Source organism: Scomber japonicus, chromosome 1 (genome assembly GCF_027409825.1).
Source record: "Scomber japonicus isolate fScoJap1 chromosome 1, fScoJap1.pri, whole genome shotgun sequence".
In the NCBI taxonomy this organism is placed as follows: Eukaryota; Metazoa; Chordata; class Actinopteri; order Scombriformes; family Scombridae; genus Scomber; species Scomber japonicus.
In genome coordinates, this window is record NC_070578.1 from 4,361,287 (window position 1) to 4,424,463 (window position 63,177).

General features: G+C 39.0%; 4 protein-coding genes across 4 annotated transcripts; 3 read left to right on the forward strand and 1 right to left on the reverse strand.

Annotated features, from left to right (window-relative positions):
- Window positions 1–5,773: 5,773 nt before the first annotated feature.
- On the forward strand, window positions 5,774–9,095 carry LOC128361655 (testis-specific serine/threonine-protein kinase 1-like). The gene is made up of 2 exons (XM_053322177.1): window positions 5,774–6,031; window positions 8,376–9,095. The coding sequence occupies exons 1-2, from the start codon at window positions 5,774–5,776 to the stop codon at window positions 9,093–9,095; spliced, it is 978 nt and encodes a 325-aa protein (XP_053178152.1).
- Window positions 9,096–14,928: 5,833 nt separating this feature from the next.
- Window positions 14,929–28,391, forward strand: hdgfl3 (HDGF like 3). Its single transcript, XM_053338154.1, has 6 exons — window positions 14,929–15,152; window positions 16,019–16,095; window positions 17,264–17,402; window positions 17,643–17,804; window positions 25,929–26,063; window positions 27,908–28,391. The coding sequence occupies exons 1-6, from the start codon at window positions 15,069–15,071 to the stop codon at window positions 27,932–27,934; spliced, it is 624 nt and encodes a 207-aa protein (XP_053194129.1). The 5' UTR covers window positions 14,929–15,068; the 3' UTR covers window positions 27,935–28,391.
- Window positions 28,392–33,466: 5,075 nt separating this feature from the next.
- rbb4l (retinoblastoma binding protein 4, like) lies at window positions 33,467–48,285 on the forward strand. Its single transcript, XM_053338258.1, has 13 exons — window positions 33,467–33,600; window positions 34,698–34,842; window positions 35,588–35,733; window positions 36,534–36,536; window positions 37,020–37,193; window positions 37,307–37,422; window positions 40,715–40,875; window positions 40,958–41,084; window positions 41,208–41,285; window positions 41,624–41,700; window positions 43,772–43,829; window positions 43,918–44,028; window positions 45,163–48,285. The coding sequence occupies exons 1-13, from the start codon at window positions 33,585–33,587 to the stop codon at window positions 45,229–45,231; spliced, it is 1,281 nt and encodes a 426-aa protein (XP_053194233.1). The 5' UTR covers window positions 33,467–33,584; the 3' UTR covers window positions 45,232–48,285.
- On the reverse strand, window positions 48,285–60,520 carry txlng (taxilin gamma). Its single transcript, XM_053338045.1, has 11 exons — window positions 60,483–60,520; window positions 55,348–55,456; window positions 53,786–53,933; window positions 53,508–53,599; window positions 52,134–52,304; window positions 51,616–51,810; window positions 51,405–51,524; window positions 51,196–51,270; window positions 50,212–50,304; window positions 49,882–49,977; window positions 48,285–49,126 (listed from the first exon to the last, which is right to left on the reverse strand). The coding sequence occupies exons 2-11, from the start codon at window positions 55,438–55,440 to the stop codon at window positions 48,728–48,730; spliced, it is 1,482 nt and encodes a 493-aa protein (XP_053194020.1). The 5' UTR covers window positions 55,441–55,456; window positions 60,483–60,520; the 3' UTR covers window positions 48,285–48,727.
- Between the last annotated feature and the right edge of the window lie 2,657 nt (window positions 60,521–63,177).

Consider the following 63,177-nt stretch of genomic DNA (forward strand, 5'->3'; position numbering starts at 1 on the left):
TATCCTAGTTGCATTATGCACAAAATGTGCACTTTTATTTAGTGTTGTTTGAAATGTTTAATAGTGACATGATGCAGAAAAAGGCACTTTATTGTATTCATTTGTTTAAATATTGTACTGGCATTATGTAAAAAAAGTGCACTTTAATTTAGTGTTGTTTTGAAATGTCATCTCAGTGACACCCTGCGCAAAAGTGCATATTTTTCTTTTAAAATATCTTTGTGGCATTATGCACAAAATGTGCACTTTAATTTAGTGTTATTTTGATATGTCATATTAGTTACATCATGCATAAAAGACACTTTATTTGTTTTGAAATGACATGTTTGTGCCACTGCTTAATAACTCTTTAATAAATACAGTTTTGATGAATTTGTTTAGTTGTGATTTACGCTTTTGGCATGAATGTTTAAAATCGACATATATTAATGCAGTATGAACAATGTTTTAACGTAGAAACGTAGAATCATCATACTGGCATGATTGTATGCATCAAAGTGTTAATTCAAGGCTAAGGCAAAATATCGAGATATATATCGTGTATCGTGAAACGGCTTAAAAATATCGGGATATTAATAAAAGGCCATATCGCCCAGCCCTATGCCCAATTACATCACTTTGCCGATGCCAGTGAAGGTGGATATGGAACTGTAACATACATCCGTATGTTAAATCAGGAAAACAACATCCAGGTCACCTTTCTGCTCGGCAAAGCCAGGGTCACTCCACTGAAAGCTGTGACTATTCCCCGACTAGAGTTGACAGCAGCTGTCCTAGCAGTCAGAATGGACACATTGTTAAAGTCAGAGCTGGACATTCAGGTGGAGGATTCAGTCTTTTGGACTGACAGCACTTCAGTCTTGAAGTACCTTAACAACGAGGACAGACGCTTTCACACGTTTGTGGCCAACAGAATCTCAACCATCAGAGAAACATCTGAACCCTCACAATGGAGGCATGTTGGTACCAAGGATAATCCAGCTGACGATGCATCGAGGAGAATGAAGGTCTCGGATTTTCTGGACAATCGTAGGTGGCTGGAAGGGCCTACATTTCTTTGGAAACCAGAGGAGGAGTGGCCTAGGGCTGTGTTGGACGTCTCAGTGGACCCAAGTGACCAAGAGGTCAGAAAGGAGGTAATGGTGAATACCATCAGTGTGTGTGACATCTCTAGTCCAAGTGACCAGCTCATTGCCTACTTTTCTGACTGGAGGAGACTCGACAGCTGTTGCCTGGATCCTGAGGTTAAAGGTCATGTTGTTGGCACAGAATCGCAGGAGGAAGCAGTTGAAGGATTCTGTGGCTAACTGTCTGGAGAAAGGAAGTCAGGAAAGTTCGAGGCGGACTGACGGAAAGGAAGTCACATCAACATCCATGAGTGGTTCTTTGACACTGGATGAGTTGCTTGGGGCAGAGGGTGCCATAATTCGCTATTGTCAGCAACAGAGGTTTGGTGAAGAGATGTCTGCTCTGTCATCTGGGAAAATGTCAGTCAGTCGACGGAGTCCCATATACAGGCTGGATCCAGTTTTGGAGGATGGATTTCTGAGAGTTGGAGGAAGACTGAGCAAAGGAGCAATGCCTGAGGAAGCTAAGCATCCGCTCATTCTTTCCAAAGATCAGCACATCTCTACACTCATTCTCAGACATGTACATCAGAATCTGGGCCATGGTGAGCGGACTCACACACTGTCCAAGGTAAGGAGGAGATTTTGGATTACAAATGCCAATGCAGCTGTCAGGAAAATTATTGGTGAATGCAGCTTTTGTAGGCGCTACAATGGAAGAGCGGTGGAACAAAAAATGGCTGACCTGCCAAAGGTGAGAATCCTTCCTGATCTTCCACCATTTACCAACACGGGAGTGGATTACTTTGGTCCAGTAGAAGTGAGAAGAGGAAGATCAACTTGTAAGAGATATGGTGCTATATTTACCTGTATGGCGAGCAGGGCTGTTCATCTGGAGGTGGCTGTTTCACTGGATATGGACGCATGTATCAATGCTCTGCAGCGTTTCATCAGCAGGAGAGGGCAGGTAACGAGTCTGACATCAGACAATGGCACTAACTTCATTGGAGCAGACAGAGAGCTGAAGGAGGCGCTTACTGCTTTGAATCAGGACAGGATTCAAGGAGCTCTGTCACAGGTTGGGATTCATTGAAGCTTTAATCCACCAGCAGGCTCACACCATGGTGGTGTGTGGGAACGGATGATCCGCCTGGTGAGAAGAGTCCTCAGTTCTGTTCTGCATCAGCAGAAACTGGATGATGATGGACTTCATACAGTGTTCTGTGAAGTGGAGGCCATTTTGAATGATCGTCCAATCACCAAGCTCTCAGAGGATGCTAATGACCTGGAACCTCTCACGCCTAATCATCTTCTTCTCTTGAGGGGTAAACCAGCTTTGCCACCTGGAGTGTTTGAACCTCATGATTTGTATGTGAGACGGCGCTGGAGACAAGTACAATATCTCTCAGACCTTTTCTGGAAAAGATGGATACGGGAGTATTTGCCCTTGCTCCAAGAGAGGCAGAAGTGGAACGAAAAGAAGAGGAGTGTGACAGCTGGAGATATTGTGGTGATCATGGATTCTTCAGCTCCACGTGGTTCATGGCCACTTGCTAAGGTTCTGGAGAGTTTTCCAGATAAGCAAGGACTTGTGCGTTCTGTGAGGTTACAGACAAAGGCCAACATAATTGAAAGGCCGGTGACAAAACTCTGTTTGGTACATGGAATATAGATTTGTCTGTACTGTACTTTATGAAACTGTAACACATTTGTTGCTCCTTTCTTGTTGTATTTTGAATTGTTATGTCGGTCAGCCATTAACAATAGGGGCCGGTGTGTAGGAGCTAAAAATGTTGTGTTGGTGTTCAGGTCAAGGGTGTAATTTGCTCAGTATGTGTGTGGGGGCGCTGTGCTGTCACCAGGGGGGCTCAGGTGCATATAGGAGTCTTGTGCACTTTTGTTGTCAGGTGTTTGACCCGGAAGGGCAAACGGTTTTTGACCGCGGAGGTGCTTGTCATGCCGCTGTTTTGTTTTGTTTTGTTTTGTGTATTTGTAAATCAGCACTTAATAGGCAACAATAAAACACTTATCTTGCAAACCGCAAGGAAGGGTGTGGACATTGATTCACTCACGGTAGGAGAGCAGCAAGCCAGGACAGACAGCGCGTCAACCAGGTTATCCGACGTCAAATGCCTCAGTAGCTCTAGTGTTGGACTGAGCTCCTTTAATACTGGATGTGCTGCATCACTGACTGACAGCTGATGAAGTGAGTCTCACTAAACACTCATTTATCACCTCTGTTCTTTCTTCTTTTCTCTTCAGCTGGTGATGAACATCCAGGAGTGTTGAGAGAGGATCAGCTGGATCCTGATGTTCCATCTGGACCGGAGTCTGGATCTGGATTTTTGTCATCTTCACTTAAGTCTCTTAACTGACTACAAACTGAACAGTTATCGCTGGATTTTGCTGAAGTCAGCACTTTACAGATTTGTTCTACATGAGCTGTTTGATGTAAATAAAGACAAAAAACAGGTGTTATAAGTCAGACTGTGAGCCTGGGCTCATATTTATCAAGCGTCTTAGAATCACACTGAAAGTTAACGAGGACTAAAACTAATGAATGAAGCAGAAGAGAATTAACTGTGACTTTCAGCAGGAGAAGGATTACTGCTGGGAGAGAGTGAGACGTCGCTGTTTTACCACAGTCAGAGCAGCAAAGTAGAAATAATGATGACGTGTTGTAGTTTTCTCACAGTCTCAGCTGGAAATATTAAACAGTGGTCATTTGGTATATTATGTGTATAGAGGTAACCAGGCAGGTAACTTACCAAGGTTATGGAACAAAACTATATGAATCCAAAATTCATTATAAGATGATATTTACAAACTGAAAAGAAAGCCAGAGAAATAAATGCAGCCTATAAGTTAATTAAGATAACAGGTAATTTGACTGAGCTGGTAAAATTCTCTTGGTTCAAACTTTAATTTGCAGACTGGATGTAAAAATAAATGGTAAACATGCTCTTATCTGATCTGACCCGGGCTGATAAACTGTGACTGAAACAGTAGAAACATCAACAATCAATATGTTTCATGCAGCAGCAGTAGCAGCACCTGCTGGACAACAACACTTACCTACAGTCATTACAGGAAGAAATACACTAGGTGAACCACGGTGTAGAAATACTTCTTTCACAATAGTTGATGCAGCTGAGTTAGTCCTGCAGTGTGTGACTGTGGAGGGAAGACGGAAGCAGCCAGGAACAGAAAAGAAGCCAGATTCAAGCACAGACACTGAGCTCAGACTTCTGCTCACAATATTCTCAACCTTGTTCCTAATGAAGAGAATTTGTTTCTGTTGTACTGGCTTATTAAAAAATATATTATTGTATGTTATTATAATAATAACAGTCTGCCTCTCTACTCAAAACCTCAAACTTAAATCTCATGTTAAGGACAAACTCACTAAGGTCATGGGCCTGTGATAACATCACTGTGGTCATGCTAAAGCTGCATTTGTTACACACCTTATTTTATCTCAGGTGTCTGCACGGGAAGAATGATGCAGAACATATGAAATGAAAGTCTGTGACCTGATGTAAGTGAGAGAATACTGTATGTGGAACTGTAAATAGTATTTTTATTAACATTCAATGACTTTGATGTCATGTGTTGAAAAAGGTTCGCTCTTTGGCTGTCTTGGCTTTGGCTTTGAAGAGCTTATTACAGTATTTTCATGAATTGAATCAAATTATTGACAGTATGAGATGGTTTGAGAACTCAGCAGTTGCCTGTTTTGGAGACACACATGTGGTGTTTGTTCCCTGTATTAAAAATGCTGAGCTTGTATTTCTAATACTTCCCCATAACAATGGAGTGTCAATGCTGATGTTTTGTGTTGACTGACTATTGAAATATGATTACATCAATTGATTAGACAGGTGTTGGCTTATGACTTCTATCCAAACCAGACAGAGTACTTGATGACATCATCAAGGACACGGATCCTGCCAAAGTACTAGATTAAAAACAGAATTCTGAAATTAGACCATTTTAGTCTAATGTAACAAAAATAATTTGATTTAGCAAATTCCTCAGATTAAGATTTGAAACCAGCATATTTCCTCTGCTTGCTGTATTACTATATTGGAAACTTTTTTTTTAAAGAAGGATCTATCTGTTGATCACATGTGGATGGAATGTATTGACTGCTTAAGAAAGAGAAACAAGACCATCAGTCTGCTGATGAACACAATTCTCATAATGACAAAATACTAGATACACAGCCATGAAAAGCCCGCTTTTAATGTGTTTTATGAGTTTGGATTGTATAGTAAATCCATGAAGAGTATTTAAAAACTGCATAAATGTGTGCAGTTGTACAGATGAATAGACCCTGAATGTACTAACCTGTAAAGTAAATTGAAGGCTGATGTATGTTGTTCTCTTTTTTTCCTTTTTATTGTATTGTTTACAATTTTTAATTTCATATTTTTAATATTTTCTATCCAGACATATGCCCAGTTTTTAATACTATGGTTAATTTGTTAGTAAATGTATTGCCAATAAAGCATTATAAAAGTTGTGTTGTTGCTCTGCAGAAGAAATGAATCATTTAAATGTAGTTCTGATGGAAAATTCTAAAAATTATGTCATAAATTAATGATTCCATACACTGTATATATACTGATCTGACTCACCACCAAACTAACCTGGATCTGAATTTGAGGAGTAACTCAGCTGACTATATCATCACTACATACACAATGATTGACAAGTTATTCTTGGAGAGGAATGGGTACACGTATAGGAACGTTCTAGGGGAAGGCATGTATGGTAAAGTTGTGTGTGCATACTCAACCCACCAGAAGCAGAGAGTTGCCATCAAGATTGTAGACACGAAAAAGTTGCATTCTGATAGCTGGGAAATCTTCCTGTCTCGAGAAATGGAGATTGTCAAGTCATTGAACCATCCCAACATTGTCAAGACTTACCGGATTTTAGATATGAAAAAGAGCAGGACAGTAAGTACCACTGACTGGTACTTTATGATTAACCAATGTTACTTGTAAGTACTGCATATCTACACAGAGCTGGGAACATTTGCCAAGAGATACGCGACAAAAATTAATACATGCAAGGGCCAGTTTCATTTGAAATGCAGGAGGTGGTTATAAAAAAAAAGTCAAAGTACGACTAATTTTGAGTAAATCAACATGAAACGAGTCAATCGCATGCTTGTAGTAGCAGTAGTGGTAATTGTGGTAGGTATGGTAGAATGAGAGGAGGTTTCTGGATTTTGGTTAAATGCCTTATTGAAATAGATAATGGATTGCCTTGAAATTTTCAAATATCCATGGTGTTCAGAAAATGATCCCTACTTTGATTTTGATTTCTCTTTATTACCCGATTGTTTTCTTGACATTTGTATATAAAGATAGACGTAGGAAGGTGTGACGTTACCAGTTGATTTGCATTAGAGCGGGTTGGAGCTCATGGTTGGCTCCATCCTTTTTCATAAGAAGCTAGAACCTTCCAAATAGGGGTTTCGGGGTGATGACTTTCACGATACCTTAGAAATTCTGGTTACTGCACACTTGAGCTAACATTTCCACTCTTCATTAACATCTAATAATTGTATTATGTCTTTTCTTCTGTACAGCACTCCATGGTTGTTTTAAAGTGCTTAACAAATAAAGTTGGATTGGATTCCCATCTGCCTGTGCTGTATTTACTGTTTACTGCTAATGAGCAAAAAATGGCATGCTATAACATGGGTGGTGAATATGGTAACTGGAAACAGAGCACTGGACCTAAGCTAACATTAGCTACTTTAGCTAATCTGTGCTAAAAAGGTTGGTTTCACAGTCAAGGAACATTAAACTTCAGAGAATTATTGCAACAATTATCTGACTCAGTGCGAGTCCCAGTGTATATACAATAGCAGCAGATGAACCAACTGTCAATCATAGCGGTCTGTCAACACCCACACAGCAGACATCAAAGCTACAATAAGTCTTCAAATCCTATTAAGGGGGTGATGATTTCCAAAATGACCACCAGTTCACTTATTAGAGGACCTGAATTTGATAACACTGGCCATAATGACTCATGGGAAGAAATGATTGACTTAGTATATCTAGAGAGAAGTTGAGGACTTTTGAATGGGAGTCAGTTGGGGTATCTAGTCACTGTCAGTGGTACTTTAAGGTACTTCTGCTATGGCTTCAGCCTCAAGCTGTTGTAATTGCTGCTTGATTGCGTCCCAAGGCGTACATGACAAAACACAGCTTTTAACCCAACAGCATACACAAACATACTACATATCAGACATTACGAATGAGTAGCAGCAGTGTGATCAATTTCATGGCTCACTGATGTACTGAAGCCTACTTAAACCTACACTCATTTAACAGTTTGACTGACTGAGGGTGCTTTCACCCTCAGTCAGTAAAATTGTTACTATGTAGCATACAGACTGCGGTGTGGTCCGTGTTCACACCTGCAAATGAATCAAGATTGGTCCGATTAACGTTCTCTCATCTTCTGGTAGGTCAAGCGCTTGATTTAGTGCGATTGATGCTTTCGCACCAACGAAAATTAACCGAACTAAGAGCTTTTGGTCCGAATGGACTGTTTAGTGCCAACTGCTTGGTGTGAAAGAGCCCTGAGAGACAAAAGAGTCTTTTCAGTCCAGCCTGTGGGACCCTAAATCTCTGTTTGAGAGCAAAGGTTTTCCTCTAGTCTCTCTCTGTCTCACTATTGGATGGACTGCCATGAAAATTAGTACATGCGTTCATGTTCTCTATAGGATGAATTGTAATAACTTTGGTCATCGTATTTCATCTTTCATCATCAGGTCAAAATCTCAATTTGGCCAATACACTAATTTATGACTTCCCATTAGCCACCATTAACACCAGTGACATTCCAATTAGCCTCAGCTAATTAGCAAATGTCAGCCTGCTGAAAGGTTAAACTAAGATGAACATGATAAAGATTATGCATGATTGATATCAGCATTTTAGCATGCTGACATTTGCATTTAGCTCAAAGCACCATTGTTTCCAAGTACAGCTTGGAGAGCTGCTAGCATGGCTGACCAGGAATGTCCAAACTATTCCATAAAGGTTCATGTGGCTGAAGGTTTTCATTCAAACCAAGCAGGAACACACCAGACTTGACTCATTTAATCAACTGATCTCAGTCTTCAGACAGCTGATTGGTCGAATTGTGTGCTCTTGATTGGTTGGAACAAAACCTGCAAGCACATGGCCCTTTATGGAACAGTTGTAGACTCTTAATCTAGATTTACATTAATTAGGTATCCTGTTGCATATATTTGAACATGCCCTTTTGCATTTGTAGGTCTATATGGTGATGGAGCTCTGTGTGAAAGGTAATCTTTCTACGTATGTCACAAGTGAAGGGTCTTTATCTGAACACTCAAGCTGCAGGCTTTTCACACAGCTGTGTGAGGCCATCCAGTATCTTCACAACAGGGACCTGGTGCACAGAGACCTGAAATGTGATAACCTACTTTTGGACATGTATCTCAACCTCAAAGTGGGTGACTTCGGGTTCAGCAAGAGGCTCATTTACATGGACAGCCACATGAAGCTGAGTGAAACCTATTGTGGGAGTCTGTCCTATACAGCACCTGAAGTTTTAATTCATTCTCCATACAACCCCAAAGTGTCTGACGTTTGGAGTATGGGTGTTGTGCTGTACAGGATGCTCTATGGATCAATGCCCTTTAATAGCACCAACCTTTTGAAGATGGTGGAGGCTCAAAAGCAGCATAGAATCACATTCCCAAATAGTCCGACTGTTTCATCTGAGGCACAGCAACTCATCCAAAGCATTCTGCACCCTACTGTTGAGTGGCGGATTACAATTGGCAACATATTGCAAAGCTCCTGGATGTTGAAGAGGGGGAGGATGGAAGACAGTCATGAGGCCTCCACATCGAGCACTGGCTCTAGACAGGAAGAACCTCAAAATAAAAATACCAGAGAGGACATGGAAGTCCAAAATGATAATTCAGACCCAGAAGAAGGACCATCAACTGCTGCAGAAAGACGGTGACAAAACTTAAATAAAAACATTCATTATCAGTTTTGGTAACTCTTTCATTTAAAATGTGTCTGGATCTTTCAAAAGAAACAACTATTGAATTTTGTTTAAAAAAAAAGGCATCATACTGTAATCAAACTGTGATTGGCTCATCGATATCAAAGGTGTTTTTGGAGTTTTAACATTAACCCTCCCGTTGTCCTCGAGTCAAGGAAGGAAGGGAGGAAGAAGGAAGGAAAGGAAAGGAGGGAGGAAGGAATGAATAAAGACAAGAACGAAGGGAGGAAGGAAGGAAAGGAGGGAGGAAAGAAGGAAGGGAGGAGGAAGAAGGAAGGAAAGGAGGGAGGGAGGAAGGAAGGGAAGGAGGAAGGAAAGGAAGGAAGGAAGGTTGGTGGGAGGGAGAAAAGAAAGGGGGGGAGGAAGGTAGGAAGGAAGGTAGGAGGGAGGGGGAAAAGAAAAGAGAGAAGGGAGGGTGGAAGGAAAGGAAGGAAGGAAGGTAGGATGGAAGGACAGAAGGAAGGAAGGAAGGGGGATGGAGGAAGGAAAGAAGAAAGGGAGGAAAGAGAGAGGAAGGAAAGAAAGAGAGACGGAGGGAGGAAGGAAGGACAGTCAAAACAGGCGGGGTCAATTTGACCCGGAAGGACAACACAAAAGTTAAATGAATTTTGAAGTGTGACTGAATTTTGCGTCCACATTATAGGACTCTCCAGTCAATATAATGTCACAAGCAAGCAGGCATATCTTAGAGCATGAAATAGAAATACATACTTTACCAATTTGTGAGGCTTCCTGTAGCAACTGCTAGGCCCCAACAGTGTGAAATGACTAACATTCAAAGCTAGAAGACACAACTACACCAGCTTAAGGCCTTTTTGTGTACTTTAAAGTAACTTAAGTAACTTGTATCAGCGTACTTTGATGTGAAAATGCATGCTTGTTTTGCAAAATGTGTAATGTTTTCTGAGTTTGACATACCACAGAAAAGTGTGTTGTTAACCACCCTGCCAAATTTGAATGATTTGAAAAATCGCCAAATATATGAAATTAGGCTTCAAAGTTGTGTAAAAACTCTTTCTCTGCTACCAAACGCTGTGGGAGTGCCCACCGAGTTCGCTGAAACCCCGCCCCCTACCAAGTGTCACCTGTCAATCAAAGTCACCACCTCTACCAGAAACATGGACGCTACTTCTGAGAGCTTTCTGCTGCTAGCTCTGCTGCTAGCTCATCAGCTAACTCGCAGATAAGTGGCTAACTGTAGACTGTAGTAGTAGTAGTGTGTGCTAAATGTATTTATACTTCTACAGCAGCAGACCTGCCCACTAAATCTTGAAACACAGTTTGTGAAGCCTAGCTCCACAATTCAAGTCTAAATGGTTGAAATGTTTTTACATCTTTTTTAGAAATACATTTATGACCTATTTAATGTGTTCAGAAGAAAATATTTGAATTCACTTCACACTAGGGTGACCATATTTTGATTTCCAAAAAAGAGGACACTCGGCCTGGCCACGAGATAGCCTACTTAAATGATACTCACAGTTTACTCAAAGATTCCTTATAATTTTAATATATTTAAAGTTTATATGTATGGATAGAATATTATGTTATATTACAAAATAATATCTCTCAAAGACAGAAATTCAGATAGGCTTCTCAGAGGTTACTGAACTTTCTTTATTATGCCTCAATTGTAAAAAATAAATAAAATAAAATAATATATATATATATAAATGTAAAATATCTGGAATAAAATAATGATAGAAATAATGTCTCTTCTGTGTCAGAAAAATCAACTTGTAAAATAATAGCTCTCTTTTCAAGTCTTACTGGACAAATAAAGAAATAAATAATATGAAATAATGTTCTAAATAATACCTCTTCTGTATTAGGAAATCCAACTTTAACAAAATATTTCTCACTAAATTTTCAGTGTAATGTAAAATAATCCTCTGTTTTTCCAGGTTTCACAAAGAACTCAGTCAACTTTGCTGAACTACTCTCACCTCGCACTGCCTTTTTATGTTTCTCTGTGTCCATATGAGCTGTGAGGTCCCCGGCACCTTTATTGGACACAGACACATAAGTACCAGCTTTGCACACGGTGCACTCAGCCTCCCATATGTCCCGACCAGGTCGGTAAACTGGGAATTTTTGTTGCAGTTCATCTGTGAACGTGCATTTGCGCTTCGGCATCTTGAACGCTTCAGCTGCACCACCGGTGTCTGCTGCTTTTTTTGTTGTGAATTTTGGAGATCCGCCCACAGGGCAGCCTCTCGGTGTTTACGTCACACACGCTAACCCAAACAATGACAACCGGTGGGGGGTGGACGGGGGGGGGGGCACACACATATACACACACACACAAGAAAAAACGGATATTATCGTCAATTTATAAAAAAACTCCTGGACGCCCTGGACGGGACGTAAAAAGTGGACATGTCCGGGGAAAAGAGGACGTTTGGTCAGCCTACTTTACACAGTCTTTAAAAATGGTTAACTAAATAATTAATTGATTTATAGTATCAATAAACAAAAAGTTAGTAATGCACCCTATTTTGTTCTGTAGCAGGTGTACATAATTACCAGGAACCAGCCTTTAGTGTTGAGTTACCAACAGTTCAAACATTTTCTTAGCACTAGTTTGACCTAATGTAACACCATGGTAACTTTAAATCTCTACTCTTTAATAAACAACATTCAACCACAACAAGCTTTTTCCCCTACTGCCTGGTTACAGTGTGTTCAGCTCATGTCCATTAAGAATATGTTCTGTTCTCTTAGCAAATATTGTACTGACATGAATACCACAGTAGTAGCTGACATGTACCACAACAATAAAAACAAATGGATAAAGTTCATATGTTGCAGAAAATTTTGCAGTTAATGACATATTGAGGCTGCTTTGAGAATCTATTAAAAACAAATCTAGATCTGATTTTATTTTACTAATAAATACAACTGAATACTGCATGTGCACCTGAAAAAACTGATTATTAAAAAAAGTTAAAATATAGCTATCTTTTTCCAGCATTACTTGATATAGTGGCATATAGTGGCAGACACTAGTCAATGTGACTCATGGACATACATTTGTTAACCTGGGACCTCCCGAGCTCTCAGACAGCTGTTTAAATCACACATGGACCCTGCTGTTTATATGTTCTGAATATATTAACTGTATCTATATTGACTGATCAAGACTCCCAGCGTGTGAACTTACAGGTCTCATTGTAGGCAGAAATAAAAAACAATGAATTGATCAATAACAACAATGTCTATCTTCCCGTAGAGCCTACATGAAATTGCTGTTCAGTACATTTCAGTCAGCCTGCTGAAGGCACTTTGTCCAGCCGCTGTCCTCTCAGCCCCTCAGGAGCTGCTGTTGACACACTGCTGGTTCTCAGAACAGAGACGACTGAACACAGGTCAGAGTTAGTGTGGACTGAATGGACATGACTCTTCAATAGTGCTTATGCGCTAGTCAGATGATGGTGAGAATGTGTGGCTTGGATTTCCTCCACAGCATGAACAAATGCTGTATATAATTAGAGATTTCAATAAAGAGCTGCAGAAATTTCACTGAAATTAAGGAAAAAATTTAAACTTTCAAAAAAGTGAATGCTTTCATATTAACAAACTAACCTTAGAAATATCAACATCAATTCTATTCTAGCTCTCCAAACAGGATTCAAATATTTTGGACATCATCACACGATCCACTTATTATGTGTACGAAATGTTAAGGCCTTAACAGCAAACATCTAACCTGAATTACAAAGGTTGGATCGCTTACTTCTTTCTTTGATGGGGAAAGTGCAGACTGTTAAAATGAATGTTTTTCAATATATTCCCATCTTCTCACCTGCATCCTTTTCCAGATGTATTGATTCTATCATCTCCTGATCCAGGGATGACTCCAAGAATCACTAAAGTATTTCTGCGATGGAATACATTTTCATTGGGTCATTTGCCATTGTTGACAAATTGTGTGCCAATTTTGAACTAAATAATTCAGACTTTTTTAAACACTTCTAACTACAGAACTTTGCAAAGACCCATTCTTCTGCATTACCTCAAATCTCACCTGCTACTGGCACAGATCACACACTCATGGCTGATACTTTAAGGGTCATGTGTATTACCTCTATGACCAACAAATGATTTTGATTTTAAAAATCAAAATAAGAGCAAGCTGGCAGAATGAACTGCAAACTACCCTCTCTTATCAATTCTGGAACAAAGCTATTAACTCATCCTCCTCTGGTGCTCAGCTTATAGCCTCATCCAGCCTCACAGAGCTCACTATAGTTAAGCTCTCCAAAGGTTTAATTTTAAAGAGACCCAACATTCCCATATATTCAAATAAATGTAATTGTCTTTACCTCTCTAATTACTTGAATAAGAATTATCCTGTTGTGGAGTCACCTTTTGCAATGTATTATTTATATATTTACTTTTTCTTATCTTATTTACTCTTATTTTGTATCTTTTTACCACCTTGTTAGTTTCACTGTTACAGTTTATTACAATTCTTGTCTACTACTTACTTAATTTGATCTACTGCTACCTCTGTCTTTGTTGTCAATGCTAATATACGATCATTGTATTCCTTGTTGAAGAGGCCTGATGGATGGGGTGTAAGTCAGGGGGTTAAGGGTGTTCTGGATTGAGGAGAAATATTGTAATAACCAAATATGCCTTTTTATTTGTGTACAAAATACTGCTGCATTTTCTTCAATATTGTTACAAAAATATTAATCAGATCCATCAAGTTATAGATCCGTTGCATCTGCTGTCTACCCATTAAAGTGGATTTCATAAAATTAGAGGTATGATGGATTCTGTTTTACACATCAGGAAAGTCCATGTTTTATTTTTCAGTTAAACTTTTTTTCAGTGCAGATACCACTTTTTCCAAAACAAGTGTTTCAATGCTAATGATTCCTTATCAGTTCATGCTTTGTTTTCAATTTCAAATTTTATTTTCAACGCCAAAACTGAACAGTTCTACTCGTATATACATTGATGGTGACAATTAAGCTACAATGCAGGATGCTGGAGCAACCACAGGGGGAAATTTGGGGGGGTTGAGTATCTTACCCAAGGACATTTAGACATGAAGGAGGAGTCATGAATCAAACCACCATCCTTCTGATTAGTGGACGAACTGCTCTACCTGCTGATCCACAGCCATCACAGTAAAAACATTCTTTCCTGTTTGTAATTAATTGTTATCATTTTTTTGCCCCTTTAACGTGTTTACAATAATAATATTAATAATAGTAGTAATATTAGTAGTTATTAGAAACAAGTAGAATTGGTAACAGCTATAACTTGTCTTGTGTGCAGTCACACTGAGGCTTTCTATCCTTGCAGGAGGTTCAAAAGAGATTCAAGTGGTTTATTGGGGAGATGGTTCCACCAAGTGGCTGCTAGCTGTCAATGATCCAGAGAACCTGCAGGTCCTTATTCATTAAATAATAAAGTCATTGTACTTATGTGTGTCAGTGTGTGCAGTTTGTCTGATAATGAGCATTTAAATTACTCTTATAATTATATGAAAACTTACCATACGTTATTCTGTTGGGTTTGGTAACATCATACATTGTATTATTATTTTTTGCAGGATGTATGAGATGAGCTGAAGACAGACTTTTAACATAATAAAACGCCTGTATTGGAAAACATGTGCGTCACTAATGCTTTTATTCCGAAGCCCGGAAGTTCGATTTTTTCCCCCTTATTCCTAACAGACTGCACAGGTACTCCAACTTAGGCCATTCTTGATCGTGTTTACACCTGAATTCGTGCGTAAGAGGATAGCCCTCTTCCAGGCCCCGTTTTTCCGCGTTTTTTAATTATTTATTTCCGTGTAAACTGCAGTCTTGATATAAAAACATTGATGGTCGATCATTTAGCCCTGTGTTGAGGGCCCTGCGAAAGGATTTCTAAATTCATCCCGAAGCTCAGTTTATATCCAGCGATATGGCTCGACCACGGCCGCGGGAGTACAAGGCAGGAGATTTGGTTTTCGCTAAAATGAAGGGATACCCGCACTGGCCGGCGAGGGTGAGTGTGATGCGGCCGGGCTGGGAGCGCAGGGAGGCGGGGTTCATTTACACAATACAGCCGCTGCTTTTGCTGGAGGAACAAGCCGCGGCTCCCCTGAGCTCGGCTTGGGGGTACACACGGCCAACATTGGCTCTGCGTATTACTGTTACTCACATGTCTGGTTTCTAGCCGTCATTATCCTCCACATTGAGGCAAAATGTACGTATTAAAAAGGATGAAAACACGTAACATTTACGGAGCTCTATTCGCTCAGCTCGCTCGTTTCATTCAGTTCTTACTCGAGTTGTAACGCTCATTTCCCACGTTTATATTCCTCGTGAATGAGCTCAACATCTGTTTTTATTGATGGATTGTTTGTATTTAGCTGTCACACGTGGGTTAAATGAGACAGTAGTTGACCTCATGTAACCCGCAGCGTCTCTGTTTCAACACAATGATGTTTTTAATTTGTAGTGACTGTCTAATAGTCACAATATAGTATGTATGGCCTCGTATTGAATGGCGCACATGGGCTTATTATCATGTGATGAGTTGCTGTGGATGTCCTCAGTGCAATGAGCTCTATCACTGTCAGGCTCCATTTGTAACCTCTTACAACAAGTTACCTGGAGCATCTCTCTCTCTCTCTCTCTCTCTCTCTCTCTCTCTCTCCATCATCATACAGTAGATATGACTGACTCAGTTCAGTTCAATTTCACCATGCTTTATAGTGCATGTATGACAGGACATGAGCCTTTACTAGCCCCATACAAGCCAATGTCACTTAAGGTGATGTGATAATTAACACCGGTGATTAAGACAGAAAGCTTTCAGCATTAAGAGGGATGTAATAAATATTCAGTCTCTCTCTCTCTGTCTTTCAGATCGATGAGCTTCCTGAAGGAGCTGTGAAGCCACCTGCCAACAAGTACCCCATCTTCTTCTTCGGGACTCATGAAACGTAGGCGACTTTTTCTTCCAGGACGTCCAGCTTCCAAGAAAACAGCTGGCGTACATGAATAGTAGTTCAGTCACATGAAGTTTTTTCCCAATAGAAGTGGTGCTGGGTATTGTTTGAATACAATACATTTGATAAGTTTTAGTTCCAAGTTCATTCATTCTTTGGAATTAATAGCTTGACAAAACCATTTTGAACTTAGGGTTGAAAATCTCACAGACAGTTTTCTCAGTTGTTGATCATTTGAAGATCATTTTATACCACTGATATAATGATAATATAATAGTATAATAATGTAAGGGGGGTGCAGGGTGAGATTGTAGAGTGGGTGCTACACTTATGGTTGGGAACAGAGTTATTTACCTTTAATTCATACACAGTGAGGAATAGAGGACACTACTTGTTTAGCCAATGTGACATGAATAGCTTCTTAGCTGCTAATGTGAAGTGTGGTGAAACTGAGGTCAAAAAAAGATCAAGCTCATATCCATGTATCATATGATGAGTCCATATATAGACATGATGATGTTAGTAATGATGTTATTGTACAATAAGTCCATAATGTAAGTATTGTGACAGGCCTAATCTCATGCATGTGTATGAGGACACACTGACAGTCCTGCCTCTTCTTTTTCACACCATTCCTGCAGATGACTGTAATGCACCAATAAAAAGCAGCATTGCACTCACAAAGGCAGGGAAGAAGAATGCAAGCTAGTAATCTGCTTTGCAAATATTTTATAAGGAAAGAAATGCATTTAGCACGTTAGTTAGACCTCAAACATAAACCCAATGTTTGGGTGAGAAAGGCTCAATGCCTTTTTTTTGTTTACTAGAAAACTCCACAGGGCATCTTTAATATCTTATATCTGAAGATGGTTATGTGTTCACTTATTTTGTATTTACTTCTGATTTTGTCCTTCAAAAAAGACATTATATGGATCATCATGTGACTCTAAAATGACTGAAACCCACATTAGTACTTAAAAATTCCGACCTATCAGCTGTTTAACTTACACATAGTAAGTCAAAGATGGCAATTAAAAACATGCTGATGTCAAATCTTTTAAATTCTTTTATACAGTCTATGTGTCAAATATAGTATCATTAAAGTTTGTCCAGCCTGTTTGCAGTAAAACTAGTAGTAAATACCTCTTCCCCTCTTCTGTAGTGCGTTCTTAGGCCCAAAGGATCTTCTACCCTACAAGGAGTATAAAGACAAGTTTGGCAAGTCCAACAAAAGGAAAGGCTTCAACGAGGGCCTGTGGGAGATTGAGAACAATCCTGGAGTCAAGTTCACAGGCTATCAGGTCAGTCAGTAGTCTGTTATGTTTGTAGTTCAGAGAAAACAGAGGGAGAAGACACGGAGGAGGGGGGCTAGGATGCTCAACAAAGCCACATTGTTGCCTCGTCAAAACTAGAAGACACAAGTGAAAGTGCTGTTCAAAGCAGACGCAATTTGAAAGTTGCATGAATTATTCTGAACTCTCACATCTGTAAATCACTCCTTTATTTTTTTCAGTAATTATGAGTTTTGTTTCCGTACACAGGCCATCCAGCAACAGAGTTCATCAGAAACAGAAGAGGGGGGAAACGCGGCTGACGGCAGCAGCGAGGGTGAGGAGGGAGACTCCGTGGAAGAGGAAGAAGACAAGGAGAAGCTGAAGGGAGACAAGACTGGATCCAAACGGAAAAAGACGGCTACCTCCAAGGTACTTCACTTCAGCAGCTGAACACACTAACACAGGAGAGAGGACAGTACAGGTGTAACAGGAGATGATGGAACAAGAATTGACAGAAAATGAATCAGCCAATTTTTATTTTTATTTTTTTGTAATTTATATTTATTGGCAAGAGTAAAAAATGTACAAAAATATGTACAAAGTAAAAAAAAACATACTTTCTACAGGAAAAGAAATAGTTGTTCCTCTATTATTATTATTTTTTTGATTGTTCTCCCCCACCTCCCATTACCAAAAAATAAATAAATAAAAAACATAAATTAGTAATAATAATAATAATAAATAAACAAAATAGAATACACAATATACCAAAGTATATACCTAAATACATAAAAACGTACATACATACATACATACACACACATATCATAAGTTAAGGAGCCTCACTTATAACACTCAGTAATATGTCACACATTTTCATGACTGGAGAGAGAGAGAAGAAAAAAAAAGGAAGAGAGATATTCCAAATGCCGTAAGCACAGCTGATCACACAGATATACAGCATCAAAACAAATCATAAAGTATAGGGTATAAGTGGTTTTAGCCACAATTTTTATAACTGGGTAATCTGTTTAGCTTTTTTATTTTTAGACATCATGAAATTAGTATTTCTGTTAACATGCTTCTCTCCTGATCTGATCACAAGTGGACAGCAGAGGCACATAGCAGTTCACACCTGTCTCTATCACCTTGTTTACACCTGGCATTGGGTGATCTGATCTGAAGTGAACAGCTCTAAATAAAGTGTAAACTCACACTCACACATTTGACCACACAGCTTTTGCACAGCTTTTGCTTATCATCATCGGTCAGCTGTCATCAGTCCAGGTGGGTGTTTTGATAACAGCTGAAAGAATTGAGAGGAGGACAGATGTGTGTGGTGATCTGAACAGCTGGAATAGTTTGTACATATCAAGTCTATTAGTTCAATTTTCATTAGCTCTTTGCTCTTTAGCCCACACAACAATAATGATAATTTGAGAAGAAAAAAAAAACCTTAAAAATGTTCCTTTTAGCAAGAAATATAACAACTTTTCCTCATGTGATCCAGAATAAAATTTTAAAAAAGGAAATATCACAACATTTTTGTGCAGCTGATATATACTTTTGTTAAGTGTTTGACTCATGTTTATTCTAAAGTACTGTTAATTCAACATTTAATATAATGAATTGAAATCGTCTCCTGTGTATGTAACATAGGACGGATATATAGTGTGATTGTAAATGTTTTTTTTTCTCTTAAGCATAAAAACTGAAGAATAAACTCTTTAAGGATTAATCACCACTTTATCAAAGACTGATGAGATTATTCATGAATGATTTGTGGTTCATAAATGATGTATAGAGACTAATAATGAGGGATATTGTGAACAGTATGTAAAAGTACACAGTGAGTCTCTGCTGTCCACTTGTGATCAGGTCACCAGAGACACATGTTAACAGCAGGTGTAAACAGGGCCTATTATGCGTCTCCAGCTGACCACTGATCACTTCTGCTAGAACGTCTAAAAGGCTCTGCACACAGTAATCACATCAGACAAGCACCAAGTTTGTTTCTGGTGCAAGAGCGAATAAAAATGTACAAGCTATTCCAGCTCCAACCACATACATCTGTGCTCCTCCAGATGTGTCCTAGACCACCCCGGCAAGTGGTTGGAGTGACAGGATCAAAATGAGTATTTTAAGGTTGTTTATACTTGTATAGCTGTCCACTTATGATTGGATCACCTGAGAAGCATGTTAATAACAGGGGTAAACAGGAACTGTGGGTCACACAAAACAACCTGTTGTCCTAGAGTCAAGGAAGGAAGGTAGGAGGATGGAAGGGAGGAAGGAAGAAGGGAGGAAAAGAGGGAGGAAAGAGGGAAGGAAGGAAAGGAGGGAGGGAGGGAGGAAAGGAAGGAATGATGGAAGGAAGGATGGAGGAAAGAAGGAAGGAAGGTATGAGGATGGAAGGAAGGAAGAAGGAAGGAAAGGAGGGAGGGAGGGAAGAAGGAAGGAATGATGGAAGGAAGGATGGAGGAAAGAAGGAAGGTAGGAGGGAGGGAGGAAGGAAGGAAGGAAGGAAGAAAGGGGGATGGAGGAAGGAGGAAGGAAAGAAGGAAGGGAGGAAAGAGAGAGGAAGGAAAGAAAGAGAGAAGGAGGGAGGAAAGAAGGAACAGTCAAAACAGGACGACACAATGTTAACACTGTGATGGACATTTTTCTCAATTTTCTTTACACATTATACATTTTATTCATTTTTTAGTTAAGAAAATATTCTCCAGATTAATTAAAGATCAAATGTGGATTATACCACTGCTGAAAATAGTCCCTAACAAATGCTTTTTAAAAAATTCTTCTAGAATAAACTATACAGACCTTGTATTTGAGACATGATTAGCAGCAGAAGCAAACAACGAAGGCGTTGCATTCGTCGTATACACAAATAAACAACCACATGAAGCTATTTACACATGATCGATGGCTGAAAGGTATTGTCCTTATCCTTGTGTACAGGTCTAACAAGCTTTGTTGGAAGTTATATGAAAGGGCTTAATGTTTGAATATATTTTAAGTTTAATGAGAAAATATTTAATTAGTTAAAGTCTGTGTAAGGTAAGAATAAATATGAGTTTGACATACCACAGAAAAGTGTGTTGTTAACCACCCTGCAAAATTTGAATGATTAAAAAAATCGCCAAATATATGAAATTAGGCTTCAAAGTTGTGTAAAAATCAGCCTCTTTCTCTGCTACCAAACGCTGTGGGAGTGCCCACCGAGTTCGCTGAAACCCCGCCCCCTACCAAGTGTCATCTGTCAATCAAAGTCACCACCTCTACCAGAAACATGGACGCTAGGTCTGAGAGCTTTCTGCTGCTAACTCAGCTGCTAGCTCGGCGGCTAACTCGGCTGCTAGCTCGGCGGCTAACTCAGCTGCTAGCTCGGCGGCTAACTCAGCTAACTGACTAACTGTAGACTGTAGTAGTAGTAGTAGTGTGTGCTGAATGTATTTTTATACTTCTACAGCAGCAGGGGTGGGTTTATGCTAATCACCGCCACATTTCAGACCCGCCCACTAAATCCTGAACACAGAAATCTTGAAACACAGTTTGTGAAGCCTAGCTCCACAATTCAAATCTAAATGGTTAAAATGCTTTTTACACCTTTTCTAGAAATACATTTATAATCTATTTAATGTGTTTAGAAGAAAATGTATGAATTCACTCTACACTGTCTTTAAGAATAATTTCATAGGCCCTGGCAACCAAGTACTGTCCCTTTAAGAGAGTGAGTGCCTGGTGCAAACACCTGTAGGTAGACAGTTTGGGTTAATTAGTTGGTGTAGCAGTGGAGGGACAGCAGGTTTCTTACCATCCTGCTGGATCTTACAGTAAAGGCGTGTGTTGTGTCATCATAGGAATGTAGTGAATATTTGAAGGCTACAGCAGGACACTTGTAAGCCGCTGTGTCTCTACAGTTACAGTGACCAGCTGACAGGAAATGACTGTGTCTAGAAAATGAGATTATATGAAGAGACAAAGTCATAATGTCACACCCAGCCTAACCTAGCTTCTGTAACTCATCTAAGTCTTTCGTTGATTGTGTCTTTCATTGTTTAAGCATGTTCCTTTGGCTACTTACTATATTCTAAGAAAATGCCCCTACCCTCCTCCAGCTGGGATGGATGGATGGATGGATGGATGGATAGATAGATAGATAGATAGATAGATAGGTAGATAGATAGGTAGATAGATAGATAGATACAAATTTTAACTAAAACCTTTCATGCATTTTTATCATCTTTCATAGTAAGGATACTTATCATTTCAAATGCACATAGAAATTCAATAGACCACTTCAGAACATTGGACACTCTGGGCTCTCCCTCACCTGACATTAACACTACTGGGGTGTCTCCCTCATCTGTCAAATATTCCAGCTGTTGATCTCAGTCTTTACAATGTCCTGTTTCATCTTCGTTTTTTTTTCTAAATCTTCCTGACTGACTCTCTGTGGTGAGTTCGCTGCCTAATTTAACCTATGGATTGGACCAAAAGTCTCTGACACATATGAAAACAGCTTTAAAACATTTTATTTTAATGCCAGTATTGCCTCTGACAATACAGACAATAAGATAAGGTAAGATGTTAAATGGACTGTACTTATATAGCGCTTTTTTAGTCGTTATGACCACTCAAAGTGCTTTTACATTACATGTAAATACATACAATCATACACAGTTGGAGCAGCAACAGAAGCAATTTGGGATTAAGTATCTTGCCCAAGGAAACATTAACATGTGGACTGGAGGAGCCGGGAATCAAACCACCAATCATATAATTGGTGGATGACTGCTCTAGCTCCTGAGCCACAGCCACCACAAGATGAGATGTATCTTTATTGACCCCCTCTCCATAGGAGAAATTCAAGTTGACACAGCAGTACAGTGAGGGGAAAAACAGTAGTAGTAGTAAAAGTGATAAAATAGATGAAATAAAATAAATTCCAATACTATATACAGTAAACAATCTCCGTGTAAACAAATATGCAATGTATAAATGTGCAATATGCAGTTCCTGAGATCATATACATGTGTGCAATGGGACTTCCATATTAAAACAGCATCTTTTTTAGTGGGAGTGGGAGGTACTGGGAGCTGGGATACAGTCTGATGGCTAATGGTATGATGTGTAGACTATGTAACTCGTAGCCTATTAAAAAAATAATAAAAACATTTTTAAAATTCTTATCTTACACTTTACAGTGCTGCTATGAAGGGAGCCACATGACAGTGTTGGGAAGGTTGGACTTTTAATTATTAGTGGAACTGCACATGTTAATGGAACACACATTGTTGGTTTTGGTCGTTGACAGTAGGGATTTTCACAGCAGATATTTTGACTTTGAAAAGCACAGTTGTTACTAATAATATTAACTATGGTTCTTTTCTATTCTTATGTCCCAGTAATCCATGACAGTGTGACAGTAAGCCAGCATGCACAGCCTGGAGCAGAAGCAGCTGGAGCATCCCAGTAACTGAATGCTTACTGCACATGTCACATAACAGCAACGTCCATGGTTTGAGCCAAGGACCTTTGTTGTACATCATACCCATCTCTCTCCCATGCTTTCCTGGCTGCCACTGTCCAATAAAAGCAAACAATTAAAACAATCTTTAGAAAAATCTGAAGCAGCTAAATGGAATTCAGCCATCATTTATTATTTACACCCGTGACATGTCAACATGTTTGTAAGAAATGTCTAAAATAATTACAACTATTTCCTCTAACATGTACCTGGTGTTCATTTTAAGAGGGATATATAGTTTAAGCCTATGAGCAGCTACTTCATTGGGATAGACTCATAGACACAATACTGGCTTTCTTTATATAGTAGCTTCACTGTGTGATATATCATTCATCCTGATGATCTGACTGTATTCCCTACACTGTTCTTTTATATTTGACCGTGTCTTTGTTTTGGATAAAAAGCTCCTAGGTTTGAAGGGATGAAGTGCTGCAGAGCTGAGCCCTGCAATACTGTTACTGTATTAGTGCATAAGCCATTGCTGCTGTAAATGGAAGCAGGTTGAAAAAGTCACACATCCCGCTCCTCACTTAGCAACCGCTGTTGCCTAGCAACTAGGCTCCATTACGCACAGCACATGTGGTGCATCTGAAGGAATGTGGCGTTTGCTGAGGTGTGTGTGTGTCCCGTCACATCATTGAAACACTAGTGTGTGTGTGTGTGTGTGTGTGTGTGTGTGTGTGTGTGTGTGTGTGTGTGAGAGTGTACAAGAGGCACTTGAGGGAAATGGAATCTCCTCAGCAGAGGAAATATTAAAAGTGATCTCTGTGTTTATAGGATGGTTATCAACCTTCTCTCAATCCCCTTTCAACCCTACTCCCACACACACACACACACACACACACACACACACACACACACAGGCACACACAGGCTCACTGATCAATAGTGCAATTACTGAATTTTAAATTGGAGCTTTTTGGTGTTTTAGGGGATGGGTTGTACCACTGATATTACCATTTCATACTCATTTCAAATGGGTTGATAGTTGAGGAAATAGTTAATTCATTCATTTGCTTGCAAATGTAATAAATGTAAATAAAATAAACACGTCTTGGTCCAAATAATAGACAATCATAACATTTTCATCACTGAAGTTGTGATGACACACTGCTTTGTGTCCATAAAATTAAGATTCACCAGCAATCTAAATCCTTAAAGAACTGTCCAATGGACCTCAAATGTCAGATGTCTAATAATCCTATTCAAATCATTAAACACATCAAAATTTACATTTTATAACCTGGTCTGCTCCATTAAGCATTGTGCTAGAAATGTAAGCCTTATCTATTGTTTAAAAAATCTGATCATTTGTATCTTTCTCTGACTTGGATGAAGTTATTCATGCTTTCATTTGCTCCAGAAGTGATTATCATATTGGTCACACCGTCAAGTTACACAGAATGCTGCAGTCAGTCTTTTAACTAGAACAAACAAAATAAATCACATGAGCCCCACTTCAGCCTCTTTTCACTGGCTTCCAGCACTTACCCCGACTTTTAAAGCACTTCATGGTGTTGCTCCAGCATACATGTGTGAGTTACTGTGTCCATATGTACCTGTACTTCACCTCAGACCTGGCAACAAGACTCTGCTCGCAGTCCTTTGATTTAGACTTAAATAAGACTGTGCATTAGCTGTTAGAGTCCCTACACTCTGAACAGTCTTCCTGTTGAAATTCATCCTTCTACCTCAGTGACCTTTAAATCCCTACCAAAAAAAACATTTTTGCCATATTGTTATATTTTATTATTATAAAGGCCCAATCAGCAATTTTGTGACCACATTTATTTTATATAAACATAGCACAAATAGTAAGGAAATGTGTGTTTGGTAGAGTATTTCTTTGTTGTAACAATGCTTATACCGTTGGAAAGCCTGCTTATTTCCCCTTTCAATACTGCCACATTTGTAAGGAACATACATTTGTGGGATGAGCAGCAGAGATGAGTATGTGGGTTGCACCCATGAAAAATTTGGTAAAACTTCTCTGCCAATGCCAAACAGCTTATTTTGCTATTGCTATTGTCTCTTGTTTTGAGCTTCTGGTACCCCCAGGTGCTGCCAATCAAGTACCAATCAGGCACCCATGAGCAGGTCAGTTGGTGTCTGCTCCAAGAATCAGCATGCCTGGATAGGGCCCGTGAGATAGGGCAACTTGAAGCTGGTGTTCCACAAAACCAAGTTGCGGCATTATTTGGAGAGATTCTTGGAGCAGACACCAACTGACCTGATGCCTGATTGGTACCTGATTGGCAGTATCCGGGGGTATAATAAGCTGTTTGGCATTGGCAGAGAAGATTTGCCAAATTTGTCATGGGCGCCACCCACATACTCAGCTCTGCTGCTCATCCCACAAATGTATGTTCCTTACAAATGTGGCAGCATTTAAAAGGTAAATAAGCAGGCTTTCCAACGGTATGAGATTTATTGCCAAGAAGTATTGTTACGACAAAGAAATACTCTACCAAACACACATTTCCTTACTGTTTGTGCTATGTTTATATACATTAAATAAAATAGTTTAATTTGTATTATTTTGTAATAATTGGTATCAGAATATCAATAAATGCAGATGCACAACAGTAATAAATAAAAGAAATGGCTCAGTAACAATCAGTGAAGCCAAGTCCATTTACTCACTGTTCAACAGATTTCTGCACAGTATTAATATATAAGTGGCAGTGATAACTATACATCCTTATATTTGGACAGTGCATATACTGTATGTGTAAATACAAACCCTTAAACACCATAACAGAGCTGACTGACGGCTGATCCAGCTGTGCTGCAGGACAAGGCGTCTCATTTTACTACAAACTTTTTCCTCTGAATGACTGATAATCTTCCAGATATTGCTCAATCATAGCTTAGCAATCATGACTAGTCACAGCAGGCATGTCAAGCTTAGATGGTGTTGAAAAGTTATCTAAAATGATCTTACAGTGTTAGAGTCCTTGGTTTATAGGTCTACCCTCCAAAGTATGATGTGCTGCTGACATTCAACTATATGTCTGTGGCAGAAATCCTCCAAGCTGTCCAGGATCTCGTCTGGAGAAGAGGATCTGGAGAAGGACGGGAAAGATGACGACCAGAAGAGCGGCTCTGAGGGAGGAGACCCCAACAACGACATCATCCAAAATACCACCGACAGTAAGGTGGGATTCACAAAAGCTTACGTATTTATCACGAATCAATCCATTGTCAATCCTCTCCTGACACGTGTGAAGAGAACAGCTCACGGTTAAAGTCGGTGTATCAAATCTGCGTTTTTGAATGTCTCTCTAATTTCCTGAGCAGAAATGACTGATTATTCTGCAGCTTTCTCAAATGTTGTGAGGCATAACATAATAACTGAATGGTAATTAGTAGAGCTCTGTTTGGGTCTTTTCAGGGATGTACCGTTCTATGATTACCTCTGTTTGAACATTTGTGAGCTGGGACTCTCAAAGAAAACACAGGACTGATCAGAACCACAACTTTAGAAATGTTCAGACTTTTGGAGATGTTGAAGGTCTCTGTTGTTTGTGGGCTCCTTCATATGATGAGTCAGTCCATAGCTATATCAAGTTCATAGCTACACCAGTGTAGTGCTGGAAGTCTTAGTTAAGTCTTTAAAACCAGGCCAGTGTTTACTCAGCACAGATGGGAGGAAGCAACAGGATATAAACTGTTGCTCTGAAGCTCTTTGAATGGATTACATACTGTTTAGGTGAGCGTTCCTTTCTAAACAGTGCAATGCTCCTTTTCCTGCTTTGTTACTGTTGGTTAATGTTGGTCTGAAAGCACAACTCTTAATTCCCTACTACTTTGTTGATTGTGACACTTTTATATCTAATTCCCTACCAAAACTCATTGTTTCATTAACTGGCCACTAAAGTGTGTATTACCTTTACTTGAGCATGTATAGCTGGTGATCTTGAAGATGTTGCATTCAATTTGAGGTGTACGATCTTTCAGCTGAGACTATTCTACAGCAAGGTTTACATCTTCTTGAACAACCCAACTGGCCTTTCTTTATGTATACAAAATACTCTCACTTTAATCATTAAAGTCCATGTAAAGTAAGAATAAATATGTGTTCTGAGTTTGACATACCACAGAAAAGTGTGTTGTTAACCACCCTGCCAAATTTGAATGATTAAAAAAATCGCCAAATATATGAAATTAGGCTTAAAAGTTTACGTAAAAATCAGCCTCTTTCTCTGCTCCCAAACGCTGTGGGAGTGCCCGCCAAGTTCGCTAAAACAACGCCCCCTACTAAGTGTCACCTGTCAATCAAAGTCACCACCTCTACCAGAAACATGGACGCTACGTCTGAGAGCTTTCTGCTGCTAACTCAGCTGCTAGCTCGGCGGCTAACTCGGCTGCTAGCTTAGTCTTCTTTAGCTAACGTCACCTCCTTCAAACATAAATAAGGGGAGTCACTCCAACAGCATGTGGAACTTTGTGTACCTGAGCACAGCAGTTTAAGGTGCTGCACCAGGTTCCATCTGCAGTCTGCTGATTTAAAACACAATTGTCTAGTTTTAGTTAATTTTCCCTCACAGTATAACCATTGTTCATAGAAAATAACACACCATAATGTCCCTTTTTTGAGAGTGAGAACTTGTTTTAAAGTTTTTATGTCAATGGTTTATTACAAAATTATATATATTATTTGCTAAGAAGTTCCCTGTAACGGTATCAGTATTTTTTTGATAGCTTGTTTCTGCTGCACCCAAGTAGCTACAAAATCACTTACTGTAGGTTGAACATGAGATGCACATTTTCATTCATTCACAAGTAAATGTATTATTTGTGTTATTTTCTAACCATATTTAAACCAGGAAATTATGTCTCATTTTGTCACGGTTTACTATTGCTCTAATACTAAATGCAGTTATTACTCTTAATACTGTGCTCTCCACTAATTGTCCAGTTACAGTTATCTATTCATTTATTTTTGGTTGACTAATACCACTAACTGTGTTTCTTTATTGTGTCCTCTTGTATCCCACAGAACCAGTTGCTCATAGAAGAACATTAGGTGAAGAAAGCATGAAAGGGAAATCATTATTTGTAGCTGTGATGTTTGAAAGTAGAATCTACAACATGATTTCTCATCAACACTGTCTACTGGCTGCCATCGTCACCTCCTCGTCACTTCTCTTTTGGACTTCCAGTATGTGTTTGTATGAAAGATGCACCCTTACTGATGCAGGTATCAGTTCTCATGTGGATACCAGGGTAAGACTGGGCATTATGTTACACAGTTTTTTCAGCACATAAACTTAATGCAAAGGACCATGTTAGTAATCAAAGTAAAGCTACTTTATTTTCTTCCCTTTTTTATCATGGAACTCTCTAAAGATTGTAAGTCCATTTTATCCAGTAACTCTGAATGCTTATAAGTTGGTGTTAAATTAACATGAAATATAGGATGTTTAAAGGGGCATTAAGTACTTGAAGACTTGTTCTATTGGCAAACATTACAACCTGTGACAACTTGAGTTGTGATTATAGGGAGCCATTCTTCCACTACCTTGGACTAATAGGCCAGTCAGAATATCAATATCTGCAACAGTAGTCCTCAATTTGTTGCTTAATTAGAAAGCATAGCAGCAAAGGTGTGTCTGTTTATATCGCATCATTCAGATTGCCCTGGAGCATGGAAAAATTATACACAACCGAAAAAGTAATTTACAGCTTTGACAAAATCATCTTAATGGGGTATTACATTAATTTACTACTTTTGTAAGTTTAGGGGAACTTATAAGAGACCAATTTGAAAAGGAATGGTCAAAATCAATGCAGTGGGGGTGGAGGTATCCTGACTTTTATGCTTTTTCTACCTGCAAAAATTCTGGCTCATACATTTCCCATGATGCTGCTTGATTGCATTTTTCATCAAATTCTCCCTGACTGGTCAAAGCCCAGGTTTTTGAAACACCATACCCCCAGTGTGTATCGCAAGCTTTCTGGTCATATTTGGAGTATCCAACCGAGACTCAGATTTTGGAACTTTTCCTACAGAGCAACAAAAGACATAATACATGAGTAGTTTTCCTCTATGACGGGTAAACTGATCTTAATGTGGTAGTTGTTGGCACAGTGTCATGTATACAGTGTGATAAAAATAGTGAATTGGATAACTTAACTCAGAATGAAACCACTTGCGCACCCACAGCAATCAGAAGTGTCACATTTTGGCTAGAGCTAAAGTAGTGAAGAAGTAATGCTAAATGCTAATTCATTCTGTCATGGTGTGGCTTGAGAACAGGGCTGTTCTATAGCAGAAATGTGTTTAACAGAGACGCACATGAATTACATTGTTTGTACTTTAGCCCAGATGCTAGCATGGCCATGGGCTAGCTAGTTAGAGGACTACTATAACTCCAATGGATTTTTGTATTCGGTTTCGAAAATAAGATTTGTTTAACACAATGTGTTAAAAGGTCAACCTTTGCAAAGGCTTTTTTGACGTTTAAAGAATGAATGTAAATCTGTATTAGCAAGTAGCAGAAGCTAGGCTAGGCTAACCACTGTAAAAAACAAACAAACAACCATATAAGAGGAGGAATTTCCCATTTCAGTAAACACAGCTACATCAGGCTAATGCTGTCTTAGCTAACTCAACAGCCTGCTATTTAAAAAAACATGAATTATTAATTTATTAAACATTTATCATATTAACAAAGGAAAGGGACATCTAAATGACTAAAAACCTAATGTAAACCAACATGAGTACTAGAGAATAAAGGCTTTAAACTAACATGAAAACATGAAGAATTTATGACAAACAAGTTATAAGACCTAAATTTTTATTATTAGAGCTAGTAAAAGCTTTAAAAGTCACAGACAGGATGTGGAAAGGGATGGCTTTATTTTTCTGAGTGAAATGTGAAACTGCTAGTCATAAGCACAGGCCTTTTTCAGGCAGTTTAACCTATTTCTAAAACAAAGCTCACAGGTTTATTTATTCATCAGCCTGTCAATCCCTATAGATATTTTGCATATAACAGAAAAAATTATGATTTACAACCTCCTTAATTATAATGAAAAAGAGACCCTATTACATGTGCTGAAAAAGTGAGTTTTACAGTAGTTTGTGAAATCTGTGTCACAATAAAAATACAGTATAGGTGCATCTCTTATTTGTTTGTAACATGATATACAGGTATACAGTCAGTGTCACTCCATGTCACTTCATGTTTAGGCCAGAAGAATCAGGGCGTAGGGATGGGTAGTGTTCTTCTCAGAAATACTTCATAACCACACATAGTGTAGATAGCCATCAGTCAGTATTTATGCTGACCTGTGCATTCCTATCTGTATTTTCTCACTCATCTCCTGTCATTGTGTACAAACACATTTGATAAGATCTCCATATATATATATACTCTCCTACCGTCTATGATATATGTTGGGTATTGCAGTGTACTGATCACTCTAGTTGTAGCTTGAAATTGCTTTTTTATAAGGATAATTATGGGAGGAACTTGGGGAATATTCAGTAACTGTCAAACATTATCCATCATGCTATATGTTACTCTTTTATGTAACCGGAAAATTATGAATGGAAATACATAGATACATGTATGAAGTGTTGTGCACAACTGGGTTACACATTGTAGCTCAATATTAACTATATCTGTATATTTTACTTTTGTTGTAGAATATAGGACCACTATTCTACTTGGACTGCTCTAGATAACAGCTCATCTTTTTATGGAAAAGTGATACATCTGTTCTGTGTATCTGTGAAATAGATCACTGTATATTTCAAAGCCTTTTATAGTGGCATGCTCTACTGTTGTACTCCAGATCATTCTTTTATGATAGTGCCCCATTGATTCCTTTGTTTTAAAATCAGATGTTTGTTAGTATGGGGGTGGACTTGGAGAAGAAAAAAAATACACAATCCACTTTTTCTGTTGCTTCGTCTCAACGCCTAAACCTGAGATTAAACTGAACTGCATTAAGCTGTAAGGGGAAAGTGAGAACTGAAGATGGTTTTCAACTAGTGTGATAATGCATTTTCAAATTGCCAAAACATATTATTGTCCCAGTAAAAGTTTATGTAGATTGATAAAAACATGACACTGTCTTTTAACTATGTGCCAGTTGCCTTTACTTTGCTTCTACTATTGTTGTCATGACATATATACCTATTTATTTTTTTGATGACAGCTGATTAAGACACTGTATGTATGTAAACTCATGCATTTTTAATTTCTTTCGAATCTTTGTTATGCTTGTATTTGTAACATGTTTTGCATTTTCAAGGTTTGTAATTTACTGTAAACTGTTTTTGCTGTTTATGGACAAGACTTTTACAAAATAAACTCATTGGAATGCATAGTGGGACTGTAATGCTTATTACACATCACAAAACATGTTTTTTATATGGGAGAAAAATTGAGACACCTTGCTTATTATAAATCCTTACTGCATGTGGGAAAGAGTATGAAGTTTGTCCTGAAGATGGCACCAGAGGAAAAGCTTTTGTTACCTCAAACATTAGCTGTGCCTTGGTCCGTGTGAGCAGGGTGATTGGCTCATCTGTGCTTTGAGACTGGACTTTTGACAGGAATAACATGTCATTATGTAACAGTACTCTTTTACTTTAACACCTCTGAACATAATCATGGATACAACATTATGACATATATTATACATTGTATTTTGCACTGCAGTTAAACTACACACAGTATACTGTATCTGTAGCCTATTTTAAGCCACTCTAGCAGTATGGCTGTATAGAGGGCAATGTCTGTCTGTCACCATGCATACTGAAATATCGCAGCAACTTTCGCCATAAACATTTTTGGTTTGGAGTGAACAACTATTGGAGATTGGTATGACATTTACTGTTATTTAAGATATCCAGACCATAAACCCTGAAGACATAGTTCATCACCTAACCTTCCCTCAAGCAGTCACTGTGTGCACTGTTTAGGTTAACTGTATAGTTTATCAGTTGTTCTGTACTCTTAAGGTTATAGTATAGTATAACATGATATATCCATAAAATATGTCACTTCGTCAGGGGTCATCAGTTTACTCAAGGGTAGAATAGCATAAGAAATAAGAAAATAATTGGGAACTACTAGTCTATGGCCCATGGGCCAGAACTGGTTCGCCAAAGGGTCCAATCTGGTCCACTGGATAACTTTACAAAGTATAATGCCAGGTTTCAGAACTAAGTTAAACTCTGAGGAGACTATTTCATGTAAAATGCTGTTTCAGAGGTTTTTCCAGCCTGACCAGAATACAATCCTCTGAAAAAACAATGAATACATATTATGGTCATATTTAAACCATTCATATATTGAACATTAATAAGCAGCCTCTGTGCAAACTAATCTGTAAAAGAATAATATCATAATAATAATATAATATTGCTGAAAGCGCATTCATTTTTCTCAGGCTGTTCATCTGTTTTATAAATAGATGGTTTACTATAGTAAAGTTATAATATATTTATATATCATTTATAGGTTATTATACAAAAGTTTTATTGGTCCGGCCCATCTGAGATCAAATTGGGTTGTTCGTAGCTCTTAAACTAAAATGAGTTTAACACCCCTGGTATAGAGACAGGGTAAGGAGTATCAAATGTCTGTATGACAAAAGTTATTTGATAAAGTAACAAAATTCAGATTCAGATTCAGACAACTTTATTGATCGCAATGGGCAATTCATTTACAGCTTCCCAGTCCATACATTCAGCCTCAACAAACACCAACCAAACAGAGTCAGTAGTGGGAACATACAGTAGTAAAATGTATGAGACAATAAATAAACAAAATAAATCCAGCAATCTAAAACATCAATTTGTCAGAATCTTTTAAAAATAGCAATCATTAAAAAAGAGTAGTGTCTGTGTTATAGTAGAAGGAACTCAAGCTAAAACTGAAATCCATTTTCACTATAAGTGTGTTTTCAGAGGTGGTGACCGCACAACATGGGTAGGGTAGATTAGGGTGATGTGGGACATTACTAATGTGGGACAACTAGGTTCCGGTGCATTTATCTATTTTTCTATTCAGTTATTTTAAAGCGAACTAGTACATGCAAACTGTGTAAGTTATATTGTTTAACATTACACGTGAACATTCAGGCTTCTAGTTTCTTTAACCTATTTAACGCAGAAAGCAAAAAAACATGAAGGCCAGCAAAATTAAAAGACCAAAAATGGGTATGTGCATTTCAGAAAGTTTTGGCAGATAGGGTTGCTTTGCATAAATCAAAGTATTAGTATTTCTAAGCCTAAAACATAGTGTCCCAATATACAAATTCTGAAACAATTTGACACAAGGAACATTAATATATGCCATTTTCCTTTTGACTCCAATATCTAAAAATTGTCCTCTGATTAAACGTATTAGATGCATATGCAAATATGTTGAAGATGTCAGAATTGCAAAAAGTGTCCTACATTACCCTAATTTAGCCTATCTTAATGTGAAAAGCTCAATTTTGGAATGACGCCAATCTGTCTGCGCAGTTCACGCGCAGTGTTGGCCCCCGTTGGCACGCGCGCACTGACGCATGCGTAGTAGGCAGCGAGGAATTCCGCGCTGAAAAGGAAGGAGCTAGTTTAGCAGCGATAGAAGCAAAGCTGCACTAACTATTACAGCGTGTATCTAGTTACTTTGCTTTAGAGCATCGTGACACAGAACAGAGTTTGGAACATGGCGGATAAAGAAGGTAGGTTACATTAAACTACTCACTGTTTAAAGCGGTGGCCTCGTGCACCGCTTTGTATACGCGCCGCGGCCGTTTAACCCTATCAGGGCTGCTAGCATAATATGCTAGCTTTACAAAGTCCTATGAGCAGGACTATTGGTTTGAACAAGCCGGTTTACACTGTTTAAAAGAGAAGCATGTCAAACCTCTACTTTATAAGTTCAGTATACAGCCAATTCAACATACTGCACTTGTTTCCTGTCAACTTAAGAAATAGTTTGCTTGTTGTTAATCTGCCATCACTACTTTCTCAGAAATACGCCATTGAATAACACACCTGTTTTCAATAATAAGTGAATATCTTAACAGCTACGATTCCTAAAGATATGTCCATCTTCTATAATAGACTGTGCTAATAGTGTAATGTAAAAAGGCCGGACAGCTTTTACCTGTGACTTCAACTGCTCCACATGCTGAAGCTTGCTTGTGTGTGTGTGTGTGTGGAGTAATAGTTGTCACATCCTATTATAGCACTTATGTTAAAGAATACTTGAGCAAGGCACTATAACTGAACCCCTAACTTCTCAATTGGAGCTGAATAGTACAGGGTTCCCACGGTCATGTAATTCCTGGAAAAGTTATGAAATTAGAAAACTGTTTTCCAGGCCTGGAAATGGTTTGGAAAAGTTTTGAATTAAGGATGACCCGATCTGATATCAAAGATAACAGACAGGCTGCATGAACTTGGACACATCCCCCCCCCCCCCCACACACACACACCTTTTACCATGTCAAAAAACATAAATATAAATTTATATTTAAATTTCTATATTCTTTTAATATCTTCTAATTTGTGATCTGGGTTGCTCTGGGATGTAATTACAAAATGTACCCATCATTTAGTGAGATCACCTGTTAAAAGGCACCAGAATACAGGAAATGACATCTACTCTGTTCAAATTTTTACTGTTTCAGTAAACAGCAAAACTATATGTGTGCGTCATTCATGCTGTGTTTATCTTTTTTTTATTGGCCTGATCGTCCACATTTGGGATGGGGGCAAGTTAAAACCCCTATTAATTCCATTATATACCTGTAACCATGCTGTTCTGTTACAGTGTATGATGATGCGGTGGAAGAAAGGGTCATCAATGAAGAGTACAAGATCTGGAAGAAAAACACACCTTTCCTGTATGACCTGGTGATGACTCACGCACTGGAGTGGCCCAGCCTTACTGTCCAGTGGCTTCCAGATGTCACCAGGTATTTCTGTTCTATCACATTTTTACTGCTCATTATACATGACTTGAATCTCAGTGACAGAATGAACAGGTGGGTGTGAGGCTACTCGTTATAGACAGTGTCCATCAGATCTGGCTGTGTAGCATGGTAGACTGGAGGCTGGTAGACTATTTGATGCCTTTCTAGCTACGTGCCAATGTCCATGTCTCGCACCTGCATGACTCACTAATTGCACTATTTTTGTTTTTGTGTGTTCCTGTCTTCTATGTAATGCACTGCCAGAGTTCTCCTGCAACATCTTTGTCTTGGTTGTCTTTTGAGATGGCAAACAGCAAAACTATGGAGATATATGTGTGTCTCATTCATGCTGTGTTTATTATTTTTTATTGGCTTTATGGGCTCTATTTAAGTGGCACTATTCATGATAGTTAAAGGTCAGCATAGGGTTATCCTGAGTAAATTGCTGCCATGAAGCATCTACATTTGCTTGTATAACTGATGAAATATTGGTGAAATACCTTTTTGTTATTAGAAATGTGTCTGCTGAATAACAGACACTCTGCTTGTGAAGAGTTTCCATAGAAGCTACGATGGAGCTTTAAACTGTAACATGATGCCCTAAATGAGCAAAAGAGAGAGAAAAACACAGTGACAGTTATAATCACAATAAAAGCCCTGCTCTAATGTTAGTATGAAAGGTAAAACAATAGATGCCAATATGAATAGAAGGAGATTATATCCATGTTCATTTTGTGGAACTCTTTAGACCCGAGGGAAAGGACTATGCCGTCCACAGGCTGGTTTTGGGGACCCATACATCAGATGAGCAGAACCACCTGGTCATAGCAAGCGTCCAGGTACCAAATGATGATGCCCAGTTTGATGCATCGCACTACGACAGCGAGAAAGGAGGTAAGTTTAACTTAAACCAAAAAGCACAATTTACACACCACAAAGGTTTCAGTGGAGGTTTCATTGAAAGTAAAAAGTTTCTAAGCAAACTAGGTAATATACATCTGAAGGACCTAACATTCCTTAATGTATATTGCTCTCATGTATGTGTGTGCATCATCATAGAACAGTTCATTTATCCCCTCTGTAGAGAAAGACACTAAAAGTGACCCATTTCAGACAGGTTTGACACACAGGAGCAACAGCCTGTTAACAATATTTCCCATATAATAATTCCCAGCTGTTTCTACTCCAACTCGGCTATGTCAAACTTCAAACAAACATAGGAAAAAAAGTTGTTGGAGTCAACGGCTTCCACATTCAATGTAATATAACTTTAACAATCTCAAGGGACTTAATTGGAGAAAGAACAAAAGACTGTGGAAATGAACTACAGTTTGTTATGCTTAGAATAGTGGCAACAAAATAAAATAACTGTCCAATCAGAGCAGTCTACATAAATGATGTGCATAAACCAGCCCACAAGCTTCTGAAATGTGAGTGGGGAGAAAGAGACTTCAATTTGTATCTGTATGTGACAGCAAACTGATGTAATACAAGCTCAAAGCTAAATAAAGGCTGCAATTCTTTAGGTATATTGCAAAGTGATGTTGTGCTTTAATACAATGATGTAAAGCTTTAAATTCTCATTCAGTTTTAGTTTTACTAAACAGACACTGGTACAAGCATTGATTAGAAACATTTAGTACTGTGAGAGAACGAATGAATGAGTGCCGAAACTGTGTTCTTCTGTTTTCCAGCAGGTATGTTGATGAACATCCAGCTGTGTGCAGGTGTGCTGACAGAGGTAGTATTAGTATGTTAGTGTGGTTACAGTTTAAAGGTACAGTCCAAGTCTATACATCCACACACACAGAGAGACAACCAAACTGACATATCAGAGAAGATTGTTTATATATTGGTTTATTTCCAATCATACAGATTCTCTCCTTTTTCATTCAGACAAACACACAGATGTGCTGACAGGAGACTTTTAAAGTGTTTAAATGCTGTAAATAGAAATATCTACATTCAACACAGCAGATGCTTTTAGGTTTAAAAAAAAAAAGTTGTAGCATTAGTGATTTTTGTTGTTTTGTTACTCTAGAGGTTCATTTTTGGGGGGTGGGGGGGGATTCATATATGGAATAGAAAAGAAATATAAAGGTTTAACCTGCAGTTTTTCAGTGTCTGGTGTCCATTTCCTACCTCTGCTGTACTGAAGTGTGTCTGTGTTGTCTCATCAGAGTTTGGTGGATTTGGTTCAGTAAGCGGGAAAATAGAAATCGAGATCAAGATCAACCATGAAGGAGAGGTGAACCGAGCCCGTTACATGCCCCAGAGTCCCTGCATCATTGCCACCAAGACCCCCACCTCTGACGTGCTGGTCTTTGACTACACTAAACACCCATCTAAACCAGGTGGGACCACTGCTGTGCTCATATACTAATTCATACATGTGTATGATTGCTCACACATCTTGAAACTGAATTTTGTGTGTGTGTGTGTGTGTGTGTGTGTGTGTGTGTTTCAGATCCCAGTGGGGAGTGTAGCCCTGACCTGAGGCTGAAAGGTCATCAGAAAGAAGGTTATGGTCTTTCCTGGAACCCCAACCTCAGTGGTAACCTGCTCAGTGCCTCTGATGATCATGTGAGTGACTGAAACTAAAGCTTTACAAGTTTATCTTAATTTACACACTTATCCTCCTTCAATTAATAGAGTATTTAATAAGCATGATTTTGAGAATATGTACATGTTTTACAAGGATCCAAATGTTACTTCAGACTATAACCAGGTTATAATGTCCAGTAGGCCTGCACGATTAATCGAATTTTCATCGTCATTGCGATGTGAACGTTCGCGATGAACCCATCGCAAAAGCTGGTCTGTAATGCGATAAATTGGCCACGCACACTTTTTTTTTTTTTCGTGGCGTCCAAAACATTTTGCCTTGTAACAGTAGACCAATAAAATTGATGAGTAGTTCACAGAGGTCCAATGAAATTGTGTGATAAATCAAGCGCGCTTTATTATTGTAAATCAGTCATTTGTACTGACTCTCATCAACATGGAAAATACTCGAAGAAAATCATATGATGCGGCTGTTACGTACTTTATTATTTTTTCACTTTGCTTCATGGTTGATACACGTTGTCGTCCGACTCGTTCATAGGAGAGAACGGGAGAGTTCGCTCAGTAGGTTTTAATTCAAAGCAAGACGTACAATGACAGGTGCCAACGAGGTAGATTACTCCAGTAAAAGTAAGACTTAGTTTGATGACTTAGAAGTCGCCAAATTACTTACTTTAACGAATTTCGTTAGTTTATATAATGCAGATTTGTAAAATATTACTTTTATGAGGGTCACAGTCACAGACTGTAGAAACTTAGCATTTGATAATTGTGATAGCAGCGGTGCAGCAGATGTAATGAAGTCCATGCAGCACGCTGTATGCAAACTAATATTAAGCATATATCCTATTCATTACAATGTCCATGGACATAAATTGAGTTCTTTTGCCTTAATAATGATAAAATAATACACAATAAATGCGTGATGGCTGTCAGGCATCGCCAGACCAACCATAGCTAATATCTCATATTACAACGTGGGACACCTGAGGCTTAAAATCCGGCGCGGCTTGTACAAGTACAAAATTGATTTTCTTTCTAAAATTAGAGCATGCGGCTTTTAATCAGGTGCGCTCTGTAGTCCGGAATTTGCGGTAATTACAATCAGCTATTCAGTGTTTTAGAGTACCTAAAAGCAGGGAATCTTTTAAAGCTGAAAATCTGAAAGAGACAGGAACTGTATGCAAACTTTAAATATTTTCTTATTTATCGCAAGTCATATCGTCATCGCAATATTGAACAGTGTGATCGCACATCGCACATTTTGCTGATATCGTGCAGGCCTAATGTCCAGTGTTTAAACCTGTTTTATAGAGGTGTTCATACAACGTATTATAGTGGCTATAGCTTGTGCTGCTGGTGAACTGTATTGGGTTATATACTGAGAGGAGTCTTTGTAGCTCACTGATTTGAAAGGTCACATGAGCTACAAACAGCACTTTCAATAACAGCTGAACTTTCTGCCTATTTTTTAAGTAATGACAATATCAGTACCAATCCAAGTACCCTGAAAGTGAAACTGATACAAACTGAGTACTTCATTCCCTGCCCATCATATGAATAGTATACTTTAGTACTTTAGTAAACTACAATAACACTTTAGAGCGTTTACGTGACATCTTGGCTGCTGAACTGCTAAGCGTTGCTTATTAATTCACCACGACTTCACCACCACAGACGGATTGTAGCTGCTGTGGCTATGGAGCTATTACTGTTGCAATATTATTTGCAAATGCGTATCTCAATCTGTGTGTGTGTAATATGATCTGTGTGTGTGTAATATGATCTGTGTGTGCGTATTCAGATCTGTGTGTGTGTAATATGATCTGTGTGTGTGTAATATGATCTGTGTGTGTGTGTAAAAAAAATCTGTGTCTGTATTCCGATTTGCAAGTGAAGACAAATCTGCAAGTGCATGCAAAGATCTGTAAATGCGTACATAGATCTGTAAATGTCTGTCATCACTTACAACTCAGGCAGGAGCTCTCGATTGGCTGTGTTTTTACACGTGAATTTTGCAACACTTCTGCCACGGCAGATCTGTGATCTGCAAATGTGTAGAAATGAGATTTGTCTGTGACCTCAGTGTTTCTTTGCCCTGAGCTGAGCTGAGAGCTGCCCTGAGTGTTGCAAAATTACTTACAGATCTGTGTTCACATTCACAGATCTTTGCATGCACTTGCAGATTTGTCTTCACTTGCAAATCGGAATACAGACACAGATTTTTTTTACACACACACAGATCATATTACACACACACAGATCTGAATACGCACACACAGATCATATTACACACACACAGATCATATTACACACACACAGATTGAGATACGCATTTGCAAATAATATTGCAACAGTAATAGCTCCATATGTGGCAGTCAAAGAACGCTTGTGTTGATTGGTTGTGAGCAAGTCCATACAAATAGTCATATTTTCTAGCTCTGGGTGACAGGAGACGCTTCCATACTACTTGGTATCTATTTAGTTTGGTTGATACCTTAAAGGTATTGAGAAGCGATACCCAGCCCTAATGCCTTCTATAAGGATATGCTAATATAACAGGGATGTTGTATTAGACTACATTAGTTTGAGCTAGGTGTACCTAATAAATATGATATGGTTTTGCTAGTGACTGATGCTTTAGGTTTAATATGTTCACAGTCACCTGGAGGTACATGAAAGACTGGGTGATTGCGCAGCTAATTTGGGGGGGTGGGGGCATTCAAAAAAAATATTAAGAAGTCCATTTCACCAGGTGACATCTGGTCTGACTTGAATCTATTATACTGTATGTCACAATAACCTTTATCTACAAAGCTGAGTGGACATGACACCTGCCACCTTCCTGAATCACATGTAACATTTTAGTCAGAATCAATATTAAAATGAGGGATGAATGGTTTAAATGTCCAGCTTCTGCCAGCTCTTGCAGTGGCAGCAACAATACATACTTGATCAAACTTACAACGACAATATTTAGAATATGATAATAATGATAATGATTATAATACAGTTCATTTGCACTGCACTTTTCATTCATTAGTGAAACTCTAAGTGCTATCCACTTCAATCATGCTGTGGATACTGATGGGTGGTGTTGATGAAAGGGTTAATGAGCTCATCTGGTAAGACAGGGAAAGACTAGAGTAGAGTCTCATCTGTTGACTGTTTTGCTCCAGCCTGAAAGCAGCAGGGACATGACTGCAAATGAATTGTGATGATAGATTGTGGCTGTGCTCAGTGATGCAGCGTGCTCCGCGCCTAGAATAAATTAACACCCTGTTCTCTCCGCTTTGATCTCCCTCCAAAGACTATCTGTCTATGGGACATCGGGGCCGGTCCAAAAGAAGGGAAGATCGTGGATGCCAAGACCATCTTCACGGGCCACACAGCTGTGGTGGAAGATGTTTCCTGGCATCTGCTCCACGAATCGCTGTTCGGCTCCGTGGCCGACGACCAAAAACTCATGATGTAAGTGACGAATACAAATAGATAGTCCGCGTGGTGCTGTTTATACACACCTGCCTCATCCTCGTCCTTCATTCTCCAACAGATGGGACACTCGATCCAACAACACGTCCAAAGCCAGCCACGCAGTAGACGCTCACACTGCTGAAGTCAACTGTCTGAGCTTCAACCCCTACAGCGAGTTCATTCTGGCCACTGGTTCTGCTGACAAGGTAGAGAACAGACCCGACCACACTATGTTATTTCGTGGACATGATTTACACAATGTAGCCTTACATTCACACTGACAATAAAACTTGTATTAATGACTGAATGCATTTCTTTGTTTTTGTCAGACTGTTGCATTGTGGGATCTCAGGAACCTCAAACTGAAGCTTCACTCCTTTGAGTCTCACAAAGATGAAATTTTCCAGGTAAGTTCTCAAAGTGCTGCGCAAACACAACATGTATGAAAATGTGTTGGAATTCACTTGTTAGTCAAACACATTTAAATGAATATCAGTCAGCTGTTGCAGACAGTGAACATGATGCCTAATGAGTGTCATAAGCATCTGGAATGCAGTAGTAATACACAGTGTAAACACAGTTAACAGATCTACATGTACTGACTATATTTAAGTTGCAGTATGAGTAGAATCTTCAATGGCAGCAGCTTTTTTTTAAAATGTGATTCAGTCAGATGTGATTTTCTACAATAAAAGCTCCTTGCTGCCGTATGAGCACCTTGTTGACCAGCTGTCCTCTTCATTAGGTACAATGGTCTCCTCACAATGAGACCATCCTGGCCTCCAGCGGCACCGACCGGCGTCTCAATGTCTGGGATCTCAGGTAAAAGCACCACCTCTCAATCCAAGTCTTTCTGTTCAGCTGTGATGGCTGGTGTTTAACTGCTGATGATCAGTTTTAGCAAACCGGATCAAGTGATTAGTGCGCAGCAAACACAGCAAAAAAACCCCACTCATAAGATGAAACCATGCCAGATATGATGACGTCTATTAATTATCACCACTGCAAAACTCAACCCATCTGAGCTGAACTCAACAGAACTCCCAGCTGTCATGTCTGTTAGTTATTAACATTTAGACAAGTATTAGAAACATGTACAAAGTGTGATCAACAAATGTTCATCTATGAGCAAAACAGAAGTGATATCTTCAATTCATGTAATAGTGTTGTAAATGAACTGGTACTCGTTATATATGATCTAATATATAAACATGACACCATAATAACTATGATCCCATATACATCATCTAAGTAAATGACCTGTATTACTTGCTACCAGTTGGTCAGGTGATTGAGTATAGATTGATGATTGATGAGGTAGTCACTGTGTAGGCTTTCTAATTAAGATGAGTCATAATCAAAGCAGCACTGAAGCATGGAGGTAGCAGTTCTCAAGAGTCCGATCAATACATGAATATTTAGGCTCATATTGATATTTAAAGGCTTGGAAAAATGATGAAAACTATGATGTATGTGGCAGTTTTTAATTATTGTTATTAATAATACTTTATTTTCCATAAAGATCGATGTTGCCATGTGTAAGTGGTAATAATTTTAGATAGCCTACTACTACCGCAGATTGTATTCTGTCACTTTCCTTCAATTTAAGGTATTCTCTGAACTACAGTCACCCGCAACTTCATTAGGAACACGTGCAATATAATTCAATCCAATACAACAGCTCTGCTATAAATTCAGCTTTTTTGTGTGAAGTTTATACAGTTTCAGTTTTTGTTGACATTGTCAAAAAAGTGATAATTCTACTTTGTTTATTACTGAGGTTATACCAAATGGTGGTGGTGTACCTCCTCATGTATGTTAATGGAGTGGACAAAATATTAAACACCATTCAATATAATGCACCCTAATACACCACAATCACTCAATAATGAACATAAAGCAGAAATTTCACCTTCTTGTCAAAAAATGTATTTAAGCTTCATAAATGTAGAATTTATAGCAGAGCTGCTGTATTGGATTAAATTAGATTGCACAGGTTAAACCATTCAGTCTATTTTATATAGTTAACTTATTCTCTGAACTATATTTATAGTAATTACAAGTTATATAGTATTATACAGTTAAGTAGTTATATTCAGCTTCAGTAGCATCATGTTTTTGTTGAATGCCTCACTCTCTCTCTTCATGTCTGTTGAATGAGAAACATCTGAGTGACTTAAAATTGATGTTTTGTATCAACTGATAAAACGCGCAGCACTGCAGCATTTTACACATTGCGCCGCTAATATCACCTGTTTAGTTGGAGCCGTTCATATACTCTGAGCCGGTTAGCCTGAAACTTGTTACTATAGTAACGTCATGGTTACCTGTCTGAGGATTAACGTTGTTAATGGTGACATCACATGGTGCTGTTTTCATTAGTTTTTCAGGCTCTGCTGTTTTTTTCTGAGCAGGTTCTGCCTCAGATGATGTAGATTTATGTTTTAACCAGCAGTCTGTGTTTGTTTCCTTAAACTTAATATCACTGTTAGCTTGTCTGTGTTTGTTTCCTTAAACTTAATATCACTGTTAGCTTGTCTGTGTTATACTAGCAGGAGGTGCAGAGAGCTACAGGTGTGTTCAGGGTCAAAGTCAGACAGTCGGACACAGCGGTTCCGGCCCGCTGCAGACGTTGGTTGGATTTATTTATTTTATTTATTTATTTATTTTTAAAGACGCTAGTTAAGGCAGCAGGCATGTGTGGCTTAGGCGGCCGCCTTAGCTGTAAAGTGCTGTGGGAAAGTCATTTTATTTGTACTTAACAGATACTCTGAGTGTAAGTGTAGTCTTCATAGCTTTGATTGTAACAATATGAGCAATGTTTGTCGAGCATCACTCACTAAATGTTACACTAAATGTGAATTTATACTCAGCTGATTGTTTTTGTTTCTAGTAAAATTGGGGAGGAGCAGTCAGCTGAAGACGCTGAAGACGGACCACCAGAACTCCTGGTAGGTGATGTCCTCAAGTCCACATCACTGTGGCACCATGAGCTCTGGATGTCTGTCTCTAATGTGTCTCACTTTTCCCTCCCGTCAGTTCATCCACGGTGGACACACTGCCAAGATCTCCGACTTCTCCTGGAACCCCAATGAACCCTGGGTCATCTGTTCAGTGTCTGAGGACAACATCATGCAAGTGTGGCAGATGGTGAATATACAGCTGCTGCCCATCACTACTCTAACACACCTCTGCCTACATCATCACAGCTGAGTTTCAATCAAACAGTTAGGGTTCTTCCTGTTCATGCTGCAAAATACGTTTAGTACCAATCAGTACTGTTAAATGTTGAAGGTAATGATACGGTCTTATTTAGCAGCTGAGCTAACATCAGCTTTACAAACTGAGAGGAAGGGTCACATGCTGTCAGTCCATGAGCTCTCAATTGAGAACATTTAAAAAAGCTAAAAGTATTTCATATGAAACACTTGAAATGAAAGACGCCTGATCGCACAGAGCACATGCACCAGAGGAGAGCCAGCTTTCATTTAGTGCTTTCCCTCATGAAGCTGGGATCAGTTAGCTTCACTTTTTTTTTTTTTTTACACACTACATTACCCACAAGCACCTCTGCCACTGACTGATCTGGGTGGAGCTGCTAGTTATCAGTTTTCACACAGCTTCCCACTGGAGATACAAATACCTTGTTATACAGCTGTGTTCACATAGAACAGCTGGAAACACTGTAACATATCAGAGCTTAATCAGTGTGCTGCGTGTAACTGATGGACTTCAATGTGAGTACAGTTAGAAAATACAATGAGATGTAGTTAGTGCTCGTTATCAGATCTCCTTTCAGATGATCTGATATTATAAAATGATATCACATTAAATATCAAATCATGATTCTAAGAAAAGGCACAACTTTTTGGAGGATGCCCACACAGGTTTTGTTACTTTAAGCACATTTTTCTCATAATTCTGCACTTTTACTTAAGTAGGATTTTAAATATAGACTTTTACTTATAGATGAGTGTTTTTACATAGTTGTTTGTTTTTGTGCTAAGCTAACTGTTAGCTGAGCATAAAGCTACTTACTAATAGTTTTTTTACATTGCTCTTTTTTGGTTGTCAGCCAGGTTTCTAGTACTGATGTAAATATGATCCATTTGCATCTTTCAGTGTTACAAAACTGCCTTTCTTTTTCTTTTCCGACCACTTTCATTTAGTGTTAGACTGTACTGTACACCAATGCGTGCGTGTGTGTGCGTGTGCGTGTGTGCGTGTGCGTGTGCGTGTGTGTGTGTGCGTGTGTGTGTGTGCGTGCGTGCTGTCATCCTTCAGGCAGAGAACATCTACAACGACGAGGAGCCAGACACCCCTGCATCAGAGCTGGAGGCCCAGGGATCATAACCCAGCTCTGCATGACTCTCTCCAGACACAGCCTCTCCTCCTCCTCCATCATCATCATCCTCCCCCTGAGCTGCAGACCCAGCCCAGCCTGTCGTTTCCCTCTCTGGCTTCAACTCTGGTGCAAATGGAAAAAACAACAACGATCTGCTCTAGTAAAAGGTGCAGTCACCCTCACTGTAACAGCCTGGTTGGATTCATGTCATCTACATGACCCCCATATGACCCCCATACCCCAAAACGCTTAAAGCACTTGGACAGTTCTGCCATTGGTCTGCAGTGGATAGGATGTGTGGAGGTTTCTACCTGCTCAGGTAGTCGGTGGGGGAGGGGGAGGGGTGAGGGGTGCGCGGGTTGAAGACTCTATGTGCACAAAGTTACAGTAACTTATTGTTAGACCCATCGGTTCAATTTTTAAAGGGCTCATGCAAAGAAACAAGTTTATTTTTCATTTTGATGAGTAGCCACAAACTAGCAGACAGAAATACTGCCAGGAAACTGATGTGATTGGTTCTGATGTTCTTTCTATGACATCATCATCATCATCACTGTATTTAGCAGTGAAGAAACATTCCCTGCCGTTCGCCTCTCCGTTCTAACCCAGAGCATCTCTGAGGTGCATCAAACGTGTCAGTATTTGGCTCGAGTATAAGTGTGTGTTAGAGGGAAACACGTCTGTTTTTTGTTCTTTTTTTCCCCCGCTCCTCTTTCTGTTCTTTTAAAAATGTGAAACTGCCATGTTTTGTTTCCTGCACCACAAATTGCAATAAAACTTTTGTAACTTCTCAAAAAAAATTATTTGTTGTCAATAATAAACTATTTCCTTTTTATATTCCTGTAGAATAAACACTGCACACACACACACACACACAATAATTAGTGATGAAAAAAATCCACAAATATTGCAAATTCTACAAAATGTTTATTGAAAAGCAAGACAGGACTTTTAAGAACGTTGTACAATCAGGGGGGGGGGGGGTTGGTGTAGGCTCATCTGTTTTTTGTTTTGTTTTTTTAGTAAAAATAAAGCTCTCTGAAGCTGTGGTGACTCAGGCCTCTTCTTTCACAGTTAGTCTCACCTGTAGAGGTAGATTCTGACATTACCTGAGAGTCAATCTGGGGCAACGCCAAACAAAGAAGGAAATAGATGCTCAAACCTCCCCCCTGTGACTACAACTGTCCTCCAAAATAAAAGCACACACACAATACCACCTGACCCTGTGTGTGTGTGTGTGCACTCACATCAATATTTCTTTTTTTTTTTTTTTATATATCTGAGGAAATTTACATAGATAAATAACTGGACTGCTCCCTTCTTCCTTCCTTAAATACTCCATCCGATCTGACATATTTAAGTACCACCTCTATGATTCATCTCACTTACTTTTACATACTTTATACTGAATTAAAAAAAAAAAAAAAAAGTCCAGCCACATGTGCAACAGACAGAATGTTACAGGATGAGCTGGAATATGAGAAACAATGAAACGGCTGTGAGTTTACAAGCATTTCTTTCACTCATTTGCTTTAAAGGAATAATCCAAAACAGCTGGGGTCACTCTTATAATTCTGCCCACTAATAAAATAAAAAAAAAGAGTGAGACTGAGCTTGTGGTTAGCATTAGTACATCAGTAGCTACAGCATGAGCCGTTTGGGTGGACATGAATGAGAATGAATGATGGGTTGCAAGTGTGTGATTTGAGATGACTTTTTTTTTTTTTTTAAATACCCTGGTGACTCCACACACACACACTCATACACACACTGAAGAGTTCCTCGTATTCAACAGCTACACATCATGTAAGTGCTCCTATTATAACATCCATTACTGATAGAAATCATTTATTCAAACTCATTATACAAAAAGCAAAATCACATTCAATTGTTTGTTTTTTTTCTCTTCTTCCAGTATAAAGTTTCAAAAGATGACAGGCTCCATTATTCTGCTGTACTGTACTGAAGGCTTTCTAACATCATTTACACAAAATAGGAACTGCTGACTCTGTTTTTTTCCCTCTGTACACCCTGCTGAGCTGAACATACAGAAGTTACATGGTTCAAAAAAAGAAGAAAAAAAGAGTTTGAAATAAGAGGGGACATATTAATCAATTGAAATGTTAGTGATGAATTATTCCCAAACTCCCAATTCCAATCCTAAAAATGTCGAGTCCTGGTTAATGAGGCGACACCTGCATCTACTGGTAGTTCTAATTAAGTCCTGGTAGTGTGTAATGACATAGATTGAACACTGGGGGCAGCAAACACACACGTAAATGTCAAGTCAGAGGAATCATCGCTTTACTTTCTTCTAATAAAAACTAATAGTGACAGACAGAGGTGATGCCTGCTATCATATCACCTATGAAGGAATGTTGTTGTTACACACTGTGTGAAATGTGTCCATGCATCTGGTCCTGTTTATACTTTAATGCCTGAAAACATGATTTCATTTACCCAAAATATTCAGAAAACTTCTTTATAATAACAATAGAGCTTTATTCTTATACAATTCTTTCCTCATAAAAATCACAACTTAATTTTGACTTTAAAATCCTGACTGAGGCTCCTTTCCTAATGTTTCTACTTTATTCTTAAACCTCTCACAGTAGTGTTGATGTGAGTGCCAGTGACTATTGATGAGGAAATATGGATTCAACCACTAATTATATAAATATGAACAAAGGTCTGACATCATTCACATATTATTGACAACACCTCGCAGGAAACTCTGCTGAATCTCTCCCAGCCTATCAAAATAAAGCAGTAAGTGTGTGATTTGTGTGTGAGTGGGTCATTCCACACTTGTAGGTCATGCTGTGGATCAGAGGTTGTAGGTTTAACTTGTAGCCCTTTTTCTTAGAGAACTGAGCATTTATAAAAACTTTTTTTTTTTAAGTTAAACTTGTCAACCAATTTTAAACCATGAGGATTGATTGGCTGGAACCTCTATTACACATGTGGACTATTTAAGCAGACTCTAAGCTGCTCTACAGAGAACATAGTCACACAGTGATGCAATACCCTGTGGATAATATAGATGACATATAACCCAGACACTGTCCCATTTCTGCAGGGCTACATATATACTCACTTTGAAATGGAAATTCAAAAAAAAAAAAAAAAAGGTGGCCAATTTGACTTGATGGAAATCTATGAAAATACAGTTATGGTAGAAAACAGGGAGCACACTAAGTACTCACCACAAAGCCAATTATTAGAACCAATCTAAACGTGGGGGGCAACTTTTAAGAGTGGAATCTTTCATACAATCGTTTTTATTCTTGAACTAATTGCACAATAAAAAGAAGATATTGGTTGAGTTACAATGTAGAAACCTGGAGACACACGTCTAGAGTTTAAAAAAAAAAAAGAAAAGAAAAAAAGAACAAAATAATAATCCCTATCTCCACTGAAGATGATTTTTCTGGCTAGTTATGGAACTAGGCTGGAGGTGTGTGGAGCCCGACTATCACACACACACACATAGGCGGACTGTGTTCAGTCTTGCTGTGTGTGTGCTGTGTCTGCAGGCTGGCTGGCTGTGATCAGAGGAGCAGTAGTGGTTTTGTGAGTAGGGGCCTCTGTGGGTTCCAGTTCAGGTGGTCTGGGAGCTTGGTGGACGTCCTCTGACTCCAGCCTGTCGCCCTGTGCCGAGCCCTCCTCCTCCTCCTCCTCCACCTCCTCCTCTTCCTCCACTCCCTCATCCTCCTCCCCTGCAGACAGCTCTTGCGGCTGGTCTTGGGGGGGTGACGTGGTCTCCTTGTCTCCTCCCTGCTCCTGGAGGAGGCTGAGGCGGTTGTTGAGGTCGTTCCTCTCCTTCTGCAGGGCTCTGCACAGCCTCTCCAGCAGCTCCAGCTTCCCCTGCAGGGCCTTGAAGTGGCCGTCACGCAGAGTTTTCTACAACACAGCAACAACGCCAGTTAAAAGAGCGGGGAAAAAAAGTCATTCTTCACTGTTGAATAAGTGTACTCAACTTTCTCTACAACTTTCAATCCATCTTTGTCTTCATCAGCAGGAAGAGTAATCTCTCCATTAACCTGTTCATTATCATTGGTACTCATGTTACTATTGTTGTTACAGGCACAGTAGTCCCTCTCTCTGTCTATCTTAATAAACTTATTTTTTACTCTTATTTTCTTTTTGTTTCAATTTTATATTATTTTATATTTATTTTCTTTTTATGTTATTTCTAATATTTGTTATATTATACTGTTATATTTTATTATTATTTTATTTTTGTTATTTAGTTTATTATTTTGTTATATGTATTTTTGTTTTATATTATTTTGTATATGCCTTTTATTTTTTAAATATATTTTCTATTTTTCTTTTTATATACATAAAAATAATATATATATTTTTGTATTTTTTAAATAATTATAATTTTATTGTTATTCATTTTCTCTTGTTTTATGTGATTTTTATTATAAATCCTAACCATTTTTATAACATTGTTACTCTTATTTTCTCTCGTGCATTGCTCTCACATAGTTCTTTGATTTTATTCTTTTTCTTTGTGTTACACTTGTTCTGTCTTATTATCAGCTTGTTAATCAGCTGTGAAGCACTTGAACTACATTAACCTGTATGAAAGCTGCTCTATAAATAAAGTTTGACTGACTGATTGATTGATTGATTGATTGATTAGTCACCTCCTCAGCCATCTGCAGCAGGGCCTGGTTGTTGCTCTCCCATTTGGTCCTCCACTGTGTCGTCTCCTTCTCCAGCTTCTTGATCTTCTTGGTCATCTGGATGGAGACAATCACAGTTAGCATGTAGCAGAGACAATCACAGCTAATATGTAGCAGAGACAATCACAGCTAATAAGTAGCAGGTACAGTGAGACAATCACAGTTAGCATGTAGCAGAGACAATCACAGCTAATATGTAGCAGAGACAATCACAGCTAATATGTAGCAGGTACAGTGGAGACAATCACAGTTAGCATGTAGCAGAGACAGTGAGCAGCTTCTGGTCCTCACCTTCTCCATCTCTTGTCTGAAAGTGGTGAACACCTCGTTGCTTTTAGCCAGAGTGCTCTGAAACTCCTCAAACTTGTCCATGTAGAGAGAGAGCTGAGAGACAGGAGACATGGACATACAGTCAGCTTCTACAGTCCAGTTAACTACTGCATCAGTGTGTGTCAGAGGATGGAACAACATAATGACTTTTACAAGATACACTCTCACTATATGAGGAACAGCTGTGTAATGTACTGCACATCTGTTATATTAGATTACATTAGATTAAACAGGTGTTCCTAATGAAGTGCTCCTTTCCTCATTTCATGCACATCTGATTCATTCATTCATAGTTTAATGTTCATATATGGTCTGATACAGGTGCAACTTTTGGAATTCACACACACACACACACACACACACACACACACACACACACACACACACACACACACACACCTCCTTATTGTAAAAAGTGGCTCTTTCTCCTCAGCATCTGCTCATGAATGTATTGTCTTCTACTGCACATCACTGTATAAATCCATCTAGAAATGCTGAGCTCAGCCATCTCCATGGTTACTGTCTTACTTAAGTGACGCCTGTGATGTTCTTTTGCACATGCGGTTCACACTAAAGTCTGATACTATACATTCAAAAAAAATAATGTGGACAAATAAAGTGTGTCAAATGTGACAGACTCACAAAGTCAATGTAGTCTTATTATCAACTGTAAACTGAGTTGAGTCTTGATAGAAAAAAGCTGTTTTACATGCTGCATGGTTTCATGGAGAAGCAGAAATCTATCACAGATCAAACTAAAACTAAGTGCAAGGACAGACACTACCAGAGCTAAATGAGTTCATGTGTTTATAATGGACTTGACCAAAATTTCACTGATTCAGCACAATCACTTCCTCTATATAAATGTGACACTTTCACCCACTGCTGTCAGAAACTGATCCACTGAAGAATCCACTGTGTGTGTGTGTGTGTGTGTGTACTGACCTGTTGTTTAAGCTGTGTTTCCTGCTCTTTCATCAGCTCACACTTGCGTCTGGACTCTGTGGCGTCCTTCAGCAGCTGCAGCATCACAACACATGACAGTTATTACAGGTGCAGCTCTCACAGGAAACAGCTCGGCTTTTCTTTCCGCTGCTGTGTGATGGTGAGGGGAACAACTAGAGAAGACGCAGAGTGAAGGAATGTGTACTTACAAAGTCTCTCTCTCTCTGCTGCTTCTCCTCCACTTCTTTCATCATCTCTGTGATTCTCTGCAGCTTAGCGTCCATCAGCTGCTGCTGCAGCTCCTTGTGCTTGAACACTGTGTCTATGTGCTGCAGGGATGGTGGGGGGGTACAGGGTCACATTAGACATTAGACAGTGCTGTGATCAGAGAGTGCTGAGGTGAGGGAAGCAGTCTTTTACCTCCTCTCGCAGCTCGTACTGCTCGATGAGCTTTTTGAGCTTCTCGGCCAGCTCCATGTTCTCCTGCCTCAGCTTGGTGTTGTGGGAGCTGTGCTGCTCCATCTGCACCTCGATGTCACTTAGGGTCATCTGGAAGTGCAGCATGGCCTCCTTCCTCTGCTCCTCGTACTCCCGGGACCGCTGAGCGTTCTCATCCTATCAGGAGAAGAGAAAAATCTGTGATATATTCACACCAGCAACAGCTGATCTAATAGGAGGAGAGGAACACTGAGCTGTAGATGACTTAAGAGGGTCCGAATCTAAATGAGAAGCTACTGCAGTGAGAAGATATGTTTACAATCCTGTACTTGTTTTTATACATCATATAGAAAACTATATCTGACTGAGAGAGAAAGCTTCCAGGACTCTTCTCTCTTGCATCAACAGTATCTCAGAGGCCTGGTGTCAAACTGACGTGGTGCCCTTACATTCAGTAACATGGTAATAGTGTGTGTGTGTGTGTGTGTGTGTGTGTGTACCTTCAGAGTCTTGTTGTGTCTCTGCAGCTCTCTACAGAGACTCTCCAGCTTGCTGCGGGCCAGGATGGCCTTGCTGTGCTCCCCCTGCAGGTGGATCTTCTCCTTCACGATCTGAGACTGCTTCTTCTGCAGAGCCTTCAGACGCTTCTGCATGCAGCGGCTCTCCTCCAGCTGATCACACGGGAACATAAAGATCATGTTAGGTTTTTATTCCACTGAGAGACACAGATAACGGTTCTTCATATGAAGTGGCTTTAAACCTTTTTGCTGTCTTTGTACAGTGTTCAGTTGTATTTATGCAGAACTAGTCATCAGTTTGGTCATATATAACTCTGTACTCAAAGTAACCTCCTGAGATGTGAAACATGGTGACGACACAACAAACAAGAGCAACTGAAAAGAAAACATGACGAGTCAGATGATGAAGTTTGGTTAACCAACTATTGAAATAATCCCATAAAACTGTCTGTAAATAACCTCCAGCTGCAGAACTTACCATTACTATAGTAACCAATGCTCTGTTTTGTTATTATCAACATCATCATGTCTATATATGGATTTATCATGATACATGGACAGGACATTCTTTTTTTTTTTACTTCAATATCACCACACTTCACATTAGCAGCTAAGATGCTATTCATGTCACGTTGGCTAAACAAGTAGTGTCCTCCATTCCACAGTTAGTTTTTTAAACACCAGCTCATTTTGATGACAGTTTCATCATGTTGATCATTTCTTAAGAAGAAACCATTTTGTGGTGTCCTCAGTCCTCTATTATAGTAACCTGAGTATGTTTGACTTGTGGACTGTTTGTTGGTCTGGGGGGATCAGCTATTTTCATGGTAAAAATTTTTTTTTTAAAAAGTAAATAAGTGCCAGATGAAATGATAAAAGCAGCCCTAGACTGTAATATTTTAGACTTGAGTTGTGCTGACTGGTGGACAGTCCCACACATTTAAAGCTGACTCATATTGCATACTCATCCCAGTGTGACAAACACAGTGAACTGCCTGTTTGTTTCCACTTCATTCACTCTGACACTGTGTTCATGTTATTGAAAAAAATATGCTGAAGTCAACTTACAGCCACCTGTACATCTGTGCTCATCTATTCTCCAGGCTGGAACAATGATGCCCCGCTTCTTAATCCCACCTACAAAGCTCTGATTGGCTCGGCTATTTATCCGACCCAGGAAACGGCCGTCAATGAGTGCGGCACCTGACCGCTTTCACTCGCTCTACAAAATGTGTGATGGGTTGCACTCATGACTACGTACAGTACAGCAAGGGGAGCTTCAACAGCTGCTTAATCATTTGTTTCCAATCTGGTTATTTAAACACAGATACTCATGTATTCATATATTGGGCTTACCAGGTCTGCATATTTCTTGCACAATGCGGCCAGTTTCTCCTCAGGAGTGGCGAGGGAGTTCAGAGCCTGCATCAACAGAACAACCTCCTTACCTGGAACACAAACACACAGCTGCATGAGTAACCAGAAAAACCAGCACATAATCCAGTAAAGCTCTGTTTCCACTCTGTCTGCTAAACTAAACTAACAGCCTTATTATTAGCACACATATTAGACTGTATATAGGGGGTGTCTGTCCAGTGTCTGTCTAGTGTTAGGATGTGATGCAGAGGTCTTACCCAAAGCCTTGTCCTCTGCAGTCTTGTTGTCTCCTCCAGGGTCCAGCTCTGCCTCCCCCAGGTCACTGGGACTGTCCTCCCTGCCCGGAGTCTCTCCTCTCTCCTCCTCAGCACAGCACAAGCCCAGACCAAACCCTGCTACCTCCTCCTGACACACACACACACACACACACACACACACACACACACACACACACACACACACACACACACACACACACACACACACACACACACACACACACACACACACACACACACACACACACACACACACACACACACAAATATTAAAACTATTCCTAATTCTTTAGTGATAAAAAAAGAACCAATAAGATTATTGATAAAGAGCTGGACTGATAAGGAGTATCAATAAGAGTCACTATGAGCACAGTGTGATCACTCAGTAAATATGAAGGATTACTTCATCACTGAGCATCTGTATCACTTCTCTGCCTGCTAATGTGTGAGTTACAGTCCAATCCTACAACCTGGAGTTTTTAAAACAAACATTATAATGATAATAATATAAAAAGACAGAGTTTCTATTTTTCTTGAGGGGGTACCCCCAACACCCCTGACAAAACAAGGGTTTAAAAAAAGGCCGCTGAAACTCTTACTTCCATCAGACTGTAGAACAGCACAGCTCCCAGTAGCTCCAAGTAGCTCCCAGTAGCTCCAAGTAGCTCCCACTAATAAGACTGAGGCTGTCCTTACTGTTTCATCCCAGGAACATTGCACATCATTTTAGATATTGTTTATTGTATAAAGTTTTTTTGTTTTTTTTAATCACTTCACCATTACAAGGATACTGTTGTGTCAATTTTGAATTTCCCACTGGGGGGCTCAACACAGTTTACCTTACCTTATCTACCTGCTCTGATTCAAACTGATGAGCTGAGCATCTTAACCACACTATGCTTTTCGTCAGAGCACGACTGATTGGAGATTTTTTGAAATTTATACCAATTTTAGAGAGGAAAATTTCACCAATTACTGATTAATACATAGTTTATTGAACTGGAATGAATATGGATCTTTTCTATGTGGATTATTCACTCATATGACTGCTACTCCGGGGTTTGCTTTCTTAAACAACTTTATTAAACTATATTTAACATTATAATACATTAACCAATTCTAGAGATGAACACTGAGAAAATAAAGAAGCATCAGTACTGTGCAGTATCAGTCATTATTTCAACTGATTCAACTCTAATCTAAATGCTTTTTTTCTTGCTTATCAAAATATAATAATAGTCATTTTAAGCAATATTTCAGTCACAAAAGGTAACTTAATATCAGTACAATGTGACTATCATTAAAAACTGGTGAGAAGTGAAATGTGTGGTTAGATTGGTAATCAGAACAAAGTCTTATTGTTACATGAACTAAAACAATATTTTCAACCTTTGAGAATCTTATGTTGGAAGATGAATGGTTATTATTAAAGAGACAGCTGCAACTCATATCTTTTAGAATAATAAAGGAGCAGCTCACCTGACTGCAGTTTAAATGCCATGACAAACATGAAGCAGATGAAAAAGCATGCAGATGTTTACCTGACAGGGGCTGTCCAGGTCAGGTGGTGAATCGCTGCCTCCCACTATTCTTCTGGTGGCCACATCAATCTCACACACTCCTGCGGTCTCCATTAGTCCTGATCGCAAGCTACACATCCAAAGTACAGCAGGATTATTACAAGATATACATGTACACGTGAATATAGAAGAAGCACCAAATGAACAGACATGAGAGCCAACACCTGCTGCTTTTACCAGCAGCCAGCCAGCTCAGGTCAGATCAGGGTTGCTCTGTGGAAATGTCACTCTTTCACACACTGTCCCACTCGTCTGTGTCTGTCTGAGTTGTGTGTGTGGACGCACAATGGACAACAAAAGCAGAGCAGCAGACAGACAGACAGTAGGGAACAGGTGCACAGATGATGAGAACTAAACTGGTTATGTTACTGGAAGTGAAATACAAGCTTTGGGAGGAAAAAGGCCAACAACTGTCATTTCATTTCATCCACACAATTGGGGGGGGGGGGGGCAACTATTTCTTCATTTAATTAAAATATACTACAGATATCATTTACATGATCAAGATATGAGCTTTTAAGTTATGTTGCCCAGCTCAATTAGCCACCCATCTATTTTCTGTAACAGCTTCCAGCTCCTCCTGAGGGATCCCAAGGTGTTCCCAGACCAGCAGAGATAAGGGATCCCTCCTCAGTGTTCTGGTGCTGCCCTGCTGGCCCTATTATATTACACACTAATTAAAACACACTTAACTATATTATTATTTCATTTCTGACAAGTCTGTTCCAGTAAACTCTACACACTGGACCCACACCACTGTATTAACATTACAAGTAAAAGCATGTTGCAGCTTTAATCTACTTTGTATACAGTGAGTTTACTTAGCTTAACTTCACATACAGTCAGTTTCATTAAAGGCTGGGAGATGGGGACTAAATCAATTATGACTATATTTTAACACACTCTTCATGTCTCTAACCAAAAGTGTGATAATCCTCACAGAATAAAGTTACAGTGCTGTGATAATGTGATGTCTTCAATTTCTACATGAATTGAGTTAACTAGTTCCTTTTGTTAGCAGTGATTTTGGTCAGGTGTCCTCTACAAAGGTAGAGAGTCATGCTGCTGCACTTCTATGTGAAGTCTGTGCTTTGGTTTCCAGTTAGTCTGACTACATATTTTAACATGGTGGACTTTCCTTTCGGGCTTTACAGCTGACGTGCTGCCAAAACGTTTCTTGGATGGACCTCACATCCACAGACTAGCTGCTCACTATGACAACAATGCAGTTCATCAATAAGCAGCCAGAACACATACACAAGTAACAGCAGCAGCAGCATGAGTTCTCCAACCACTCCAGCTTCATCTCCACATTCTTACTTTCTATTGCTATACACACACAGTCAAATTATCTCTCTCAGCATTTAGATGACAATGTGCTGTTTATACACTCTACTGGCACAGACTAGTCAAGTGCTGCTCATAGGGACTGAGTTGAAATGAAACAGAGTGATGTCTGCAGCAGGTTGACCATGTCCTTCAGTGTGTGTGTCCCACAGTGTGCTCATCACAGGAGGACCAGTGTCAGTCTGCTCCACCTCACCACTTCATAATCACACAGCCACACAAGAGCACAAACACATGTTTAAATAGTTACTGTACCAAATGTGTGTGCTATGTTATTTGATGTTATTAACTTAATAATAATAATAATAATAATAATAATGTCAGTGTGGATTGTATACCGCATACACACTCTGAAATATGCCAGCGTTATATATTTAATCATTTAGACTATGCAGTGGCATCTGGCTGTCACAGGAAGTGCCACTGCAAGCTGCCACTATTAGAGCATTTGAAAAGCCAAATGTTAGAACACTATAGAAACTATTATATATGAATCACCTGCTCTGCCACACGTAACTCAAAGGTCTTGTATTACTGGCTGCCATCTTTGTTGAAAGTTCAAAAATGTGATGCTGATGGGAAACAAAATGGTGTGAGGACAGTGCAGCATTCTGGCAGTCTACCACACACACACACACACACACACACACACACACACACACACACACACACACACACTATTGTTGTTCATCTTTAAATATGAAGCAAACAAACATGTCTTAATTTAATTACCTCCGCAAGACAATGTGAAGTATATTGTGAACTACACACTGTCACACAAGAGCAGCTGACCAACACACACTGCAGCTTTGTATAACGGTGATGTCATCCAGCAGAGAGGCTGCTCTGCACTGCTGCAGACATCATATTAATAACACAGCAGAGCAGCCCACCCTCTGTTTACTATTGGCATACAGGCAGCAGACTGTAAGATGATTTCAGGTTCATTCATTCATGCTGTTAACTTTTGGCTGTGAACCATTTATCTTATCTACCAGTTATGTTTCATACATTAGCCGTTTAGCATTAGGTCAATGCTAAACAGTTCAGATAATAAAACTGTTGTGTTATCACTGAAAACATGTGTAGGCCAACTTTTTCACACTAAAAAAAAAAGAGATCAGGGAATGATAGGAGAATCGGACTAATAAGTGGAATCATTAATGGCATTGGTATCAATAAAATCGATCATTTCCCGTCTCTATTAATAACAGCAGAGCAGTCCACCCACCGTTTGTTATTCTCATACAGGCAGGACACTAGAAGATGCTTTCTAAAGAATTCACTCATTAATGTAGTTCACTTTTTAATATCAAAAAAAGGCTTTGGACCATTTATCTTATCTGTCAGTTATGTGTCATTGTATTTCAGTGGAATAAGAGCACATACTGTATGGTGGAGCAACACACTGAAACAGAGCCTCCTTTTCTATTCATTCAATCAAGAATTTTTGAGAACTGATTCTGGAGTATGTCACATCTTTTATTTTTCACTATTTTGCTCCATCGTGGTATAACATTTTAAATCTCTATGGACACTTGCATCCGTCAAATCATGACTTCCACTCGTGCACAAAGTGTGTCCACCACACTGCACGTGTTCTACAACCATCGCCAAACATATGGTATACTTTACTTAGTTAACAAAGTCATAACAGAAACTGCTCCTCTGTCAACACTCTGCTTCATAAGTTAAACATAATGATCAGTTTGAACCATGAGTTGACAAGTTAAACATCTATAATATATACACCTCATTAAATAAACACGGTGGTACTTGTCTTCCACAGTTCCAGTCATTTCTACTGCTTTGTTTTCAACCAGAGAGGAGTGTGAGCACAACAAAGACCCTTATTACAAGACTACCAAGAGAGGTGGGAGGAAACTAAAATACAATTACTCATCTACTGTACTGTACACAGGATAGGTTCTATTTCCATTTAGAGACAATGATCCTACCTTCCATTTAGAGACAATGATCCTACCTTCCATTTAGAGACAATGATCCTACCTCTTCAACTTAACTATTAAAAAAATAAGCTTGGATTAGCTGGAAAATGCACAAAGCTGAAAAACAAGCTGTTTTTCTAAGCTCATGAAAGCTTGTCATAGTAGACATAGTAAGGATACAAACATGATGATCTGAAGCATTGCTCTTTTGACACCATGGAGGGCGTTGTGTACATGCATATTTTTATCTTGTGTGGGCAGTGTATTTTATTTGATTTTATTGCTTTTATCTTTCTATTGTGTACTTTATTTTTTTTATTGTGCTTCTATTGTGTTATCTATATTGTGTTTTATCTTGTTGTGCAGCACTTTTTGTTAAAATCACGCTATGTAAATAAAGTGGATTGGATTGCTGTATATTAAACTACTGTAAACATAGCACGTAGTTGAGATATTGGCGTAAAGAATACGTACAGTAGTTGAGTAAATGTACGTAGTTATTCTCCGACAGAGGACAGAGCTCCACCACGTGTGAACAGCAGCAGCTTAACATGCCGTCTACAACGCTCACATCGTGGGTCTGTTTCACACCCTCCGATATAAAGATAGTCACATATTAACGTTTCCCAAAACCACGCAAAAAAAATACATAACTGGAGTCTATCCAGAGTGTCCTGCCAGCTTACCGTGTCAGTCGCTTCACGGCTACAAACGTTACTGCTAACTAGCTTCCGCTGCTTCCCTCCAGCAAATCACATCAGGGCTCTAACAGGTTGAACAAACGTTTGGTATAAAGCTAAAGTACGTCACGACAGCGCACTGTTACAAAACACAGGTAACTTGCGGAAGTAACTCCCGATGTAAGCTAGAGAAAGGGCGCCATGTGAACTTGGTAGTTCTCTCCGGTAACGTGCATGGACCTGTCCAACACGTCTGGTACTGCCTGAGCTGCTCCTGACAGAGACAACACAGCTAACTGACACTAAACATGGAGCTAACCGCTAACCTACTTGCTACCACGTTAGCTCATCGGGTTTGTGTTCGTATTAAATAAATACAAAAGTTACGGAGGATTTAGTCAAATAAACCACACAGCTTTGTTATGTATGTCCTCAGCATAAACATTGCATTGTTTAACTGTTAGCTACTTAACGCTGAGTTTTCCTGTTCATCTTTGGCAGTAAGAAGTAACATTAACCAACTTCTCAAAGTTGAATAAATACATGTACACGCACCCATAAGAGTTTTATACTATAGCCGAATTGAAAAGGTGACGATTGTACATTTAATAATGATATAATTCGTGTAGTTTCCGCGCTGTTTTTTTACAGAACAACAAAATAACTGTTAATGTTAAAGATTCTGGAGGAAGTCTGGTGTGACGATCTGACCGCGGTCATGTTAGCTAAACGCACAGCAAGCATTGGATTATTTCTCTCTGTGACTAAACTATCCTGAGCACATGCAGTGTGATTGTTTCTGTTCAGACATACCAGCTGTTATCTTCTATAAAAAGGGGCGTAGCTGTTTAATTAACACACACTAAGTATGGAAATGTCAACCACATTTCTAACGTTAGCTAGCATTACTTTGCTAAATGCTAATCCTGTGCTAACCGCTAACTAGTTGGTGGCTAGCGCTAGAAGTTTACTTCGGCTAATACAACATGTGTGATTGTAAATGTAACAGCTACACACTCGGGCTGGTGGTGGCAGGTCAGATGCTGCCTCACAGTTATATCTAATCGACACATTAGAATACCAGTTTAGCAAATGTTGCTTAAATAGCTGGAGCATTTACCTGTTTTCACTGTGGAAGCAGTCAGGGTGTCAAGTTAGCTGGAACTGTCATATAACAAGTATAACGTCCGGTTAAATCTTTTCAAAATATAACGCTTGTTAAACGTGTACAACGATTTTATTTCATTACTCATTTAAAATACGAAACAATGTTAGGCAGTTAGAACAGTCAGCACCTTATTGTGTTTCTATTAAGCTAGAGATATTTCCTTAACAGAGTTTAACCCCTGTTTTATAAGTATAGATTCACTGTTAGGCATTGAATTTACACGATCAATAAAATAAAATAAATATAATAAATGAAAGCAGAATGGCAGTCACCATCCTAGTTAAAAAAAATAAATAAATAAAATAACAGTCTTACGTATGTCAATATATCTCCAATCTTGCCAGCTTATGTGATATAAATATCCCATTTAATTAACTTGAAATGAAGTATATTGGTACGTTTTACATTATCGCACAAACTGTACCACACATCATATGGAGTCAATTCTGCTACACTTTCAACCTGCAGGTGAAGCCGTTTTATCTTAGTAATTTGAAGGCAGCACAGTTGTATTTCCGGTTGTATTGTGATTAGCTTGATGCAGGCAAAGTCAAAACCAAAAGCGAAAAACATTCTGAGGCTGAGCTCTTCTTTCCCTGGGACGTCAGAGGGAGGAAAACAACCGTCACACACCCAATTCTAACAAGTACAAAAGCTACTTAACAAGAGTATCTTTGTCCAATTAAAATCATCCTCTTCAACGGCAACCTTTTTGTTGACTATATCAAGTCTGCTACAAGAGAGTCAATTGTAGTGTTCTTAGGGACAAATTGGCAGATGGTTTAATTTCCCTCTGTAATTTGGATTATTATTTAAATTGACATTTTAAATGCAGAACATTGAGAACTGATTTTAGGTAGAGAAACTAAATAATCACAACAACAACAACCAATTAGATAACATTAATTACATTATTGATCCAATGCAGGAGGAGGTGAGTTTCAGAGAGATTAATAGGTACTCTGTATTAAGACTTGCAGAGTGTATGAAAGGGCAGATCTTACCTTTTGTATGTGACAAACACTGTTTATCTGTTCTGCATGAATGATCCAAAACTTTCAACCAAATCATAAAGACGAATTGCATCACCTTCCTCACAGACTTTATTGTATCATTGAGTAACAGTAAAGAAAACAGCACCATATGCCTTTTTAGAAAATGATGACAATGAAGTGTCCCTGAGACCACATGTAGAATTATATTTTGCTTATGTGTGGAGTGTCAAAAATGTACATAAATGTAGTGCAGGCTTTCTGGTTTTGGCACAAAAAGGTTGAGGAGTTGAGGAATTGTTTTTTTTTTTCTCCAAGGGTGTAACACAGTCCACCAGCAGACCCGAGGCTTTTCCAATTCAGGAAAGGGGCACGGAGCCACCAGCTCCATTTACTCATTAGGCTTTTTAATGCTGATATGCAGCACAGCCTACAAAAAGCTGACGCATCCCATTTGAATCACAGCCAAAAGAAATCAGAGAAGATTCACTTCAGCTATCTGTAAGGGGGGAGCAGTGCTGGCTGCTGTTGAGTCTGTGTAAGCAGCAGATACACATACACACATATGTAGAGACACAGATCAGGTAATGTGGATTCTGCAATATCATGTAACTATACCGGATAAAGATAAAGATCATTCAAGTTTCAATTTCAAGTCTCTGTGAATTTAGCACACTGAAATAAAGTGAACATCAAACCTAGAGGGAAGAACAACTAACATCATGATCCTTCCCTTCACCAAGTGCTTGGAGTACCTAAACAGAACCATGAACAATCTGATCATGTTTTAGTTGCCTGAAGCAGATGTTGTAAGAAAAAATGAATGAATCTGACTGTCAATACCAGCATTGCAGCAGTGGAAAGACAAGAAATGACATCATATGCACTGTATGTACTGTTTACAAGGGTCACAGTGGATGTGCACGTCATGAAAAGTCTTAAAAACATGAAAGTTAGATCATCTTGGGTCATCCTCCCTGACTTTTTATTCATAACAATTGTAATATTTTACAAAGAGAAAAGTGAGAAACCAAAGCAGGAAAAAAGAATACATTGTAACAAAGCATGGGAACCAATAGGGGATACATATTTTTGGCTTAGCTGAATTTATATACCACAGGAAGTATCACATACAGACAGCACCAGTCAAACATTTGGACACACCACTGAAGACATTATGAAATAACACATGTAGAATTATATAGTAAATAAAACAGTGTTTAAAATATGACACGTTTTAGATTCCTTTGCACACTGTTGGTAATATGCAGGTCATCATCAGGTCATCATGAGGTCATCACCCAGATGCTTTTCAATGAACAGGTGAGTCTTGTTACAAGCTCAACTGGAGGAATTTCTTGTCATCTTGATGTCTTTAAGAGCATCAGCTGTTCCAGGTGACAACCTCAAGAAAATACTGTCTCCATGGGTACTCTGACAAATCTAAAATCACATACCTTACATTACCACATGATTTCCATTTGTGTTATTTCATAGTTTTGATTGTCCCCTGCTTTATTAACTGATGTCCTTTAGTCAAACCTGGCTGTAATTACTGTTGTGAATTGATTTGAAATAACCACATTGTATATGAGTGTAGAAAAACCAGAGCCCCTTCCAGCTTAATCAGGCGTGACATTAACCTATTTTGGTGG

Excerpts from the sequence above, each read along its gene's own strand:
- LOC128361655 (XM_053322177.1), top strand. The coding sequence starts at position 5,774 with ATGATTGACAAGTTATTCTTGGAGAGGAATGGGTACACGTATAGGAAC. Across the intron at positions 6,032-8,375 it reads ATATGAAAAAGAGCAGGACA|GTCTATATGGTGATGGAGCT; the intron begins GTAAGTACCACT and ends TTGCATTTGTAG.
- hdgfl3 (XM_053338154.1), top strand. The coding sequence starts at position 15,069 with ATGGCTCGACCACGGCCGCGGGAGTACAAGGCAGGAGATTTGGTTTTC. Across the intron at positions 17,403-17,642 it reads TCAAGTTCACAGGCTATCAG|GCCATCCAGCAACAGAGTTC; the intron begins GTCAGTCAGTAG and ends TTCCGTACACAG. Across the intron at positions 26,064-27,907 it reads AAAATACCACCGACAGTAAG|AACCAGTTGCTCATAGAAGA; the intron begins GTGGGATTCACA and ends TGTATCCCACAG.
- rbb4l (XM_053338258.1), top strand. Across the intron at positions 41,085-41,207 it reads CCACTGGTTCTGCTGACAAG|ACTGTTGCATTGTGGGATCT; the intron begins GTAGAGAACAGA and ends TGTTTTTGTCAG. Across the intron at positions 41,286-41,623 it reads ACAAAGATGAAATTTTCCAG|GTACAATGGTCTCCTCACAA; the intron begins GTAAGTTCTCAA and ends CCTCTTCATTAG.
- txlng (XM_053338045.1), bottom strand. The coding sequence starts at position 55,440 with ATGGAGACCGCAGGAGTGTGTGAGATTGATGTGGCCACCAGAAGAATA. Across the intron at positions 53,934-55,347 it reads ACCTGGACAGCCCCTGTCAG|GAGGAGGTAGCAGGGTTTGG; the intron begins GTAAACATCTGC and ends TGTGTGTGTCAG. Across the intron at positions 53,600-53,785 it reads TGCAGAGGACAAGGCTTTGG|GTAAGGAGGTTGTTCTGTTG; the intron begins GTAAGACCTCTG and ends TTTGTGTTCCAG.